The sequence below is a fragment of the Saccostrea echinata genome, unplaced genomic scaffold (genome assembly GCF_033153115.1).
Source record: "Saccostrea echinata isolate AGI-Se365-2 ecotype Australia unplaced genomic scaffold, CSIRO_AGI_Sech_v1 ptg000028l, whole genome shotgun sequence".
NCBI classification, from domain to species: Eukaryota; Metazoa; Mollusca; class Bivalvia; order Ostreida; family Ostreidae; genus Saccostrea; species Saccostrea echinata.
This window is the reverse complement of record NW_026889777.1, coordinates 9,693,042-9,765,130: the sequence shown is the minus strand read 5'-3', so window position 1 is coordinate 9,765,130 and position 72,089 is coordinate 9,693,042. Positions and strand designations below refer to the sequence as shown.

The following is a 72,089-nucleotide window of genomic DNA, read 5'->3' as shown; positions in this document are numbered from 1 at the left end:
AGTACCGTGTCATTTATTGCATATTGCCCGTCCCTGTCCTTAGACCTTGTTACTAGCTTTCTGATAAGCATTCAAGAAAGCTTAATTTCTTTTGGAATATTTCCTTTGTCAACTTCTGAATGAATATTGGCGATATGTATTGAAAATCAGCGTTACATTTCAGCAATATGTTGATAATTAAGTCCATTTCGAAAAAAATTTCAAATTATGACATCGGCGTTTATGGCAAAATTAATCATTGTAAAACCGTGATTCCCTTGACTTTTTTCACATGTAACAAAATGCAGGATTTGATGTTTAAAATGATGTATACTTTATAATAGAAATATGACAGGTAAGAAAAATAATTAGATTTAAAAATGTAACATATATTATGAAACACCCTGTACAAGCGTAGAGTGCCAAATAAAAAATGGAGGAACACTCAACTACAAGACTACCAGTATGGCATGTAAAACTTTGCAATATTTGAGCTTTCCATTTGTATTGTTAAAAGTCTTATTTGTATTGTATATTTTTCTATTTGTATTTTATTTTTTCTATATGTATATTATAAATTTCTATTTGAATTCTATTTTCCATTTATATTGTAAAAAATCATTTAATTGTGTTTTATGTTTTTCATTTGTATTATATAGAAAATATGGAATACAAATAAAAAATTATACAATACAAATGAAAATTTTACTATCTAAATGGAAAATTAAGCATTACAAATGGGGAAAAATAGAATACAAATGGAAAAACAAACTAAAATTTGGGGAGTCCCCAAGTGCATTTTCGGTACATGTGCACTTTTATAGCTAGATTGCGTGTTATATGTTGACATAATTTGTGAGCTGTGGGTATATGAAGTGAAATTAATTAGCCCCCTGGAAACTGTCCCCATGTATATATTTTTATTGACCGCATGTATATGTTTACCCTCTCGGCACATGTTTGGCATTAAAAGAAACTATCCCCTGCCACTTCAGTATATATGGGATCGCGTGAGCGATCGAAAAAATAAAAATCAGAGGTTTTTAGCCTTTTTGACCCCAAAATCGAATTCTACGGTTAAAAGTTTAGTTATTATTCAAGACAAAAAATAATTGTCAACGAAGCGCGTGCGGCGCATGCTTAGTGTCGTTTCTTTCGTACTTAGCCTTTTTTTCATGTAAACAAACCAAAGAGATGTCGTCAAAGCGGAATTAAGATCTTGCAAAAAATACCGATGCAACTGAATTTCTTAATTAGGCCTAATCTAAAAAAAAATAAGACACTAACCCTAATCTCTCGGATGGTATGAGGTCTAACCCAAATCTCCCGGGCGAATGCTAGACTTACCCACGTGCGAGGACTAACCCTAATCTCTAGGATGGATGCGAGACTAACCCTAATCAGTCGAAAACTTGTGCAAGGACTAACCCTAATCTCAGGTGGGTGCAAGACTAACCCTAACCAGTCGAAAAATGTGCAAGACTAACCCTTATCAATTGAGTGACGTAAATCTTACGTCATAGAGCAATGAGCGCGCGGATCTTGCGGATCTGGGGACCGGTAAAGTAAAGTCTACCCAAGAAACCATTAAAAAACCAGAAGAAAAATATGTAAAAATACCTTGAATAAAATGAGAGTTAAAAATGTTATTTTTTTATTGTGTAAAAAACAGTTGGCGAGGCTGTAAATCGATGGGATGACGTCATAATGCCTAGGTAGATAAAATATAAATGGTAAATGTATTTTGGACATCGTATATCTTAAAATAATCATGACCTCATAAACATATAATATGTATGCAAGTCATTGAAGCCCTGCCTCTCCAAATTAAAAGAAAAGGTGAAATTAACTGTTCGCAGTATTTTTGAAAGGTAGGTCAAAGGAAACGTGGACTGTAATGTTGGTATTTTTCATAGTGTCTTATGACAAATAATGCACAATGTCATGCTAAATGACATAAACTTATCTCTCAAATGTCAAAAAAGTCCTGTACATTGGCACTGTAAACTATTTTGAAAGTGGGTCAAAGGTCAAGTTCAAAGGTCACGAGGTCGGAAATCATGATATTTTACAAAGGTCATAGTGCCAAGCAATAGATGTGCAAATTATCAAATCCATACCTCTAACAGTTTTCAACATGTATGGTGTGACAGACGGACGGAGAGACAGACAAACGCCGGGTAAAGTAATCCGTTAGTCTCATTTCGAATTCGTCCTGCAGGCGAAAAAATATGTACACATTCCGGAATAATCATTGTAGGGTGACAATATTCGTTCCTCAAGTGACCTACCGGCTAGCCTTCAGTTTGTACATAATGCTTCTCTGTTAATTTTAGGGTCACGATCAAACAAAACAACGCCAATGAATGAATGAAAAAAATATTTATTGATGAAATTTAGATTATAGAATAATGGCACATAAAAAAGTGCGTAAACTTTTGCACATTATTAACGATTCTATTAAACACTGAACCTATATTAAAAAAAAAGATAAATAATCTACACGCAAAGGGGAAAAACTGCCTTCTGTAATCTTTAAAATTCTTCGGATCTTCTAACCCTTGGACAAGAAATAATGGACCCTCTACTTCAAATATGAAATTTAGGATCTTAGATCCATGATTCAGACCCTTGTTCCTTTATTGGAATTGTGCCTTATTCCGTGTGCACGATAAATGTGTCATACGAGTGTAGGTAAACTCTTTTTCTCGCAACTCTCTATCTTTCGCTCTCATTTAGTGGCTTCCCTTGTATCATCGTGTGTAATACAGTCATCCCAGTCTGGCCAAAATTCTGCCTTCATCCTCTCACAGTAACTACAGAGATTTTCAAACTCTGAAATTAAAGATAAAAAGTTTAATTCTGTAAAATTGTAAAGTGTATAATTTAAAAGCTGAAAATAATTAAGGTAGCCCGATCTTCAGGTTCTGAACATCAGCTTTTTAGTAATTGAAAATGCTCACAAAAATGTCTCTGATTTAACAGAGTAACGTGAATTTACCCATGGTATTTCTACAAATTTCATCATTATACTTAATCATATTATATAAGGAAAATTATCAAATCTCAAATATATTTTCAAGAAATGCAAATTAAACACCAGCTATGCATATTTCTAATTGAAAATTGATCAACAAATATATTTTAAGATTAAAAAATACAGGTATCCAGGCATTTGGAGAATATTGTATCTTTTTATGCTTATACAGTATTTTAGTTCTTCTATTTACTCCAATTTTATATAATATAGTGTAAAAAGCTCGTGCTATTATTGCTAGACATCACATATCACATATAATTTCATATCATGCTAATAAAAATTGGTATCTAATGCTAGATCAAAGGAAATTCGATTTCTCTAGAAATGAATTTATTTTATTCTTTTTTGGGGGAGCAAATGTCATCTTTTTACAAGACCGTTTCTAAGACTGCAATGAACCTTGAATCATATTGAGATGCATAAAATGAAAACTGTTGCACGAAAAGATCTCAATTTCAAGCTTCATTTTGAGACTTTTTAAATAAAATGATAAATTTAAGAGTTATCCTTCCTGGCTGTAAATCGGATATCCTTAAAACAGATTGAAAATACACATGTATATCAAGGTAACCTTAATATTATATAAAATTTTCCTGTCTTACTTTTGAATTCTTGTTCTGTAAATGAACCGAATCCATGCCAGTAGCACTGGGATAGAATTCCAAATACAGCACAGTCCGCCTGACAAGGTTTCTCTCCAAGCAAAAACTTTTTCTTCCCTAAGAACAAAATTAATATACCAAACAAAGAACATTATTCAAGCAAAATTGACTACTATTTTCAAACTATTTATTTACACGTTAATAAAACAGAATAATTTAAGTCACTTACCTAAGAAAGAAGAGAAGTTCTGAAGGCATTCAAAAATAAGTGTCTGTACCTCCTCTTGAGAATGGCGACCTATCCCTTGCGCTTGCGCTTGTTTTATTGCGCCACGTTTCCCAATTTTTCTGAATATCCAAGGAATTTTGATATATTTAAACACTTCTCCTTCTTCATCGTACACCCAGCGTTGTAGAAATAGTGCCCTGGATTAAAAATGAAAACTTAATTAATTGAATAATTTTGATTCTTCCAATGTCTCTAACGTAATAGTGACATTATAGTTTTCCTCTGGAATATAATTATAGTCATTTCATAGTCCAGAACTAAAACAATTAAACACAATTTTCTTCTGTATCAAAAATTCTAAATGTGCTCTATATTTCTTTTTTATATTAAAAGAGAAAAGTCAAGTATCAATCACATTTACTGTACAAAAATAAATACATTATAGTGGTAATAGGAAAAATTATTGCACGTTCTCGAATAACCCAAGTGAATTTTATACATTTCCAAATTTAATATACATATATAAGGGATCATTATTGAAGTTTATTTACACCAGCCCCCCCCCCCCCCTCCCCCGCAAATTCCAAATCCTTGGAAAAATAAAAAGATAAAAACATATTTGTGACAATGCTGAAAACACGTTGCTGAAATCTTAGATTACCACAATAAAAATTTTAAGCAAGGTTAGATCTGAGAGTTAATAAAGATTCTCGTGTTAACTATTACCAGTAAAAATACTCCTCAGCAACTTTTTGAAAAGAGTAAGCAATGGCCTTTTCTTCGTCTGTGAAATCTTTGTCCAAATCTATGTTAAGTGTTTTATTAATGAACTTGATACAAAACTCAGAATCTGCCACCTCTTCGCCATTGTATTCAATCCATGTTAACTTTCCTTTAGAACTTCTGTTGACAACACTGTCGAATTCATTCTGGTTTAAATTCAATATTGAACAATTAATCTAGTAACAAGTACATAAAAATATGCACTAAATGATTCAATTACAATGACAGCAGAATTTATACACGTTGACGTTTTTGTCTCAGATAAACATAATCATATATTATCATTTGTCCTAATCAAGACATTACAAAAACTTCACTTCGTCTTATTTTCATACTCAAATTCAAACCTGATATGGAACTTTTGCCATCCTCAAATAGGTCTCCAGTTTTAAAGCAAACGGAGTAAGACTAGGGGCAAATGGACCTCTTGGTATTGTGTGGTGAATTACTGTGTTTCTTGGATAAGATTTCCTAATAAAAACACACAGGATTGAAGAACATTCATAATTTTATTTTGATATAATAATTAAAACGACCGTTACTCCATTCAAACATACAGACATAATATGCTGTGATAATTGATAAAGCCTTCAAACCATTCAAGTCTTTTCATATGAAAAGGTGAAGATAACGAACAGTGATCGATCTTAAAAAATCTATAAAAATACAAATCTGTGAAGAGGATATAAACCATGGACCCCTAGAAATTCCAGAGGTGGGATCAGATGTCTAGGAGGAGTAAGCATCCCTAGTTGAGCGGTCACACCTGCCGTGAGCCCTATGTATTGATCAGGTGGACGGAACATGACGTAGTCAAATTTAGTATAAAACAAAGGGTACGATCAAATGCTCAAATATACGTTATTCATGTACATATAATGATTTGTGTCCAATGCAAATTTGTAAATCTTATACAAGTGTAGAGTGCCAAATAAAAAAAAGGAGGAATACTCAACTACAAGAATATCAGTATGGCATGTAAAACTTTGCAATATTTGATCTTTCCATTTGTATTGTTAAAAGTCTTATTTGTATTGTATATTTTTCTATTTGTATTTTATATTTTCTATATGTATATTATAAATTTCTATTTGAATTCTATTTTCCATTTGTATTGTAAAAAATCATTTAATTGTGTTTTATATTTTTCATTTGTATTATATAGAAAAAATATGGAATACAAATAAAAAATTATACAATACAAATGAAAATTTTACTATCCAAATGGAAAATTAAGCATTACAAATGGGGAAAAATAGAATACAAATGGAAAATTATAAAATACCAAGGCGAAAATATGGAATAGAGATTAAAAATATATAAAATACAAATAAAAGAAAATACAATTTAAAAAGATAAAATTTTGCAACATTACGTGCTATGCTACCACCTTGAAAGAAATAGTCATATTATCATTAAAATTTTGGTCTATGAAATAAGTTAAGACATAATAATTACCTGTAAAATAGATTAAATTTTCAACTACGACTCAGACACAGAATGCATAATTTACATTGTATTCCAAAAAGAGTAATTTATTTATTAATTTTCTGCCCCCCCCCCCCAGCACTATTGCCTTTGCTCTCTAGTGCTGTCGCCCAAGCAGGTTTGGTCTTTAATTGAATAAGAGGTCCTATCATGCAGTACAACACCACAATGTACATGTATATTAGTATGTACTTATATGTTCACTGATCAACAAATCGCACTGCTTCTTATTGTCATGTTCTAATTTTCGCATTTATTGGATGGGAATATGTATAAAATTTAGAACATTGTATTTACTCACATTCAGTAAATTCAAAATTTAGAACATGTCATTATTTCAACATGTTCAAGTTGCCCATCATCATAATACTAGTAATGCATTTACTTTTCACACCCATTAAGGTTAACTATAGGTTGTAAATTAAATTAAAAATTTAAATTACTCTTTACAAACAAAATTATTTTTTGCATTAAAGAATAACGCAGTTGGAACTTTGACCCCCTTGGCTTTCCATACACAAGTCTATATAAAAAAGTCAAAATATGCAGTTTATATAACCTACTTAATTTTCCTCTTGCACCTCTTATACACAACCATGACAGTAAATCCGATAACAGCAGCCCCACATATCTCTTTAAGATGAGCAACCATGAATGTCTTCACGTCTTCCATTGCACTGCTTATTTTTTATGATAAACCTTTGTTATTCCACCGAAAAAGTTCAAGGTCAGCAAATTAAATCCGGTTCGATGTGCATGGCTTCATCGTTTAGTGACGGCTAGTTAACATAAACGTCTTCGGATGTTTGAATATAAAAAGCTCCATTTTCTAATTATCGTTTTGTTTTATTTCCACACTTTTTTCATTGACACTAGGATTTTTTTTTTTCATTTTTTCCGAATTTTTTTTTTAATTTAAAACACACACACACATATTTATCAACCTACACTAAATATACAAGAAATGAGAAAACTGTCTTTGACTCGGCATATGTCTCTAGATGATGTCTAAATACTTGCCAAATATCTCATTGATATCTCAATTCACAAAAATGTTTTGCCCAAAAATGATGCTAAAAATGTCAGGAGTGCAACACCTTTTTGTGACATTTTGAAAATTCAATAATGTTTGATGATCTTTGATATAAATAAAAATGATTTATGTTGGAAATAAAGACTTTCCTGATAATATTCAAAGTATTTAGCTTTCATTGTAGACTGTAGCAAGTTTTGTTTGACCAATTTGTGGACATGGCTGATGTTGAAAAAAATGTTATACCATGTCAGGGGTGCAACAGGAAAAATGTGGTGTTGCCAAAAAAAAACCAAACAAACAAACAAACAAACAAACAAACAAACAAACAAACAAAAACATCAATTCCAAAAATCTGAAAGACAATTCAGTCAAAAAAGAATTTTCAAAGTTTAAAACAATAACTGCATGATATACAGTTTAAAACTTAAACATGTTATATAAATCACAAGCAGCATTAATGAAAGTCAAGTATCTGTGCATACCCAATAGTGTCAAGAGTGCAACATTTGATGTTTTGCCCCCCAGCATGAAAAAAAACTTTTATCAGTATATGATTCTCTGATTTTTATTTTAGAAAATAAAGACACAAAAAACATTTTTACCAAATAGATTTATCAATAACAGGATCTGTCTGTGTTTCAGATCTATATTTCTATGGTCAGAAGTGCAACACATTTTTTTTTTAAGATTTAAGTTATATGGTGAAAAGACTTCTGTTCATGTTAAGAATATTCTTTAATTAATAATGATCTATTTGAATAATTTAGTACTAACATATTGACAGTTTTATTATTAAAATCCTTCTCTCTTTCAATTTATCAATTCAGATGTGTTTTTTATCCTTTCTTTGATTTTTTACAAATGTAAAAAATGAACACACTGAAAAATTGTTATAAAATTAAAGTAATTTCACCTCAACTTCACTGAAACAACGGAACAGGTTCTGATGTAATTTTCGCTAAACAATTCTACTCTAAAGACTCTCATGTTCTTGGTCAGGAGTGCAACAAATATTTTTGAATTATTGCTGATCAAATATGAATAAAAATAAAGAAAAACAAATGATGAGTAGAATGGTTCTGGTTGACCTCAGTTGATCCCAGAGTTTGTCCTGTGAAGCAAAATATACTATAAAATATATTTTATATTTTAAATACATATTTTAGCTAGTTTTTTGACATAAATAAGGAATGATTCAAGATATAAAGCCAAGTTTAAATACTTCCATGTGTTTTCATTATAAAGTATTGGAATATAAATAATGCACAATTTCGTTACCACTTGATGTTTCCCACACTGTATAAATTTTTGTGTTCTATGGTTTTAATTTTTAATTATACTGCAGTCAGGAGTGCAACAAAACTGTTTAATAATTACCAATGATCATCATCTATCTTAACTAAAAAATAAATTAAAAAAAAAAGTTTGATACTATTTGATGTTCAAAACATTATGTCTATCAACTAATTACAGACATTTTACAGTCAATTCAGAGGAAAGTTTTCATCATTTATCACATATTTTTAAATACAATGAATGTATATTTCTTATTACAGATAATCATCTTCTGAAGTCTTGAAAATATGAAAAACTTGCCGTTAGTGATAAAAAATGTCAAAACGACGAACTGATTACAACTAAGAATGTGTTATGATTTTAAAAACAATGTTAGACAAAATACCTACCAGATGTCAGGAGTGCAACATAATAATGTAAAATAGGGTCATTTCAAAATCTAGTATTTTTTTTTAAAGAAAACTAGTACATCAAAATTCTTTTTTTAAGATTTAAAGAATTGACTTAAGTGGACAAAAAGTGATTTCTAGGGAATTTTATTGTTTCATATTTCTTTCATATTAAAACCTTTCAAACCAGAATTGAAACAATAATGTAAAATGTAACAATCAAAAAGCCATTTTCCCCAAATATGCAAGAGAAGAAACTCAATCACTGTTTAGATCTGATCATTTATATCCCTGGTACCATTTTGAAGCATAAAAACTATAATTTCGTTTGATTATGTATTTTGGAAAGTCTTTCAGGATGCAGTGATAATTTCTTTTCTCGAGTCAAGTTTTACTAATAAAAGTTCTGAATTTTTTTTATTTAATTGTCTATTCTATTGCAACTTCAGAAATTTTAACAGGAAGGCATGTACGATTTGATAATATAGGTGAAAAAAATGTCATAGGTAGTTGACTTTTCAAAAAAAAAAAAATCAAAGTTTTAAACAACTTGTCAGGAATGTAAAAAAAAAAAAAAAAGATTTGTTAGAGACCTAATCAAAATTCTACATATATTCACACATGTTGCACCATGGTCGAGTATTAACTGAAAAAAAATACACATGACGATCTGACAATTAAAACCAAACATAACATTTTTTGTTTGCGTCAAGGGAGTTTTATTTCTATAAAAACCGTTTAAAAGGAGTCATACAACGAAACAGCTTAACTTTTACAGGCTATTACTTTGCATAGTTGGGTGGTATAGGGATACATTAATGATCCCAATCAATGGCGAAATTTATATTTTGTGATTTATTTTTCTGTTTGACATTTTTGTCTTTTTATTATTTTTTCTGAAAATTGAGTATAGGCACGAGCCTAAATTGCCTAATGGCAGCTACATGTACGACCCTGTGTGCGATAGCACAATACAATTTACTTTTGCCCCCCCCCCCCCCCAAAAAAAAAAACATAGTTATTCCTTTAATGAACGATACATATTTTTTTTTACCATAAGAGGTCCACGTTAAGATTTGATAAGTCACTGGCGCCATGCAAATATCAAATTACATGTATTTGAATACATGTAATAATCAATGGTTTTAAAAAAGTGATAGGAGCCGATTTTGTATGTCTGAGATCAATGAATAAATTGCGTTTGATCAAACTTCATCTTTCATGTTGCGATTTTTTTCACAACGTAGAAAGAACAAGATAATTTGGAAATACTTTGTCCAAGGTGATATGGCAAGGCCATGCAGAGTCAAAAAGGTTGTAAAAATACGCCTACTTTTCTAATAATTTGATGTCTGAACCCGACAGTGGACTCAAGTGTCACGACCTTCAAATTTAAAACTGTTTTTGAAGTAAACACAATTGGAGCTCTACTACATATATTATGAGAGCCATTTAGTTTTATTCATTTGAAGTAAGGATTCTAGCAATTTCTAAATGACCTTATCCTCTATTTTTTTTAATTCCTTAATTATCAGAAAGTGGCTCTATATTTCCAAATCTTTGCTTATGACAGCTTAGAGCAAAGGAACTGGGTTTCTGCTACGGAAGTTTATGTATGTCAGAGAAAGACACAACAGATGTCTGTGGGAAATACAGATGGCAGAAAATCCTCTGGGTAATACGACTAAAAACTGTTTTCCTGACACATTTTTAGGAGTTTCGGATCCAACTGTTAGAGTGTTGCAATCATTACATAATTGAATGAGGCGGATTTAGAAGCACCATACATGTATGACAAAACAAGTAAATTAAGATAATTGTTCATTGTTGCATAAATGTCTACATGTATTGTCTAATTACACTGTGAAAGGAGATATATCGTTTATATACACAATAATACAAAATACGTCTATTCATACCATGATTCCATTTCCAAGGGATCAAACCAAGTACAAGATGAGTCATATTTAATTCATAAGAGAAGTCCATCAGAACAATCTGACACTATATAAAATATCCTGTTCAATTACAATGGTACAATATCGTCCGTTTACATACAATATGATTGGCCATCTGTCCCTATAAATCACAAGAATATGGCATATACATCATTAGAATATTGCATAAAAAATACAAGTAATCGAATATATATGATTCACAAGTTTTTGCATACAAATAACAATCTTTTCTAATATTAATTATAATATTTCGAACATAAATCACTTTATTAAATATAATCACAAGTTATTGCATAAAATAAACCGGTTTTAGAATATGGAAAACAAAGAACTATATGCGTTAAAAGCATATTTTTGCCTCAATAAAAGGCAAATTTTGAAAATCTGTAGAAATGTACACAATTTTATATATTGAATAAAATTTTTTAATTGACAAAACTTATTATAGTTTGGAAGTAGATTGTCGTCAAGGCTTGTTTCTGGTACGTCACAAACTATTTGATTTTTCCGTTTTTAGTTTGCTTGTTTTGCATTTTGTTTTTGTTGTTGTTGTTGTTGTTTAACGACCCTCTCGGGATTTTTTTCACTCATATGGAGACGCCACCACTTGCTGGTGGAGAGCTGCAAATTTTGATCAATGTTCGGTACTTAGGGCCATTGAGCAGTGAGAGATCTTTTTCGTGCCAGCACCTACTGCGACACGGGACCTCGGTTTATACTGTCTCCACGTCCCACAGTGGGATTCGAACTCACGACGCAAGGATCAACTCCTTACTCCACGACTCTAGAGCAAACGCTCTAACCACTGCGCCACGCGGGCGACTGAATTTTCCGTTATTTTCAAGATAAAGGACAAAATGAACAAAATTTGTTCAATTCTGAGTATAGAATTTACTGAGCGCAAGATTGCTCAATAACAATATTCACATATTTGATTGATATGATAATTCCACCCATTATATCAAAAGATAGAGCTGGGGCAGACCTGCGCTCAATGACTTTTAATTAAAATATCGATGTAAAATATACTCTTTTCTCTCAAAATCATTGAAAATTTGAATTGATGTCATCTTTTCGACCTCATATCTAACATACGATATAATGGCTAATGAAAATAGGTAGTGCACTCAAGTCTATTCCCCTGGTTTAGAACACAATTATAGATTTCAAAATCAAAGGTTTATTTTGGGGGCAGATATTGGTCACTCCCGAATGCAGTCCTTTTTCAAATATAAATCACATGATTTCGCATAGCAATCACAAAATGATTGCATGTAAATATAACAAAAATCAAAACAAAACTACAAAACAAAAAAAAAAAACAAAACAAAACAAAACAAAAAACAAAATTGTTACAGTCTTTGAATATAAATGTATCAATTTTTCAAATATTAAACATAAAATTTTGCATATATGTACATCACAAGTTTATGTACACAGTTTATATGATTAACAATAATCGAATATGAATCACAAACTACAACAAGCGAATTCAAAGAATTGTGGTCCTTTCTTTCGGTGTCTTATTGGTTGGGATGTAATTATTTCAGGCATTTTATAACCAAGATGTCTATGTGTCATATCTTGTCTTTCTGTCATACAAAAAGATTTATATCTTGAATGAATAAAAGTACGGCCAAGATTAAAGTCTTTGAGAACTGCATCAAACTTCAAGATCAAGGGAGATCAAATATCATAATACATTCCAGAAGATCTTGTCACAAGTAATACACATATGATAAAATATGAAAGCCCTGTGTCTTCTGCTGCAAAAGAAACGACCAAATGTAAAATTATTAATACGTAGGTCAAACGTTTAGGTCAAGGTCATGAAGAAAACAAAGGTCCATTCTAAGAGGTGTAGTCGCAGATAATGTACATGTAAATATGAGAGCCCTATCTTCTCTCATCCAAAGGTTATTATCGACGTAAAAAATTTGGAAAAGTAGGTCAAACTTCAAGGTTACGGGGTCTAAAAATATAAAAGTTTGGTAAAAGTATTTTCACAGGTAATGCACATGTGGAAAAACTAGTATGAGCGCCCTATCTTTTCTCAATCAAAAGTTATGACCAAGGTTAAAGTTTTTGTGGCAGATAGAGAGACAAACAGACAGACGAATGATATTTATTGTTCCCTGCTTTTGCAAAATCGGGGTTGAATAAGTTTCATAGGAATATTAAGCGCTGAGTTATGATATTATATCAAATAAAAATTATTTGGAGAAGTAAATAATAATACAACTATAGACTCTTCAGGTGGTTAATATGGTTTGAAAAAAAAGATATTTTTATGAAGAATATCAAACCGTATTAAGTACCTAAAAAAATCCTTAGTCGTTTTGTTATATAGTCCGTTATTAAATAAATACATGGAACACATTGAAGATTGCGCGACGACAACCTTTTCATCAATTATCTTCTTTTGAAAAAAGATGAAAACATCCATGTTTTCGTAGAATATAATAAGACATTATTTCCCCTCGATATATTAAGATTATAATCTGGCAATAGGTTTGCAATACTTTTTTCCTGCCGAGATACACAGTTGACTCTAACTGCCGTATCCATTGTTTACAACGCCGACTGCGTTGCCGTTTGTGATGTCACAATCACCGTGGCAATGAACCTCCTGTGAATATGGCATCAAATCCGTTGATATATATAAGATAAGATATTATTTATTTCCCCCAAATTAATAGAGAGTTTGTATGATCAAATAATTAACTTATATAACAATAGAATACAAAAGAGAAAACATATTTATATATGTACAATTTTCTAATAGAACATTACAGGTTTCGACAATCTATGGCAAAAAGACTTTTGTTTTTATATACTGTTGAGGCAACGAATATCATAATACGCTTCCATTTTGTAAAAGATATTTTTTTTTTCAAAATTTGTGCCTTGAACACAAAACATTAACGATAAAAACTGTAAATCAGGATCTTGATCTTCAAACAAAACATACTCGTTTACATCAAGTATATCTAAAATGTCCTCAAAAATATTTTCGCTGTCGTCTAATAAGGTAAAACAACTTAAAATCAAGTGCATATTATAGTTACTTGTTAGCTTATTACAAAATTGACAAAATTTACAAACAATTTTCATCGATGAAACCTGAATCAAAAAATTGATTTGATTTGCTTGATCAAATTCACGCAAAAACCATTGTGACGTCACAACCGTAGATATAAAAACGATGTCCTATGAGGTATATATTAAGGAATCACTGTCTAGTTTGTTGGACATGCCAGTGCATCAACGATAGTTGGAAACGTGGGATAATTTGCATAACTGGCGAAGCCATTTTGGACTTCTGGAAATAGAGAGAAGTTGAGATGTTATGGAAGAGGTGGGATCAGGTGCCACGGAGGAGTAAGCATCCCCAGTCGACCAGTCACACCCACCATGTGCTTCTTGTTATGGTCTAGTAATATCCATGACAAAGCCAGTGTGAATAAAGACAAACCAATTTGTATGAAAGATGTCAGTCAGCATTCGACTTAACGACAAATCGTATTTGTGATCAAGTTTCTGAGTAAAACACGTTAATAAAAAATAATAATATTAATGAAAAAGCAATCGACCAAAACAACTCTTATTTGCTTTTTTGTCAAAAAAGTTGGTATCGCATTACGTATGGTAGTCTTCGGTCTGGTAGACATCTTCGTAAAGAGAGCAACGATGAGGTTCCTTATCTTCTTTGACCTTTTCTGCCGCAATCTGAATTTCTTCTGTGACTTCTTCAACTAAATGCTTGCGGAAGTGAAAAAAAAAGTTATAAGTTCTTATGCGTAGGTTTGCTACATATTTGTATATCTACATAATTTTAATAGGTAATTTGATTTCAGTATCGCCTTAATTTACCTTTAATTCCGTTTCGTCTGTCAAGTTTTCCTTTAAAATCCTCTCCTTAAAATTCTCTATAGGGTCCTGTGTTTGTTTCATGTGTTCTATTTCGTCTTTTTTCCTGTAACTTTATGAAATAGAGAGTATGGTAAGTATGAGACATATGATACGATTGAACTTAAACTTTAAAATCTCCAAAAAACATTGAATTATATGATTAATATATGTAATATATCTTGTCGAGACAAAGCTTCATCCTTTAACTTGTCAAAATGCAAAATCTCAGAAACCAAATCATTGAGATACATATTGCACCACTTCTGCTTTCACTATTTATTATTCATACGTGTCATACGTGTTATAAGACATTGTCTAAAAATCCAAATTATTTGTTGTCACATGTAAATCAGATACTACATTAAATTATACTCCTGCAAATTATCACCAATTATTTAATTTAATGCAATTTTAACAAACAATGACGTCAGGGATATAAGATTTTATCAAATTTTATTTATATTTGTTAATTTTTTTTATAAACTTTAAATGTTTGATAAATAAATAATCCAAACAATTTCATCTCTGCTCTATAAAGACTCCTCCAAAATATATTCTGCGCCAAAGGATGTGCTGAAATAAAGCAATCTTACTCAAGCCCTTCATCTTTTGCACTATGTCCATTGTATCTATACGACATTGTCTCCACTAGAATTGGGCCATTTTCTAAAGCGTATCTTTTGGCAAAAACAAAGGCTTCTCGGACAGCTAGAATGTCCATCCCATCAACCTATTATAGGAAAAGAAAAGAAAGAAACTTATATAATCGGATATATACATTTTTATGTATTGTTATTTAAATAAAATAAATGTGTTTTAATACATTATAAAAAATAATCACAAAAGAATTTACCCTCAGTCCGGGGATGTAGTCTCCTCTGGTATAAAATTCAGTGATGGCTGACACCCTCTCTGCTATTGTTGAAATACTGTATACATTATTGTCACAAAGGTAGATGCAAGGAAGGTTCCAAAGTTTTGCCATGTTAAAGGCTTCAAATATCTGGCCTTGATTGGCTGCACCTTCTCCATAGACAGATATAGACACATTGGGCTTCTTTTTATATTTCATTGCAAAGCCTACACCGGTTCCAAGAGGTACCTTTTCGAGAATAAAAAGAGCAAGGTTTACTTAGGGTGTATTTGGCCTTGTGAATTTGAAAAAATAACTGCTTAGTGTAAGTGGATAATGCATTAAATATCAGTTGGACGCTTGGTGTCTGCATATCTATTGAAAATGACATAATTTTCCCCATACCCTGAAAAGTCATTTAGGTTATTTGTCAATATTTCGTATAGAGCACTACCTTTGATCCAAAATATGAAATTACATAATGATAGAATTGTTTCGGAAGATTATAAAAACGTTTTATTTTTTTGCTTTGAGGGGAGTGCTCATATTTTAATTCTTTGCTGCAAAATTCAAGAACATCACAATTTCTCAAACCCTGTATTCCAATATCTGGAGTCTCAAAGAAAACATTATTATAGGAAATGAAAGAACTAAGCATCTACACTATATTGATATTAGAAATGGGACAGAGAGTGATAGTCCATTAATTGGTATAAGGAGAGTGCTATTTCATAAGGTGAACCTAGCTCTTTGCCTTGCATAAAATAAAAGCCTTTTCTCTTTCTTATGTGCTTTCCAGACAATCGTCGCTTGAGTGGAATCTATTATTCAAACGCACCTTTTATAAACAGTTCCTTATAAGATGTAGTCAGATTTGCACTGCATAAAGTGATAAGCAAATGATTTGTAGGCTAAGATGGCAAGACGCAAAAGAGAGTTAAAGTGTTTAATCTGAATGTAGAATAAATTTTAGGAAAGATCACAATGATTTATTTTTTTTAAATCAATTTGCTGAGTGCCTTTTATTGGTCTATCAGTGAATAGGAAGTTGACTTACGCTTACAAGCTTTTTTGTTGATACTGACCACAAGACGAAGAGGACGTTTTGGTAAACAAACATGCAAATTTTTGTTATGATTAGATGAAAATTGTTTTCTTACTAAAAGCATCTATTTACAAAGTCATGCTGATTTATTAAAAGCTGATACTGTAAACAGCATATTTAACTTGATGTGTCGATGTGACAACACAAATACCCCCCGTAACCATTTAAAATTTGCTTATTGAAAAATCCACACTGTGAAAATAACAATGGATTGTAATAAAACAAAAATTTTAAAAAAAAATCTGTATTGAAAACGGATGATCTAAATAGTGAACTAAAGAAATGAATTCTTAGTAATAAAAGAAATATCTACCGTGGCTCCTATTATTCCGTTGCCACCAAGCATGTTCCTCGAGTAAAGGTGCATGGCGCCACCTTTACCCTTACAGCGCCCAGTTGATTTCCCTGTGGAAAAAAAAAAACAATGGATGTGATGTTGATACATTTTCAGTGAAAAACGAGGGAATATCAGAAATTTCAGATATATTTTCAAGGTCAATTCTGATTCAAACATTTCTCAAACATAGGTAATAGACTACTAAGCTCACCTTGACGAATGTTATATGACCTTATCACTTGCATATAGGGTTTATGTTTCTCAGTTGATTCGATACGCAAGATCATGCTCCATGTGCGAACAATTTTCAAAACGAGGCATTTGACCAACAAGTCGATAAAACAAGGATATCAACAATCTCGTTTAAAATCATCATATCCTAAATCCTTTGGTCGATACAATGACCTTGTCAGCAAATACAATCTATCATTAAGTCTAGTTCTGACTGACGTATTTCATACTAATTGTAAGGCCATTATTTACACACTTGTTAAGAGCCATTCTCTGTAAGGACTTGAACTTTTATATAGGAGCTGCGGCACGCATAGTCTCAGAATTTCTCCAAACTCTCTATGATAAAAGTCTTTGATACCGTAAACTCAAATCAGGCAAAAATTGGTTGCTACGTGTCATGGTTACCATAGCAACATGTCCTAACGTTTGAAAAATGGCATTTTTCAACATGTTCAGAGTCCCCCAGTTAACGTTTGCAGCAAAGCAAACAAGTGGCAATGACTGTTTCTGAAAGTTGAAGGCCTGATGTCTTAAATGCATGATAAATGATTGCGCCAATGACAAAAGGGCCTTATGGCAATTTTTACACATTTTAAGTTTTTTCATGGATATTAATAGAGCAAGGTTAGAAGTTGCCAAATCTGAATTTTTATGGCCCTACGTCAACTCTAAGTAGGTTTTTTCTTCATTTATATCAATGATACTTTAACAGGTAAACAATGACGTCATTTTACTTTCGCACCAACGTCAAAAGTTTTCAGAGTGAACATGGCTTTCACTTTGCATTGTAATGTTACTACGGTAATAAATGTATGTTATTGAGCTTTTCCAGAAACATTTTTGAGTCATTGTCTCTTTTAATAATTGTATAATATGATAATAAATAGTTGTATTAACTATTATCCATCATGCAGTGATGTATAGAATTATGAGTGTTTGTTCGTTTGTTTGTTTTATATTTCACTATGCTGGAATGTCAGGAAAACCCAAGAAGCAAGCGGATGTGACCGGTCGGCAGGGGGTGCTCACTCCTCTTGGTTTAAGTAGGACTTACAGTTATTTGGGGTGGACCTGCTCCAAAAACTTTAACCTGGTCACTATTCTGGAAAATGTAGGTCGGATCCAGCATCCAAAGCAAGTCTGGTAGTATTTATCTCTAGATGCATCATCTGTGCAAGTTTAATAATAACAGGCCACATAATAGCCAAGGTTGGTCTAGAAGTGTCCATCTCTATATACATCACCCATGCTAATTTGGTTAAAGTATTGCTAAAATTCACTCATCTGATAGGTTAAATCCAGCATCCGAAGCAAGTTGGGAAGTGTACATCTTTAGATGCATCATATTTGAAAGTTTGGTCCAAGTAGGGCATTTAGTTACTTGGGAATGGACCTGCTCCAAAACCTTTAATCTGGTCACCGATGAGGAAAACGGCGGCAAGATTCGAAGCAAGTCCGGTAGTGTCCATCCCTAGATGCATCATCCATGCAAGTTTGGTCCTGGTAGGGCTTAAAGTTATTTGGGAATGGACTTGCTCCTAACAATTTAACCGTGACGCCGACGTCGGGGGTATAGCATAAGCTCATCTCGACTTCTTCGAGGTGAGCTTAAAATAGAATAATTGTACAATTAGAATTAATTTATCATTTTCCCTCTCACAATATTCATTTTTGTTATGTAACTTCTCACGTCATAACGGCTCTTACGTCTACTGACCACATCAGGTCTGAAAGGCGCTTAATTTATAATAATGTTGAATGGAATGAACATTACAGAAGAGAGAAAATTAGAGAATGTAAATATAATTATTGATTTTTTTTTAAATATCTGTCCGTGCTGACAAATTATCAAATTAACGCTATCGCGCGGTATTCAATTTGTCTGCAAGGCCAGATGCTGTTATACAACCCACGACATCCAAAAATGAATTGAAAAGCAAAAGTTTCTTTAACTATGCTTACCTAAAAATTCTGCCAGAATTTCCTCGACTGGTATCCCTCTAGCATAGGCCCAGCCATGAATACGGTATGTGCCAACTAATATGTCCTCTGATGTTATGGCTGCTTCTACTCCAGCTCGCACAGCTTCCTGTATCAGGGAATAGGATAAAATATACATGTATATAACAGATAGTGTTCTTCTTTTGAGCATATCGCCGGTAGCTAAATCAGTAGAGCGCACGCTCCGTGATCGGAAGGTCGTGTGTTCAAATCACGGCGGCGACTGACTGAAGTCGATAAAAAAATGGGTAGCAACTGTTCCTTTGCCAAGCGTTAGGCACTTTGAAGTAAAAGTTGCAGGGCCCTTCGGATGAGACCTTAAAAACCGAGGTCCCGTGTCACGGTAAGCGTTGGCACAATAAAGATCCCTCACTGCTCAATGGCCCTGAGTGCCGAGTAAAGGTCTAGATTTGAATCCTTTCACCGGTATATGGTGACGTCTCTACATGAGTGAAAAATTCTTGAACGGGACGTAAAACAACAAACAAACAATCAATTTTTTGAGCATATGCATCATGTTGACTAATTTAGGAATAATTAGAGATATTATAACAAGAAACAGATCAAACTTTAAATATAGTCAAATACATGGCATGTACACATAGTTAACATAAACACCACGAGTGGACATGGACAATACAAACGTAAACATACATAATAGGAGTAATTAAAATGTGAAACACACATTTAATTACAATTACTTGTTACAATAGTATCAGACCATTTACTTAAACTATGGTTTAATAAAGGAACATTATGGAAATGTTGAATAAGAAGGAATTTCTTTAAGACAGCTGAAATGTATTCAGGGAATATTTTAAAAGACTTTTGATAATCCATAAACAAAATCGGAATCCAAAATTCTTTTAAGAAGTACATTTAAAATATGTTAACTTAATCATACATATTTTAAGACAAGCAAGAATTATAGTTTTTTTTTTTTTTTTTTTTTTTTTTTTTTTTTTTTTTTCTTTTTTTTTTTTTGGAGATGATGGTGTTCATTTTTGTGTTTTACATTAGGGATACAGGACAATTTTACATTTGACGGAATCTGAATCAATCCCTATGAAGCACAATGACAGGAGAGTCAAGAAACCTGAACAACAGCAATAAAGATGGTATCGGGAAAATAGATGAAAATAAAGGTCATGCCAAAGTGGGACATCCATAGAAGTTTTTTTTTTATGAATGAAAAAGCTAAAACTTTTTGGAATACCTCAGAGGGTATTAAAAGAAAAGGAAGAATTTTTTTTTACCATTCCTGAACACAGATGAAGAAGTCCCCGAATATAGTTTTGATCAAACAATTTCTGTGCTGCATCTCCCGTCTCTCTCATTCCTGTCATCATCTTGAAATAACCGAGGGCATCCTTCCTCGTGAGGGTAAATCTAGTTGAAGGACCAGTGTCTAATCTATGTAATTGATAAGGCTGACCAAGAAAAAAAAATGACGAGGATTACACAATAAAGTTGAACCTCTTTTAGAGGGTCTTAAGGATAAATCAAAATTCAAAACAAAATATACTTAAAGCAAAATATTTACTTAAATATATAATTGATATGATGATAATATTATAGGGATTAATACCTCTATTTCAAAGACAGCTTCTTTGGCAAAACCTCGCCTTGAAAAACCTTGAACAAATATCTGCAAAAAGAAAGTGATAAAGTCATTGCAAAAACAATGATAATTTTAATAAATAAATATTTCAAAAAAAATAATAATAATAAATTTAAAAAAAAAATAACAAAAAAAAGTCATAGTCAAACACATTTTACAAATAAAAAATCTAATCTAGCAAGTATATCTTTGCTTTATTATTTTTACCTTAAAAAGGGTTAAATTGTCAAGAATACTCATCTGTATTTTAGATATTAAGATAAAAGACATACCCTCTGGAATGATTTTGCACATAGATACATGATTTCCACCTCTGCTGATATTTGTTGCTAAGTCATTGGTGTACAGTTCATATAACAGACGAGTGAATATGTAAATTAATGCTTGCATTTAGTGTACAAAACATTAACCCCCGTTTACTGTCAAAAAAGAAATAAAAGAGGAATAATTTAAACACACATTGAAAATAATATGGAGCGCCCTTTATATATTTGTTTGAATACTAGATGGATCATTAAATTCACATAGCTTCAAAAATTAAGGCCCAATCTGCAAAACGTTTCGACGCAAGTGGACAACTCAGAAAGTTCTATTTAAAATCAATCAAAATCTCATATGTTTATAATTTCTATGAAAACAGTACACATGCTACTCCATACTTGCAAAAACTTAATCCCACTCAATTACAATTTAAAAAAAATAGTTAAAAGAAATCAATGAAATATTATTTTTCAAATTCAAATCTGGTGAACACAAGAATTTTATGCTTAACACCATCATAGTGGGTATTTCTTATAACACTACAACATATATTTTAATGTTTTTACAAAAATTGTACCCCACAAATATAAAAAAAATCTTCAAAAGCCAAGGATTTTCGGTCCGCTTCACTCCCCACAAACCCCAAGCAGAATACACCATTAAAACTCTGGCCGACATAAACGGCATCTTCTAATTTGAACTCTGAGTTCCAGCCAATCGGGTAATAGTTTTCATATTATAGTTCGGTATCCATTGTAAATAAAGATGTACACGAAAGCACAAATTGAAAAGCTACAGGAAGTAATTAAAGGTTTATCAGACGAAGATGGATATGAAGGGAGAAGATAATGTATATGTGTATAGAAGAACACGGAGTAACAAAATATTTATAGGTGATTGTTCGTCACTTGTTTTATTACATGACGTAATGCACCATGAAAGCAGGCTTCTCATTGGTTCCGAGGATCTAGCTTGGAAAAAAACAACAACGTATCAGCTAACGTTTTGGTGGTGTATTCTGCCAAGGGTTTGTTGGGAGCGGACTGAAAAACCTTACCATGCGATGATTACATAAAATGAAAACGTATACTTTGATATAATTTATTTCATTCCATTTTCAACAGTGAAATACTAAAATATCCATTAAATAAAATTGATACGATCCTTCGGATGAAACCGTTTAAACCGAGGCCCCGTGACGCAGTAGATACTGGCAAGAAAAAGATTACAATGGAAAGAAACGATTTTTAAAAGTATGAAATTATGATGAATGAAGGAATGATTTCATTATGTTTTCATATACAGAATTGATACATTTAGTTCAGTTGTATTTGTAGCCTGAAATGTAATGTTGATTCATCCGATATATGAGACACCTAATTATGGTCACATTTGTTAGAGCTTATTCTCTCATACAAAACAAAACATTTGTTCTATCTCCTAAATAGCTATGGTTGAACTCCTGTCATGTACGGGGTTGCATGGCGTTAACCCTTATAGAATTATGAAATATGGCCCAAAAGAAATTCTGTTCATTTTAAGTTGGAAAGTACGTTATACTATATGCAAGATCATGTGGAAGGTCAAGATAAACAATAGTAGACATAGTTTAATTGCTCACCAATTTGTTTTAGTGTATTAAGTTTGTATTAAAAAACTTGGTATCAATTGAAAATAAAGGGGAAAAAGCTAAGAAAAAGGGTTAGAAAAGCTCCAATTAAAATAGGATAAGCCAAGATTTAATTTGGAGAAGCCAAGAATAAAATTAACATTACCAACTTAAAGTTGGAATTACCAACTTTAGAGTTGGAAAAGACTTAAAAATTACAACTTAAAAGTTGAAAAAAACCAAGGTTAAAGTTGGCATTACCAACTTTAAAGTTGGAATTTGTTGGAAAAGCCATTGTAAAGTTGGAATTCCTAAATTTTAAAGGTGCATAGACAGAGATTTGAAGTTTATATTTTCTCAAATTTTCTATATAATATCACAACTTATATGTCGCTATAGAATTTCACACGAAAATAAAATTAAAAACTTATTTGATCTGGAAATTATTGAAACTACGAATTTCGGGAGGCGTTTGATTAACACATCCTTGCACTTTCACAATTTTTAACTTTATCCTTAATACTTAAGAAAAGTAGCAATTTTGTTGTGTATTAATGAATAATATTACATCTATAATCCAGAAAATTCAGAGTAAAAATGTGCGAAAGCAAAACCCACTCACTTAAGTTTTGTCAGCCCGTGCTCAGTATTGTGTAGTTGTGTACAGAGTTTAACAAATTGAATACACCCGTGAAACGTAAACTGTTTTTGTAAACAGGGCACGAGCTCTGTTGTTGTTAATGTTTAGGTTTCACCGGGTGTGTTCAATTGTTAAACTCTGCACACACCACTGAGCACGGACTGACAATATACTGGTGATAGGATTTTGCTTTCTACATTTCTACTCTGAAATTTCTGCATTATAGTTTTAATATTTTTCAGTAGTAAACAACAAAATTGCTACTTTTCTAAAGTAACAAGGATAAAGTTAAAATTTGTGAAAGTGCAAGGATGTGTCTATCAAACGCATCCAGAAATTTGAAGTTTCAATAACTTCCAGATAAAATAAGATTTTTATCAAATTTTCGTATGAAATGCTATAGCAACATATAAGACATGAAATTATACAGAAAAATTGAGTAAATATTAACTTCAAATCTGTGTTTAAGCACCTTTAATAATATTACACAGCAGTAATACGCGTCTGAGGATATCAAGTCGATGACAGATACATTTTCTTTCTAAAGGCAGCGAGGAAGAGAACTGTCAGTAAAGTCGTGGTTGAATTATCTGAATTTTATTACAATTCTTTTAATCTTATTTTTTATTTCTTAAAACATGAAAAGAAAAGATTAAAGGTGCATAGACACAGATTTGAAGCTTATATTTTCTCAAATTTTCTGTATAATATCACAACTTATATGTTGCTATAGAATTTCACACGAAAATAAAATTAACAAGAGGCCCATGGGCCACATCGCTCACCTGAGCACATTGGCTAGGCAAAAGCACAAATCACTTCAGTATTGAAAAGATTACCTGGGGTGGGGGAGGGGGGCTTGAATTGTAAACTACCTGATGATGCTTCCATGTCAATATAACAAATGGCTTTATTGTACTTGAGAAGATTTTAAAAAAAATTTCCCATATATTCCTTTGTAAAAATTTGATCCTCCATTGTGGCTCCTCCCTATCCCAGGGGTCATCATTTGAACTTGAATCTACACTACCTGAGGATGCTTCCATATCAATATGACTAAACATAGCTTTCCTGTTCTTGAGAAGAAATATTTTTTCTATATGTTCTTATGTAAAACTTTCGATCCCCCAATGGGCCCCATCCAACCCCTGGGGGTCATCATTGAACAAAATTGAATATACACTACCTGAGGATGCTTCCATATCAAAATGACTAATCATGGTTTGCAGTTCTTCAGAAGGATATTTTCCTATATATTTCTATTTAAGACTTTGATCCTCCATTGTGGCCCCATCCTACCTATGGGGGTCATGATTTGAACAAAATAGAATCTACATTACCTGAGGATGCTTCCACATAAATATGATCAATCAAGGCTTTGCTGTTCCTGAGAAGAAGACTTTTAAAATTTTTCCTATACATTTCTATGTAAAACTTTGATCCTCCATTGTGGCCCCATCCTACCCATGGGGGTCATGATTTGAACAAAATAGAATCTACACTACCTGAGGATGCTTCCACATAAATATGATCAATCAAGGCTTTGCTGTTCCTGAGAAGAAGACTTTTAAAATTTTTCCTATACATTTCTATGTAAAACTTTGATCCTCCATTGTGGCCCCGCCCTACCCCCGGGGGTCATGATTTGAATAAATTTGAATCTACACTACCTGTGGATGTTTCCATATAAATATGAACAATCTGGGCTTTGCTGTTCCTGAGAAGAAGATTTTTCCTATATATTTCTATGTACAACTTTGATAGTCCATTGCGGCCCTGCCCTACCCCCGGTGGTCATGATTTGAACAAACTTGAATCTACACTACCTGAGGATGCTTCCATATAAATATGACTCATCATGGCTTTGCTGTTCTTGAGAAGAAGATTTTTAAAGATTTTTCCTATATATATATTTCTATATAAAACTTTGATACTCCATTGTGGCCACACCCTACCCCCGGGGGTCATGATTTGAACAAACTTGAATCTACACTACCTGAGGATGCTTCCATATAAATATGACTCATCATGACTTTGTTGTTCTTGAGAAGATGATTTTTAAAGATTTTTCCTATATATTTCTATGTAAAACTTTGATCCTCCATTGTGGCCACGCTCTACCCCCGGGGGTCATAGTTTGTACAAACTTGAATCTACACTACCTGAGGATGCTTCCATATAAATATGACTCATCATGGCTTTGCTGTTCTTGAGAAGAAGATTTTTAAAGATTTTTCCAATACATTTCTATGTAAAACTTTGATCCTCCATTGTGGCCACGCCCTACCCCCGGGGGTCATGGTTTCAACAAACTTGAATCTACACTACCTGAGCATGCTTCCATATAAATATGACTCATCATGACTTTGCTGTTCTTGAGAAAAAGATTTTTAAAGATTTTTCCTATATATTTCTATGTAAAACTTTGATCCTCCATTATGGCCATGCCCTACCCCCGGGGGTCATGGTTTCAACAAATTTGAATCTACACTACCTGAGGATGCTTCCATATAAATATGACTCATCATGGCTTTGTTGTTCTTGAGAAGAAGATTTTTAAAGATTTTTCCTATATATTTCTATGTAAAACTTTGATCCTCCATTGTGGCCACGCTCTACCCCCGGGGGTCATAGTTTGTACAAACTTGAATCTACACTACCTGAGGATGCTTCCATATAAATATGACTCATCATGGCTTTGCTGTTCTTGAGAAGAAGATTTTTAAAGATTTTTCCTATATATTTCTATGTAAAACTTTGATCCTCCATTGTGGCCCCGCCCTACCCCCGGGGGTCATGGTTTCAACAAACTTGAATCTACACTACCTGAGGATGCTTCCACATAAATATGATCAATCAAGGCTTTGCTGTTCCTGAGAAGAAGACTTTTAAAATTTTTCCTATACATTTCTATGTAAAACTTTGATCCTCCATTGTGGCCCCGCCCTACCCCCGGGGGTCATGATTTGAATAAATTTGAATCTACACTACCTGTGGATGTTTCCATATAAATATGAACAATCTGGGCTTTGCTGTTCCTGAGAAGAAGATTTTTCCTATATATTTCTATGTACAACTTTGATAGTCCATTGCGGCCCTGCCCTACCCCCGGTGGTCATGATTTGAACAAACTTGAATCTACACTACCTGAGGATGCTTCCATATAAATATGACTCATCATGGCTTTGCTGTTCTTGAGAAGAAGATTTTTAAAGATTTTTCCTATATATATATTTCTATATAAAACTTTGATACTCCATTGTGGCCACACCCTACCCCCGGGGGTCATGATTTGAACAAACTTGAATCTACACTACCTGAGGATGCTTCCATATAAATATGACTCATCATGACTTTGTTGTTCTTGAGAAGATGATTTTTAAAGATTTTTCCTATATATTTCTATGTAAAACTTTGATCCTCCATTGTGGCCACGCTCTACCCCCGGGGGTCATAGTTTGTACAAACTTGAATCTACACTACCTGAGGATGCTTCCATATAAATATGACTCATCATGGCTTTGCTGTTCTTGAGAAGAAGATTTTTAAAGATTTTTCCAATACATTTCTATGTAAAACTTTGATCCTCCATTGTGGCCACGCCCTACCCCCGGGGGTCATGGTTTCAACAAACTTGAATCTACACTACCTGAGGATGCTTCCATATAAATATGACTCATCATGACTTTGCTGTTCTTGAGAAAAAGATTTTTAAAGATTTTTCCTATATATTTCTATGTAAAACTTTGATCCTCCATTATGGCCATGCCCTACCCCCGGGGGTCATGGTTTCAACAAACTTGAATCTACACTACCTGAGGATGCTTCCATATAAATATGACTCATCATGGCTTTGCTGTTCTTGAGAAGAAGATTTTTAAAGATTTTTCCTATATATTTCTATGTAAAACTTTGATCCTCCATTGTGGCCACGCCCTACCCCTGGGGGTCATGGTTTCAACAAACTTGAATCTACACTACCTGAGGATGCTTCCATATAAATATGACTCATCATGGCTTTGCTGTTCTTGAGAAGAAGATTTTTAAAGATTTTTCCTATATATTTCTATGTAAAACTTTGATCCTCCATTGTGGCCCCGCCCTACCCCCGGGGGTCATGGTTTCAACAAACTTGAATCTACACTACCTGAGGATGCTTCCACATAAATATGATCAATCAAGGCTTTGCTGTTCCTGAGAAGAAGACTTTTAAAATTTTTCCTATACATTTCTATGTAAAACTTTGATCCTCCATTGTGGCCCCGCCCTACCCCCGGGGGTCATGATTTGAATAAATTTGAATCTACACTACCTGTGGATGTTTCCATATAAATATGAACAATCTGGGCTTTGCTGTTCCTGAGAAGAAGATTTTTCCTATATATTTCTATGTACAACTTTGATAGTCCATTGCGGCCCTGCCCTACCCCCGGTGGTCATGATTTGAACAAACTTGAATCTACACTACCTGAGGATGCTTCCATATAAATATGACTCATCATGGCTTTGCTGTTCTTGAGAAGAAGATTTTTAAAGATTTTTCCTATATATATATTTCTATATAAAACTTTGATACTCCATTGTGGCCACACCCTACCCCCGGGGGTCATGATTTGAACAAACTTGAATCTACACTACCTGAGGATGCTTCCATATAAATATGACTCATCATGACTTTGTTGTTCTTGAGAAGATGATTTTTAAAGATTTTTCCTATATATTTCTATGTAAAACTTTGATCCTCCATTGTGGCCACGCTCTACCCCCGGGGGTCATAGTTTGTACAAACTTGAATCTACACTACCTGAGGATGCTTCCATATAAATATGACTCATCATGGCTTTGCTGTTCTTGAGAAGAAGATTTTTAAAGATTTTTCCAATACATTTCTATGTAAAACTTTGATCCTCCATTGTGGCCACGCCCTACCCCCGGGGGTCATGGTTTCAACAAACTTGAATCTACACTACCTGAGGATGCTTCCATATAAATATGACTCATCATGACTTTGCTGTTCTTGAGAAAAAGATTTTTAAAGATTTTTCCTATATATTTCTATGTAAAACTTTGATCCTCCATTATGGCCATGCCCTACCCCCGGGGGTCATGGTTTCAACAAACTTGAATCTACACTACCTGAGGATGCTTCCATATAAATATGACTCATCATGGCTTTGCTGTTCTTGAGAAGAAGATTTTTAAAGATTTTTCCTATATATTTCTATGTAAAACTTTGATCCTCCATTGTGGCCACGCCCTACCCCTGGGGGTCATGGTTTCAACAAACTTGAATCTACACTACCTGAGGATGCTTCCATATAAATATGACTCATCATGGCTTTGCTGTTCTTGAGAAGAAGATTTTTAAAGATTTTTCCTATATATTTCTATGTAAAACTTTGATCCTCCATTGTGGCCCCGCCCTACCCCCGGGGGTCATGGTTTCAACAAACTTGAATCTACACTACCTGAGGATGCTTCCACATAAATATGATCAATCAAGGCTTTGCTGTTCCTGAGAAGAAGACTTTTAAAATTTTTCCTATACATTTCTATGTAAAACTTTGATCCTCCATTGTGGCCCCGCCCTACCCCCGGGGGTCATGATTTGAATAAATTTGAATCTACACTACCTGTGGATGTTTCCATATAAATATGAACAATCTGGGCTTTGCTGTTCCTGAGAAGAAGATTTTTCCTATATATTTCTATGTACAACTTTGATAGTCCATTGCGGCCCTGCCCTACCCCCGGTGGTCATGATTTGAACAAACTTGAATCTACACTACCTGAGGATGCTTCCATATAAATATGACTCATCATGGCTTTGCTGTTCTTGAGAAGAAGATTTTTAAAGATTTTTCCTATATATATATTTCTATATAAAACTTTGATACTCCATTGTGGCCACACCCTACCCCCGGGGGTCATGATTTGAACAAACTTGAATCTACACTACCTGAGGATGCTTCCATATAAATATGACTCATCATGACTTTGTTGTTCTTGAGAAGATGATTTTTAAAGATTTTTCCTATATATTTCTATGTAAAACTTTGATCCTCCATTGTGGCCACGCTCTACCCCCGGGGGTCATAGTTTGTACAAACTTGAATCTACACTACCTGAGGATGCTTCCATATAAATATGACTCATCATGGCTTTGCTGTTCTTGAGAAGAAGATTTTTAAAGATTTTTCCAATACATTTCTATGTAAAACTTTGATCCTCCATTGTGGCCACGCCCTACCCCCGGGGGTCATGGTTTCAACAAACTTGAATCTACACTACCTGAGGATGCTTCCATATAAATATGACTCATCATGACTTTGCTGTTCTTGAGAAAAAGATTTTTAAAGATTTTTCCTATATATTTCTATGTAAAACTTTGATCCTCCATTATGGCCATGCCCTACCCCCGGGGGTCATGGTTTCAACAAACTTGAATCTACACTACCTGAGGATGCTTCCATATAAATATGACTCATCATGGCTTTGCTGTTCTTGAGAAGAAGATTTTTAAAGATTTTTCCTATATATTTCTATGTAAAAATTTGATCCTCCATTGTGGCCACGCCCTACCCCTGGGGGTCATGGTTTCAACAAACTTGAATCTACACTACCTGAGGATGCTTCCATATAAATATGACTCATCATGGCTTTGCTGTTCTTGAGAAGAAGATTTTTAAAGATTTTTCCTATATATTTCTATGTAAAACTTTGATCCTCCATTGTGGCCACGCCCTACCCCCGGGGGTCATGGTTTCAACAAACTTGAATCTACACTACCTGAGGATGCTTCCATATAAATATGACTCATCATGGCTTTGCTGTTCTTGAGAAGAAGATTTTTAAAGATTTTTCCTATATATTTCTATGTAAAACTTTGATCCTCCATTGTGGCCCCGCCCTACCCCCGGGGGTCATGGTTTCAACAAACTTGAATCTACACTACCTGAGGATGCTTCCATATAAATATGACTCATCATGGCTTTGCTGTTCTTGAGAAGAAGATTTTTAAAGATTTTTCCTATATATTTCTATGTAAAACTTTGATCCTCCATTGTGGCCATGCCCTACCCCCAGGGGTCATGATTTGAAGAAACTTGAATCTACACTACCTGAGGATGCTTCCACATGAGTTTCATCTTTCCTGGCCCTATGGTTCTGGAGAAGAAGATTTTTAAATGTTGCCATTATTTTTTCACTAATTCCTAATTATCTCCCCTTGATAGAGGGTGTGGCCCTTCATTTGAACAAACTTGAATCTCCTTTACCCAAGGATACTTTGTGGCAAGTTTGGTTGAAATTGGCCCAGTGGTTCTTGAGAAGAAGTCGAAAATGTGAAAAGTTTACAGACAGACAGACAGACAGACGGACAGACAGACAGACGGACAGTCTAACGGACGCCGGACAAAATGTGATCAGAAAAGCTCACTTGAGCTTTCAGCTCAGGTGAGCTAAAAACTTATTCAATCTGGAAATTTTTGAAACTACGAATTTCGGAGGCGTTTGATTAACACATCCTTGCACTTTTACAATTTTTAACTTTATCCTTAATACTTAAGAAAAGTAGCAATTTTGTTGTGTATTAATGAATAATATTACATCTATAATCCAGAAAATTCAGAGTAAAAATGTGCGAAAGCAAAACCCACTCACTAAGTATTGTCAGCCCGTGCTCAGTGTTGTGTAGTGGTGTACAGAGTTTAACAAATTGAATACACCCGTGAAACGTAAACTGTTTTTGTAAACAGGGCACGAGCTCTGTTGTTGTTAACGTTTAGGTTTCACCGGGTGTGTTCAATTGTTAAACTCTGCACACACCACTGAGCACGGACTGACAATATACTGGTGATAGGATTTTGCTCTCTACATTTCTACTCTGAAATTTCTGCATTATAGTTTAATATTTTTCATTAATAAACAACAAAATTGCTACTTTTCTAAAGTAACAAGTAACAAGTTAAAATTTGTGAAAGTGCAAGGATGTGTCTATCAAACGCGTCCAGAAATTCTAAGTTTCAAAATAAGATTTTTATCAAATTTTCGTATGAAATGCTATAGCAACATATAAGTCATTAAATTATACAGAATATTTGAGTAAATATTAACTTCAAATCTGTGTCTAAGCACATTTAAAACACATCTGGATTGATTAAGTTGAAAAAAAGGAACAAATTTCAATAATAAAACATTCATGAATTTAGTTTTAAATTTTTCAGATAGATGCTTATTAATCAAATAATACTTATTAGTATGATTAGAAGCCACTTCATCATTGGATTAGGATCTATTAAAAATGGTTTTGCACTCCTGACTGTGGAAATATGGATCTGAAACACAGACGGATCCTCTAAATAACAGATTTATTTCGTAAAAATATTCCTAGTGTCTTTTTTTCAGAGTAGAAAGCAGACATTTATTTACTTATAAAATTGCCAAAAAAGAAAGCAAGAATTTATAGAGTTATAAAAGTTTTTCCAAGTTGGGGAGCAAAGGTTCAAGTGTTGTACTCCTTACTCAGATACTTGACTTTCATTAATGCTGCTTGTGATTTACATAACATTTTAATCCTTTAAATGGTATATCAGTTATTGTTTTACACTTTGAAAATTCTTTCTTTTTATTTGTCTTATGACGTCAATAAAACATTTGGCAGACATTTAGCCAGTATTAAAAGATCATAGCCAGTATCATAGCCATAGAAATTTATTCAGATAACCTGAATTTTTAATGCAGCTTGATAATTGTGTCCGGTCAGTCATTTTCTTTTTAATTCACCCACATCTTTCTATCTAAATTAGATTTAAGTGATAAACTGCATGGAAAATCGACGTAGGAACAATAAAACTTGCCATAGATTACAAACTTGCACCAAAACGTCAACTTCCTTTTGGTCTACTCAACGATACCATAGACGTTAACATCTTAAATGTAACTATATATCAATGTTTAGGTAAGGATGTATTTTTTTTATTTCATCTCCACTGTTGTTGTGTAAAAGAAAAATCTTCAAAATGGTTTTGATAACCAGAAGATGACTTTAATTAATCCATAGTCACAACTGTAATCATATACCCATATCATCTACATACGGAATTATATTAATAAATATATATATCCTTACTTAAGTAGCAATATACCCTTATCACCTACATATAGGGTTTATGTTTCTCAGTTGATTCGATACGCAAGAGCATGCTCTGCGTACGAATAAATTCTAATACGAGGTAAGCTACTGACAAACAAGTTGATGAAACAAGAATGACAACAGTCTCGTATAAAGTCATCATTTTGCAAGTTCTGTGGTCGATAAAATGACCTTGTCAGCAAATACAATCTATCATTAAGTCAAATATGCAGACTGACGTATTTCATACCAATTGTTAGACCATTCTTTACATACTTAATTGTCTACGGATTTTTCCGTTTTTCTCGATCATGACAAGGAGCACTTTCCGGGTGTGACCGATCAGCAGGGGATGCTCACTCCTCCATGGCACCTGATCCCACCTCTGATGGTTTTAGAGGTCCTGATGTTTGCTCTGCTCCTAATCTGAATTGTCTGAATGGACTTTTAAGCTTGAATACTGTTCGTTATCTTTCATATTTCATTTAGTCGAATGCTGAACCCATCTCTGTTTTCAGAGGTACACAACTGAATTGTTTTAGTCTTATTCCTCCGTGGCACCTGATCCCACCTCTGATGGTTTTAGAGGTCCGGGTTTTTTCTGCTCCCAATTTGTATAACATGTATTTCATTGGACTTTTGAGCTTGATTATTGTTCGTCATCTCCATATTTCATGCTATTTTAAAGTAAATAATGCATTTTTCCAACATGAACTATCCGAGAGGACAGATTTGTTTGTTAAGGATCAAAAAACTTTTCTGTAAACAAATAACGACAACAATAACGGCAAATCTAAAACGAAAGAAAAACAAACTAGAAGTATGTCCATAGGACATGAATGCCCCAGCCCAGTGTTCATAAGTAATGCAAGATGAAAATTTGCATTGATGTCTTGAATAGTCTCTTTAGAACTGAGTTTTAGACTTAGTAAATAGTGATGTCAAAGATCATTGGGAAGGTCAAGGGAAAAAAAGAGAAAAGGACACAGTTGATTTATCATCAAATTATGTATCAGTGCATTGGCTTCAGCATTTAAAATTTGATAAAAAAAAATCTTGAATAGTTTCTTTGAAACTAAGCTAACACCAACTGTGACGGAAGAACGGATATGACAAACACTATATGTCCCGGCCATATTCCTGGCGAGGCATAAGAAGGGAAAGGCGAAAACACGTCATAGAAATTTACTAGTGTGATTGATATTATCATGAGGGAGTATAGGTTCAAATAATACCCCACTACTGTAGTTTCTTTTCTCCAGAACACAGAATCGCAATGTATGTCAATAGCTTGGTCGAATTTATACGACCCTTCAACATATAGAAAAGAAAAAAAAATATACACATAAATAAAATCATTTATTATTTTAGATCGTTTAACAATTAGCATTGGGCTTGTCAGGAATTTAGGGCGCTGTAGATCCGGCTCCCCAGTTCTGAAAAAAGGAAAATTATTTGATAGAAAATTTAAAGCAATATGAGCTGCAACTTTGATGTCGAAAACTTTTGTTGCAATATTTGCAATTAACTTTTTCAACGACAGTAAAAAAGAAACTTTATGAACTTTTATTTTTATATTAGCGATGAAAGAACTAATTTCAAGCTCTGACTGAAGCAAAATTACGCTATTGTTGTCCTGTACAATATTGATTTCTTATGTAATACTATACATTCCATTGTACAGAAATTTTTCTTCTGAAACAATTTAATACTTTATTTTAGTCTAATTGATCATAAAGATTTAAGTTACATACTGATTTATCATAAACCACATTTTAACAGCAAAATAAAATTCTCAAAAATGCAGCTCATATTGCTTTAAGAAAATAATCTATGATTTTCAGCAAATATACGGTAGATTAAGCTGGAAGCAATCTCACAGAGTACACTTCAGGCAGATCGAAGACAATAAAGACTGCGTTCGTTTTTTCCCTTGTATAATTGTATAACAGCTACCCGTTCAAGAATGAGATTTTCCAATTTCAGAGTATATTAATTTAGATATATTTTCATATGTTTACTGTAAAATATTTTCTTCAGGTTTTATGCCAGTTAGTTACATACAGAAAATTAAATCAATTGAAATTTCAAATGTTGACAAAAAAAAAATTGTTTAAAAAAATATTTAGTAGATTCAAAGAAGTTCGGAAGAACTTAATGTATCGTGATTGCTAACCCTGATACTCTCCCTTGCAAAGATGTTTTTAACCCTTACTATTCTAAATCAATCTTTATTTCAACATATTTTCAATGTACTATTTTTTTCAGAGAGACTTTCGGAATAAAACATTACTTGACCAAAAACCTATGCCCACCCTCCACCCCAAAGTTCAATTACTTCTGAAAAAGATCACCCGTAGTTGTATCTGAACTTGAAATTCTATGCAATTTGAAAGCATTTTATTTGGATTTTTTAAGTTTCTCTAAGGACAGGCATACCTAGATTTCCTCACCAATAAGTACATGCACAATGTCATGATAATCAGTAAACAAGGTGCAGTATTTATTCCAAAGTTTGAAAAAAAATCACAAACACATTTTATTTGAAGAATCCCCAATAACTCCTTCAGACTGACCTTTAACCTCATGTATAGATATGTGTTGCCTCTAAACGTAGCATAGAAAAGCTGGACAAACACCATATTAATAAACGTTTTACATTAATTGTTAGTTCTCCTAAAATTCAAACATTTTAAAAAGTGGAATTCGATTCCTTCTCTACATGGAATGATTGACACAAGATGGATAAAAACTGCCACTGATGAGTTTGCAATGTATATCCTTAACTGTATCTTTATTGTCTCATTTTTTAAAATTTAGCTTTTAATTTGAAAAATTAATTTGATTACATTTAAGTATAAGCTTTAGCATGGATGGTCATCGGCTTCCCAATGGTTTGTGTTGATACAATCATAATAAGTAAAAATATTTCTGATAGAAGTTGTTATTCAGGTTTTCATCAATCAAAATATTATTGCATTGAATTATTATGATTTACGGTACCAAGTTAGGGAAAAGTCTTGTTGCCCAAAATGTACTTAAAATCAATGTTTACAATTTTTATCTACAGAGATTTTCAGCGACAAAATGCTTTAGAAAGAAATGTACTGTCGCAATATTTTAGCTTCTTCTACAGAAATTTTTAACTTATTTCCAATATATAAACATTCGCTTAAGACAAATGAAAGTTTATTTATATTTTTGACTTCAGTGAGCGCCAAACTTACTGATGGCGGAGCGCTTTGTGTGGCGGGAAATTTATCAGTGCTTGCAGCTTGTCTCTTTTTACGTGAAGGCTGAAAAATAAACAAGTCCATTAATTTTATTCAGAAATTTATCATTTGAAATATTTTGGTTTTTTAATAGCATAATGACAGTACTAATTCATTTTTTCAACAGTATATAAAATAGTCAAATGCACTGGCTTTTCCTATACATGTATGCCATCATTACTAGATTTTGAAATAAATTATATGTCATATATGTCACATGTTGTGTACATCAATGGCAATGAAAAAATACTCACTAGGACTTTGTCTTTTTTGTATTTGGCATAGAATCGGTCAGTACAGTCCATATCTGTCCTGTCGCCATCTTTATTGGAAAAGTGCACAAACGGGCACTTGTTGTCTAAGCAGTTCCCCCGGTCAACATCCAACTGCTCACGGATATGCATGGCTTTGAGAAATATAGCTCTGAATAAAACAAGAATACTTATGAATATTTATTTAAAGTGTAAAATTCATATGCATAGTAATTTGAGCTCTGCGATTGTGACAAACAAGAGACCACGTTCCAAATTTCCACAGCCATGACTACGATCCATATCGCAAAGACACTAAACAAAATACAAACCCTACTTCTGTGTCAACAAAATAGTCTTTGAATGACGTCCCTTTCTGGAAGTCTTCAAACGTGGACACTGGTACACCTCTTTCCCATTTTTCAGTCTTTAGATTATACATGGCTGGCCTCACTGTAGATTGACGTGGGATACAAACAGCCAAAGATGCATAATTTGAACTATAACAGAACACAAAATCTAAACAATAAGAAAGAAAGGTTGGCACATAATCTGAAGGACTAGTATGTAAGAATCATCCATAGTTTATATGTCCAGTCAAGGAGACGGTTTACATGTAGTCTGCTGACCACAGCTGGATAAACTTAACAAAGCTTACGCACATAGGAAAATGTAGCATTACATTGAAATATGTCAAAAACGGTAATATTAAAGTCAGCTTTTCTTAACAGTTACTGTGCCATGGTATCAATTCACAAAATAATAAACAGCTGTAAGAGAACTGGATATAGTTAAATACAAGATGCATTAAAATTTTAGTGGATGGCAAGAATTATATAGTGTGTATATGTATCTTCGCTCTCGGTGTAACACAATCAAAATTTCATTTTTAAAGACATTTTATTAAACCAATAAATGCAGTCAAAATGCCAAAAGACTTGCTTTAAAATTTTTCTTTTTTAAATACCGTCGTTTCTTTCTATTTTTGGTTTTTGAACGAAAATAAAACAGCGAATTTACACAATTTATTTGTTTTTTAAAAAAATCCTTTTTTGGTGTTTGGGTATTCTCTCCATTTTTTAGAACTGTATGCTCGCTTCTTTTAGTTATAACACACTCATGTCATGATGAAAAATTCATTAAGACATGACTCAGAAATTACAAATTTATAGAAAACATATTTACAAATGTAAATTATACGAGTTTTTCTACCAAATGACTCATCCAGAAAAATCAATACATAAAATCAAGAGAGTGTTTTACTTTTCTATATCTAAGAAACAAGATATATCAATAGAATGCTAAAATATCAAGTGATGGATCAATGGAATTTTCACTTATTAAGTGCGCCCAGATTCCTGCTGAACCCAAATCAAATGCACCCTGGTTCTTTGAAGTACTCATACATGTACTTTCTACAAATGTTCACAGTCAATCAATATAAAAAAACCTATGTCAATAGGTTCTGACACAACGTAAACATTCGGCAGAATTGTATACTTGATTATCATGCATCACACAATCTGATTGACTACGAAATGGAGTATGCAACTCGGAAAACTTGGATTAAGTACATGTAATAAGTAGATCGACAGTAGGATTTTTTTAATGAAGGAGTGAGGCAGGAGTTTGATAAAAGAATAAAAGAATTGAATGTAATTTAATACATTCCAAACGAAATCATTATTTATTACTTGTAGTTTTGTGTAGGGTATTATAGATAGAAATTTTAATGCCAGACCATCAAATGGTTAAAGTTTATTCTTTTTAATTGTAATAATTTACCTTGACAAGCCAAGGAACTCAAATCTCCACCAGCCAGGAGCTTTATTAGCGTTGGAGCGAACAAGATAACTATGAGACCCTCCTAGTATTGTCAGGAATGGAGCATATGACCTTCTGTCTGCCGTCACTGGGTCGTCGGGGTCATCATCTCGCGTGACTGTAATCTCGTCAGTTACTTTTCCTTCAAAATTGGCTCTAACCTGAAATGGGTAGTTTCAAAATACGCTTCGTTTGGATAAAAGTACATTAGAATAATCCCAAAGGGATAAAGGACAACATGAATGAAAGAAAAATAAAAAAGATATACTAATACGCACTTGGCCATATGCATGTGGACAAATAGCCATTTTCCAGCTATCAATTTCCTCACACTGTTCAGTCATGTGGAACGGTAATGGTTTAACTACGAAACTGCCTTTAGTTCCTGTGGTTGACCCATCAACATCCTTAAAGACGGCTATGTCATCTCCGTCTAACGCCGTAAAACCAAGGTCGGTGGAATTCCCGTCAAACACACGATTTCCTTCAGAGGCCTACAAATTAATTCAATGATAATGTCGAACAATCAAACCCTCAAAAAGCTACGTATACATACATGTAAGAGTCGGAGTTATTTTTTAAAATTGATTATGATTAGGAGGAAAACGTCGTTTTTTGAAATATTTTTGATCAGCTGGCTTGCTACCAAGACTCATAAAATAAATTTATTGAAAGGTCTTTCGTAAATTGTGCTTTGTTTTTCTTAGTAGTACATGTAAACATATAAAAAAATATTTACAGAAGGCTTTAGCCTATAACTTCTAACTAAAAGAAAAAATTATCTTCCTTTGTCCTCCTTTAGGGTGTTGTTCTGAATAGTTTTGTCTTGCACATTAATTGTCTTTTTTTTTTTCGATAGATGAAATTAACATCTTCATTTTTTTAAAACTTATTTTGAATTCTATTGAAACATCCAGGTAGTCCTAGGGAAAGACTGAATCATAGAAGCAGTGGGTAGAGGACAAAATACTGCAAAACAAAAATAAAACAAGTCGGCATGAGCTACTGTAAACCAGCTTTTATTGGCGTGCGATAAATATCTCCGAGTTTCGCGACCTTCTTTAATTCGCGAAATATTTATCGCCGCGAACCATTTATTTTGCTGTGTATTTGTAGAGAATTTTCCTAGGTCGCGAAAATTTGTCGTCCTGGATTGATTTAAAACTGCCGAATCGCGAATAAAAGATGACACGAATAATAGTTGGTTTACTATATCTACCTCATGACTACAAATCGTCATTGCATATTTAACCAAACTGTGTGTCTCCGATTAATTTTTAAGCGATTCCTGATATTAAACATGCCGGTGACTTTTATATAGTAAAACATTAATGTAATAAATCTTTTTCCTAATTAGCCAAAGATTTTTTTTAGAACTATGCAGCCATTGTCCCCCAAGATCGTTACGTAACATAAACATATTTTTTCCCCCCAAATACTAGACCACTTTCAATTATTTATTATTTTTTTTATGCTTGTATTGTATTAAAGTATTTAAGTCAAGGATTCTTTCCGACATGCTAGACATAGAAATAGAACAACATCTAAGCCAGAAGCGGAGGTTCTCTGTTTCAAAAGGAACCAGGATGGTGCAGCCAGAAGCTCCAACAACCATCCTAGCAGAATCTGTTCTGCAATATAATGATTATAAAAGACCAGTTTGTCCATGCTTGTATAGAAACAGAGAAAAGGTTAGGACTCACCCTGAAACACTGACGGGTTAAACGGGATGTTAAACAACAATCAATCAATCAATCAATTGACAGGTTATCTATTCCCACTAAATCTTATTAACAGACAATTATTCAATGATAATCCTTAAGACATTCTAATATCCAAATGCCACAGTTGGTTACATTTTCTTCTTACGTCATTAAATCCCCATTGAAGCCCTTTTGTATATGCCCCATGTGCCGACAGATGCATGTTGTTCCTCTGAAAACCGATGGCCCCGGCGTTATAATCAGCTGTACTGGCATAATTACCAAACCAAGAATCTTCCAAACTGACTGCTCTATCATAGAACACGAAGCCTTGTCGGGGCTGGTTTCTGAAAAAAATATCCGGAAATAATTATTTTCATTTAACTACATCAAGAAAAAAATCATCTTATAGAGTGAATGTAGCTTTTGATAACAAGAGGCATTAAAGGACCTTTGACGGTTACTAGAGTGAAGTTTCTCGGTATATGAGAATCTGATTAAAATCAGATCTTTGTTACGCTCCGAAATCTGCGACCATCAGAATTTCAGAGCGTAACAAAGATCTGATTTTAATCAGATTGCGGTATATGAATAACTCACTTCTAACCGAGATTGGCTCGCTCCGTGATCGGAAGGTCGAGTGTTCGAATCACGGCGGCGACTGACCTAAGTCGATAAAAAATAGGTAGTAACTGTTCCTTCGCCAAGCACTCGGCACTTTAAAGTGAAAGTTGCGGGTTTTTTGGATGAAACCTTAAAACCGAGGCCCCGTGTCGCGGTAGGCGTTGGCACGATAAAGAACCCTCACTGCTCAATGGCCCTGAGTGTCGAGTAAATTTGAATCCCTTCATCGGCATATGGTGATGTCTGACGGTCTCTGTACGAGTATAAAAATTCTTGAACGGGACGTAAAAACATACTTGTCAATCAACCAATCAATCAATCTAATTTTACGATTTAGTGTAGAACTCTGTATTGTCATATTGCAGGAAGTTTCCAAGGAGCAAAGATGTCTAAAGATATAATACATTCATGATATATCAAGTTAGCCCTACCCTGAAACCAAAACCTTGGGGACAGCTAAATGTCTATGTATAAAGTTGATTTTCAAAGGAATTACGTATGTACAATATATCATCTAAACCTCGGGCATGAACTTTAAATCTAAATATATCCAGAAGGCTCACTACTCTTTATAATCATGCAAGCAGTTCGCTTCTCTGATGCTCAAAATGAAAAATTCTCAAATCTTTAACTGTAACGAAAAATCATCCGAGTAACCAGGTACTCGATCGGAAAAGTAAGCGAGTAACCGGTTACTAAAAATCGTCCGATTGGACAACATTAACTACGTAAGTAAATAAATGTATTCTTACGCCATTCTTAGTGGTACAGCCCGGGGATATGTCTTCACCATGCCATTTCCTCTGATAACTGACGGTTCTCCAATATTGATGGATTCCCCCATAAACACACTGTTGGTAACCAAGCAATCGGGTCCATTGCCGCTCCTGTATAGGAGGGGAAACACATTGGTATAGTTCAAATGTGTTGATTTTTAGTTGTTAAAAAATCCTGTATTAACAAAATTCATGTATTAAACCGGTCTTTATTAATTAATAGATATTAGCGGCGATTAGGCATCTGAATAAGACGAGCAGATACACTCAGACATGGTATAACGTTGACTTTCATATTCTTTGAAATATGAAGATAACGAACAGTATTCAAGTTCAAAGTCCATTAAAACAATACAATTCGGGAGCAGAGCAAACGCAGACCTCCAAAAACATCAGAGGTGGGATCAGGTGCCGTGGAGGAGTGAGCACCCCCTGCCCACCAGTCACACCCGCCGTATGCTCCAATTAAATTTTCAAGACTACAAGGGGTGATCAGAAAGTTCGTGTTCAATAACTTAAAGAGTTCAAATTGAGGTGTTTATTCTTGTTTAAAGTAGCCACTCCGGCTTTCATACACATATGCCACCATTTTGCTCACCCTCGTATATCAAATTTTGATGTAATTGTTAAAACAACTTAGGTGGACATACCTTCTCACGGCGAGTGACATCAAACTGTCAGAGAACCTGAAAAGTAAATCATGGTAAATATATAATAAATTAAAACCCTGCATATTTAGATGGTACATCAGAAATTGATGACTAAAATGTAGAAATTAATTCATTGTTTGAGTGATGTTAAGACAATAAAAAATCTATTAGAATTCAATCTGTATTCAGTGGTGCAGCAGTCATACGAGCACCATTAATCAGTTCGCTTTACCTTCCATGCGATATTTTTGGGAACCGCTGTTTAATAACATGTTATTCAATTTTGACACAACAATCTGGATATTCACATTCTGGATAGACTAAAGTCAAAGTATCTTAATACTTTTTAACCTTGCAAGTTTGTAAAAATAAAACTGAATACATACAAACACAAGATGAAAATTTTGCTTTATTTTAAAATTTATTTCAAAAGTTATACTAATTTGAAATTTTGAACTACATGTAATTTCAGTTTTCCAGTTTATTGTTTTAAATTTGGGTCATGGTCAAAATTTCTTTAAATAGAAACGTACGCATCGCTGATCTCGAAAATTCCCCCTGCATAGGATAAGCATATAACAGCAAATATATGAATAGCTAAATAATCCAGATAGATCCTGATAGATCTTACTTGTAGTTAATTCTGCTGTAACTCTATTAAACATTATTTGTTAATTAACCCAACTTAAATTTCAACTTCTGTTATTTGACATATAGTTTAGATATACTGAAGTGTCATATTTGATAATGTACATACACTGTACATATACATGACTGTGTCATATCAACATTTCAAAATCAGCTATGGCCTAACAATTAATATGAAAAACGTCAGTCAGCAGCATTCGAGTTAATGATAGATTGTATTTGCTAAGAAGGTCATTGTATCGACCATAGAACTTATGAAATGATGACTTTAAACGAAACTGTTGATATTTTTGTTTGAGCAACTTGTTTGTCAATAGCTTGCCTTGTTTTAGAAATTGTATATGACAAAAACCACATTCACCACAAAAGAGTCCATAATTGTATTTAAAAAAGTTATTGACTTATCTATTATAAATACTCACGAGGACTGTGTCACGTGAATATTTGAAGCGTCAAACCAACCATTAAACATCTCGTTCTTGTAACCTGAAAGATTGAACACCCATAATCTTGAATTGTAATTACCATAAACATGAAGTCATTACTGTTTTACTGGTCTATTCAATAAGATACTAGTACGGAAAAGGCTTTAGATTCTGACATAACTATGGCAGTAATAGCACAAAAATGTCCCTATCTTACTCCACCCTTGAATACGTAATGCACTGTTATTCTTAATCAGAACAGAATTTCTAAAAGTAAAGACCCAAGGACCATACCACTCGCCTGTTTCTCCTAACCAATCTGACAAATATTTTATAAATGAATACACTTTTCATAACAACTTACTGTTTCAATGGTACATAAATTATCGCATTCAAAAGTTAGAGCAATCTTCCTCTTCAACTGATTATCGCAATCACAACTTAGTGCACAAGTCTTAAAAATGACAGGTTTAAATTCCAATCATATATTATCGGAGAGGCAGCATAAAGGTCGCAAAAATATGACTACCGCTAACACGAGTATTATGACTACCGCTTATACGAGTAAGTTTACATTATTTTATTACATTTTCAACAGTGAAATACTGTGATTTATTCATTGAATAAAAGTGATGTTCTCTCACAGTGTGAAAGGATACCAAAAATGATATTCTCTCACAGTGTGAAAGGATATCAAAGTAAGTAAAAGATAATTTCTGGCCTGCCATAAGATAGAGCTAGTAACTAACCATCTTGATAGAGCTAAAACTGCAAATTTCTTCCCAAATATGTTGCTAAAATCCATGCTATGTAATGTTCAATCACACAACTTCTAAGCTATGACGTTTCAACAGCTCAACTATGACGTCAAGCCTATGACACTGTGTTAAGAAAAGACAGAGGCAAAGGGAAAATCAAAGAAAATGTAATTAACAGAAAATTCAATGTTTTGTAGATGAATATGGAATTTATTTCACTCGTGAGACAGGATTTTTTTTTTACATATTCACTCGTGCTTCGCACTCGTGAAAATATCAAAAAATCCTGTCCCACTCGTGAAATAAATTCCATATTCATCTACAAAACATTGAATAATTATCCTCTATAAATTCCACGATTTCAGCTTTTATAAAATAAAGGCTTGTTGAGCACATTTACATATAATTATTTAATTATATTTAAAATTTTTAGATATATATTATTTTTAAGAGTATTTAATCCTATTGTGGATCCAATTTAACCCCATGGACCACGATTTAAGTTTCATTGTCATAAATATCATTGAGATGTCTACATGTAAGATTTATTGTGGCCTTTCTTTTCTTCAGAGTAAGATTAACATTGACCTTTGACCTTTATTGCGGCCTCTCCTACACGTATACAATTAAAACGCTTGACTCTATGGTTCACTACAGGGTAATGTTTGTATATTATTGCCATTCTGTTTTTAAGAAAATAAAAAAAATCTTACCCGTCAATCTGTTAAAGACTGCAGTCTGAGGAGCGGACTTCTCATCCAGTGGGTCACTCAGGGGGGTATATTTTGTCCCCCATCCAAAGGACGTGTTATTATTTAGGCGTCTATCAAAGAACAGTCCAGCCTAGGACGAGAGTATAATCACACAGATTATAGGACATGTCTCTTAATGAAATGCCAAAGGGTGTTCAATTAACAACGAAATTCCCCTGAATAAAAAAATTACTGACAGTTTCATTAACATTCTGGATTAACAGTTATTTGTATTTTCATACTATTCTCTATGAAAAGCCAATAGAGTAAAAAAAAAAAAATATCAGACTATCCTCCGACAGTCCGACAAAGTTGTAGCCTTTTTTGTGTCTTTCACGTAGGTACTAATTATGAATAACATGGATTATTAATCTTTTTCTGCAAGTGCGTCGCTTGGTTTGCTTGATGAAAAATTGCGTCATGAAGTGTAGGTGTTGGGGCTCGTTTTGAAGAAGAAAAAACGGAAATTTCTTCTCATATATACATATACTTACGGTATTCTTTGTGGAAGAATCTACCCAATGATTTCAATTTGTGCCAAAATGATCCTTAAGCAAAAATGCGAATAAAGGAATAAATCTTTTTATAGGTACGATAAGTCTATGTGAGCAAATGGAAATTCTTGTATAAACGCCTATTAGACTTATCACCTCCCTCCAAAAATAGAATTAAAGACATCAAAAAAGATATTTTATGATTGATGCACTCTAATTACCACACGATTGGAGTGGACGACATTATTGGTGAACTCTTTTATAGGTGTTCGTTTGGCCTCGTCTTTCTGCATTGTTTTAACGACCCCGTATGAGACTCCGATGGGTTCATCAGGAAATACGTACCAGATTCCAGCATACTGAAAATAAATACGAATAGAAAATGATCGCAGCAAACACGCCAAGAGTGAAGACTTGATAACCAGAGGGAACAGGCACTCAGAGAGCACAAAACAACGCAGATATATTTTTAGTATAAAAACTACTTTCCTGATTGTGTGTTAAACTATCCATTTAAATTTTACAGAATTAATAAAAATGCATCTGTGGTTTTTAGTCTCCTTAAAATCTAATTGACTCTTCTTTGCCCAGAGTCATTTATTCCAAATTTCATTAGAGACTTAAAATACTTGGTGAAATTTACAGTTGATATGTCTGTAGGGTGATATATCTAAAATTCTTAAGGACTATAAACAAACACTATCTTTTAATTGAGAACGTACGTCACTTCCGCCTGCTACATTATTTGTCAAAGTTGTTTTGGGATTCGTAATCCAGAAGGTTGACGGCATTCTACAAATAAGTTAAAAGTTCATTTTGATAAACATTTTAAATCCTCTGCTATTTTTGTTAAATTTTATAGATGTTTGAAACTTTGGAATTTAAAAAAAAAAGTTTTTTAAACAGCGTGTTGATACTCTCTCTTTCTGTAAATGAGATGGTCTTCAATACTGTACAGCAGGAAATTAACTCGCGGAGATAATATTCGCTATATTCGCGGAAATAAAAATTCCGCGAATTCAACATACAATGAATAATTCTTCAAAAATTGATAAGGATAAATTGAAATATTACCGATATTTGTGATTAGATTTACGATTAGACTCTATTTACGTTTCCTTGTCAACATAAAAAGCAGTAATTAATATAGCAGAGATGTAGACTGTCTTCCTTATTATGAGGGTGTACGGATCAATCACTAACAAGTAGTTGTTGTTTTTTAAAAGCTTAATTGATAAATAAACATCTAAAACTAACATTTAATTCTGCCACCCTGTAGAGGTGCCATGTAATTATCTATAAAACATGTATTGTTAGAATTCACCCATGCATATCACTCAGTCTTATTATCTTTAATCAAGGCACTTACGTAGTAAAGACAACACTGTTACACATTAATTCAATTTTATTAACAGTTCAACATTTTGACTATCGGTACTGACAACTGATTTAGATTCAGAGGGATTAAAAAGACCTGCAGTAAATACTACTCAGTACTCTACTCAAAAGATACCTATTCATGAACAAACACCTGCCAAAGGGCTTCTTTATATATATATATATATATATATATATATATATATATATATATATATATATATATATATATATATATATATATATATATATATATATATATATATATACATGTTTGCCATTGTTTGGGATACGACTGGAAATCACTTAAATAAAACACTCGCGTATAGACTCATATGTATTTCAAAAATATTTAACAAAAAGAAAGAAAGAAAACAAGAGAAAGAAAGAAGAAAATTTATATGAATGCATAACAGTGTAAATCGTACATTTTGTCTTCCAATCGGGATCAGAACGGTGTTTCAATCTATTTAATCGGGTTCAGAATCGACACAATATGCAAGGAAAATACTTGCAGTGCGGAAAAAGTTTTTGTATAATTTTTCATTTCCGCGAATTCAAACGACCGCGATTTGCTGCAAGTTGAACAAATCGCGATCTTTTCCGACCGCGATTTTAACCTGCTGTACAGTACATCGGCGGGGTGTACAGTTCCAATGCTATAGAAGTATGTTCATAATTCACAGAGTTTGCAATACAAATTGTGCTTGGATTTATACATGATAAACACTATTTATCTGATTGTGAAGTTAAGCTTTTATGATCAATTCAAAACGAACAAGGATGTTTTGAAAAAGAAAAACAAAAAGAACAAGTAAACCGAATGCAAGGTTAGGCTCCTACATGTAACTACATCATTGCATGCACTGATGTGTCAAAACTCTACTGGTAGTTAATGAAAATTTGAAAAGATTGAAATAATAGGTTTCTTGTATGAAGCAAACCATATTTAATATATCTGAAATGGACGATGGTGCATCATATCTACTTGTCCCAATAGTACGAAAGAATTACGTACCCGTCTGTTTTGGTGAGTTTATCTGTTCGGGTATTTCCAGCCCCTAGGTTTCCATTTAATACTGTATTGACTTCTCCGCCTTCCTCCAGGAAATAGCCGTGTCCCACAGCATTAAAGCAGACATTGTTATCCACCTTTAAAACAGTGACAATGAAATATTAGCACAGTTCCACTTTATTTTCATTTGTTAACCACTTCACCACTTTACTTTCATTTGTTCACCACTTCACCACTTTACTTTCATTTTCTTCACCACTTTACTTTCATTTCTTCAACATTTTTAATTTTTTCACTTTCATTTCATTTTCCATTACTTTTCCCCTTTACTTTGTTCATTTCTACAACACTTTATCCATGTACTTTCCTTTCCCAACACCCTTTCCCTTTATTTCATTCAACACTTTTCCCCCTTTACTTTCATTTCCTCAACACTTTTCTTCTTTACTTTCATTGTTTTCCAAATGTATTTTGTCTGTAATGTGCTTCATACTATTTAAGCGTTGAAAGTTTAATATTCTCAGACAAATAATCTGTATACTATAAGTAAATTCATCACAGGTGCCTTTTGTGCAAGCGGGCACGAAGAGATCATATGTGAGGTGAAGAAATTCATCATTGATTAATTCATGTATTCTGTAAGCATAAACAGCGAGGGAGAAAAATGCGACGGACCAGACCAAGATTCGAACCCGGGCCCCTTGAAGCAATAGTCAGGTGTTCTACCAACTGAGCTATCTGGCTTCCGGCGATCGAACCCGTCTGTCCGCCATAATTCATTCATCAAATATTCAGCTTCTAAAATTGTAACATAAAGCTGAGAACTTGAGCTTCTGAATTGAAGAATTCTTTCCACACCAAACTTGCTGATTTAAAGGGGGTTCCCTCTATTAACATTTTTCCTAAATAAATAAGCAATAGGTGTTATTACAAAATAATAAAGGATACTGAACCTTATTTCATCAAGATAAATAAACGTAAGGTAAAATACAGACCTATAGGCCATCTTATTTAATTGCTCACAATCCGTAGAGTGTATTTGTTGTATATATAACAATCATGGTTGAATGATTATTCATACAATGAGTTGGACGTCATTAATTATGTTTCATTTGTTATCAAATAATTAAATGATTTGTAATGACGTCCGTCTTTTAACTGTCGGTCACGACTTCAAATGTCCTTAGGTTACGTAAATGACATTATTCAAGGTTTATCAGATATCTAAAGAAAATTATCGACCGTAAAGGACATATAAGTTAAGACTGATTTATGCCTGAATGGACGATACATTTGGATGATTTCAGTTGGGGTCATACTTCTAATCAGACATGTTTTTTCTGCTTACCTATTTATGCTCATTCTAACACATACTGTCCATTCGCCGTTTTTAAAAATTACATTTTATTTAAATCATTCTGTGTTTTATTTTAAATGTATTTCATTGAATTAATCAAAAGGATTGGAAACAAGTTCGTGCAACTTATTGGTTCCTCTTTTAGAATTGAAAAAAATTCATTAAATTGTAAAATTTACAGGTGAAACTCTGTAAGATACCACAGAAATTAACAGGTTTTATTAATGAATTTATGGACAACAGCAAAAATGTATAATTAAACTGAATAGGCAAATTTACATCACCCAGATATAAAAGATTTGTATCAACAGTGACCAATAAATCATCCATAAACAGGCGATTAAAAAAAAAGATGATTTCGAGCATTTAGATAATTTCTACGAGCAAAAAAAAAAAATATAAATAAATAAATAAAAATAAAAGTAGATAAATAAATGGTATACATCTGGTATACACATGAAAAAACAAAAAAGGACTTTGATTGATAATATTGAGTTTGTATAGATCAGCAGTGAAGTCTCAGTCAGTATGGATTATGTTTTGTGTAGCGTATACCAAATAGAAAGATTGTTAGTGGATATCTGACATTTGTTCTTAAATTTTACAGAATGAATTGATAGAGATGGCTTCTCTTACTTCTCCTTTTAGTACGTCCCACTGCTTTACAACATCTGGTACGAAAGTCCTTTCTAATAATTCTAATCGTCATCTTGAAAAATAAACTCTACATGTATTCTTTATTACGGGTATTTTATAATATCACTCAAATATTTATGAACGCCCCCATTGTGAATTTTAAACATGGTAGTAATTTTTTGCGATATAGCGTCTGGATTTTGAACTTTTCCAACAAATTTCAGAGTACAGTGTTTCTGTAGACACAAAAATTGGAAGACCTATGACAATTCTAGAGGCAACTAGCTGCACTTTTTCAAGCTTTTCAGCATCCTGAATAGAGCAGCCATCCCAGATGAAGCGCATTCAAATACGGGTCTAACAGATGTAGTATGCAATTTGGAAAGGTTTTTCGCATTCATTTTAAACTTAAGTTTTTTCTTCAAATGCCCAAGATTTTTATAAGAACTTTTTACAATACCATTAATATATTCAGGCCATCTAAGGTTTTGTGACATTAATAGACCTAAGTGACCATGGACTAGAACACACTCAAGTCTGTAGCCTTTAGAAAAAAATAATTTAGGCATAACAGAAATATTTTACCTTGTAAAAAACACTTTTGTTTTAGATGAGTTGAATTTTCGAAGCCACCTGTTTGACTATAATTCCAAAATGTGTAAATGTTGGTTTAACTTGTATTCAATTTCTAATATATTGTATGAAGATTTTTAAAGCGAAATGTCATCAGCAAACATTTATCTACACCTCGATAATATATTTACAGCAACATAAGAAATAAAAGTAAAATAAAAGAAATAAAAGTGGCCCCAAGACAGAACCCTGGTGTACACATGCAATTATATCTAGTTTAGATTATAGCAAATCCTGCTAATGTATGCGGATTTTTTTTTTATTTAAGAACAAACGATGGTACTATGTTTCTAAAAGATAATATTTTGAAAAACTACCAATTGGTATTAATGTAGGATGTAAGCTAATCGTACACTGTGCATGACCTAACTATTGTCCTCATATTAAATGACATTTTTTTTTTATTATTAATTAGCTTATCACTATTTTTCTGTGCATTTATATTACAATACACTTACCACAGCCCCATTGGTGCCATGAACTGTTACACAACGTGCGTTGGAGTCCCGGATAACACTACCCCGGATGTAAGAGTTTGTGACGTCACCACACATATGCCAATGGAATGGATAATTTCCTGTGTAGGTAGCAAGATAAATGCATACACATATATCTTATAAAGATACAACAGCACATATACATTCGTATATTTGTATTCTTACCATTTCTTACCATTTAACTATGCATACATGTACATAAATGTTCATGTATAGTTGAAAATTGAATTATTAACTGCAAATATGTTCATGCTGTCAACTGCAGAATCTCATGCAGTTTATGTTCATGTTGTTCACTGATAACGAGTGTGTTATTAACTGTTATTGTTGTTGTTAACTATTAAAGTTCAAGTTGTAAACTGTTTATGTTGTTAGTTGTTAATGTTCATCACTGTTCATGTTACTAATTGTTAAAGTTCATATTGTTAACTGTTTATGTTGTTTACTGTCAACTGAATATTCATGTTGTTACCCATAAATGTTCATGATTTTAACTAGACATGTTCTAGCTGTAAACAGGAAGTCTTCACGTCCTTACCTAGACTATCTAACTGCCCCATGTTGACCAGCTCTACATTCTCCACCTGAGCTTCTTTGAAACCCTTCAAGACCTACAAAATCCAGATAGAACTTCTATATTTAGTTGAAATACTGCAAGAAAAGACCTGGTACTATCTATTTATACAAGGTATCCCGTAAGTACGTCATAATTCTAATTCAATGAATGAGACAGCTATTAATGCAATTTAAAGACAGAGCATTCATCAGAATCGCAGATAATTATTCAGTTTCACGTAAATGTAACGTGATTTTTACTGTAGTGAATATAAACTAACAGCGATTAAATGCTTTGTAGGAATTGAATACGAAGTACGTATATTTATAGGGAAAACTTGTTTTGAAAACAATGACTCCAATCTTTAAAAAAAAGAAAGTTTAAGAGGTCATTCAAGAGCAGATCAACCCTGAATATATAAGAAGCATATTTACTTATTAGTCGAAAGATTTTGAAAGGTCTATATATCTGGATATTTTTGAAGAAAAATATTGGCAGCCAAAAAGAATGAAAAATATGGAAAACTTGTTAACATTTCAGTTTTAGTCTGCTCGAAGGGTATCGTACGGAGAAAATCTCCATAACACTGGTTTGCCAGATTTTAAAAGTGTTTTTCTCTTGATTTTTAATAGCTAAAAACATTTTAAAAAATTCTTAATTTTTTTTTAATTGCATGATCCATCCTTCTTAAATGTGTGACTGTGTATGCTAAAAATACAGTAGAATACATAGCTACCCAAAATGTGGGATATCCATATGAAAAATGTTTGTTTACATGCGACATTTTATTATCATTTTTTAAGGTTCATTGACCCTCTGATAAGAGAGATAACTCTAACTGGTATCATGATCAATTACTATTATTCCCTGATAAAACTGTCATTTTGACAGGCCATTTTTGTCATTTTTACCCCAGCAAGATATGTTGAAAATGTTTGTATTTTAATTATAAATTAGATTTCTTTTGCATAATCAGAAACTTTAAGGAAAGATTTTATATGAGTGAGCAGAAGTTTGAGGAACTTTAATATTTTTGTGTATGAAATTAACAGCAAAATTGCTTTGGGGTACTCAATCGGCAATTTAAAATTGCTTATATCTGATATATATATATATATATATATATATATATATATATATATATATATATATATATATATATATATATATATATATATATATATATATATACAAGGTCATTGTTCACACAATTGAGGCCTCAAAGAAAATATGCGTCAGAGATGTTATAAACGATAATATATTAAGCTTTCATTTATTTATGTTTTTAGTGGTCAATTCAATTTAACGTCCCTGTTATCAGTGAAAATTAATTTAAAACCTTATTTTGTAAAAAGAAATTAATGTCTATTTGACTTGTTAAGAGGCCTTTTTGTAACTTTGGAGAATTCAATTTAAAAGCTTCTACAATTTTAAACGTCGTTGTTTATGTATCTGGTGTACATTTCATAAAGTCATAAAGCGTACCCTCCAATGGTAAAGAAAAAAGTCGAATTTATCTTAAAGCGAAACGGAGAAAAAAAATACAGATTGGGACTTTAAAGGTGCTTGGACACAAATTTGAAGTTAATATTTTCTCAAGTTTTCGGTATAATATCATGACTTTTATGTTGCTATAGCATTTCAAACGGAAATAAAATAAAAAACTTATTTTATCTGGAAATTATTGAAACCACAAATTTCGGGACGCGTTTGATTGATACATCCTAGCACTTTCATAAGGCAAACTTTATCCTTAATACTTAAGAAAAGTTAAATTTTTGTTGTGTATTAATGAAATATATTCAAACTATAATCCAGAAAATTCAGAGTAGAAATGTAAGAAAGCAAAACCAACTCACCAGTATTGTCAGTCCGTGCTCAGTGATGTGTGCAGAGTTTAAGAAATTGAACACACCCGATGAAACGTAAACATTAACAATAACAGAGCTCGTGCCCTGTTTACAAAAACCGTTTACGTTTCACGGGTGTGTTCAATTTGTTACACTCTGCACACATCACTGAGCACGGACTGACAATACTGGTGAGTTGGTTTTTGCTTTCTCACATTTCTACTCTTTATTTTCTGGATATAGTTTAATATTTTTCATTAATGCACAACAAAATTTCTACTTTTCTTAAGTATTAAGGATAAAGTTTACTTTGTGAAAGTGCATAGATGTGTCAATCAAACGCGTCCCGAAATTTGTAGTTTCAATAATTTCCAGATAAAATAAGTTTTTTTTAATCTTATTCTCATGTGAAATGCTACAAAAACATATAGTATAAGTCATGATATTATACCGAAAATTTGAGGAAATAATAACTTCAAATCTGTGTCCAAGCACCTTTAACAAGAAACTTAAGAATTAAATGCTTGAATATTTTTTACTCCCTTATGCTCTCTCTCTCTCTCTTGATAAATAATTAAATACCATTATGTACTTGGAAATGGCATTTAATGAGATCTATGATTTTTTTTAAAAAAAAAAAAATTAAGACTGTTCGTTAAAAAAAATACAATAAAGTTAATTCTTTATTGGCTGGAGTGATATAAAAATTAACAAAATATTAATTAAAACAAGAGGCCCATGGGCCACATCGCTCACCTGAGTAACTTTGGCCATGCTGTTCATTACCAGACTTCCCCCCTTGTAATACCTATTGTGGCCCCGCCTTACCCCCGGGGGTCATGATTTGAACAATTTAGAATCTACACTATCCCAGGATGCTTCCACATAAGTTTAAGTTTTTCTGGTCCAGTGGTTCTTGAGAAGAAGATTTTTCCTATATATTTCAATGTAAAACTTGGATTCCCTATTGTGGCCCCGCCCTACCCCGGGGGTCATGATTTTAACAATTTAGAATCTACACTACCCCAGGATGCTTCCACATAAGTTTAAGTTTTTCTGGTCCAGTGGTTCTTGAGAAGATTTTTAAAGATTTTTCCTATATATTTCAATGTTTCCCTATTGTGGCCCCGCCCTACCCCCGGGGGTCATGATTTTAATAATTAAGAATCTACACTATCCCAGGATGCTTCCACATAAGTTTCAGCTTTTCTGGCTCAGTGGTTCTTGAGAAGAAGATTTTTAAAGTTTTTTCCTATATATTTCAATGTAAAACTTGGATTCCCTATTGTGGCCCCGCCCTACCCCCGGGGGTCATGATTTTAACAGTTTAGAATCTACACTATCCCAGGATGCTTCCACATAAGTTTAAGTTTTTCTGGCCAAGTGGTTCTTGAGAAGAAGATTTTTTAATGACCCCACCCTATTTTTGTCTTTTCTTGATTATCTCCCCTTGTAAGGAGACTTGGCCCTTTATTTTAACAATTTAAACTCCCCTTTACCGAAGGGTACATTGTACCAAGTTTGGTTAAAATTGGCCCAGTGGTTCTTGAGAAGAAGTTGAAAATGTGAAAAGTTTACAGACGGACGGACGGACAGACGGACAGACGGACGGACGACGGACAACGGGTGATCAGAAAAGCTCACTTGAGCTTTCAGCTCAGGTGAGCTAAAAAAGTTATCAATTAATAGTGTGGACTTTCAACAGGATTGCATATACCCTGAGCGAAAATTAAAATTAAAACAGAAGAAGGTGAATCTAAAAAAAATACCTTGATATGTCCACCGAGTGTCTTGCTGTTAGCAGCCGGGGCCCCTCGGATTTTTATATTGCGACTGAGTGAAGCAACTTCTCCTCGCATATCGACGCCATTAACCATTTGTCCAAAGTGAGTGAATCTGGGCTCAACTGTAAGCCAAAGTAATACACTTCCATTTTCAATTATTTCCCCTATGATTCTTTACAAATAGGAATTCGATTCATTTTCTCATGTACTCACATGGATGAAAATTAATATCTCCATGACGTCAAAAATATTGTGTATTTGTTTTTCTCAACTTATAGTAGTTAAGATTTCTGTCCAACCAATACTTTTAGTTCTTTCTAAACTTACGATTGATTCTAGCTTCACTCGAACCGCAGTCAGCACACTGTTTAATAGTGGTCACCTCAGCCTGTTTAGGGTCATAATCGGTGGACAGCAAGACCACTTCATCACCTAGAAATAGATTCCAAAAGCTTTACATTACTAAGTCTATAACAGAATCTCCCAGTTTAATGCTTAATTTGTTTTATTCAAATGAACATCTTAATCTCTACAATGAGTAAAGGATAGTTAAGATAAATCTATAAATTCCTACCATCTTTCCAGGAAGTGACGTCACTAGTCAGTGATAATTTCGGATCAGCAATATCAGCTTGGGCGCTCTTTCCTCGGGCGTAGCAGGCACCACGGCGGATGGTGTGAACCCAGCTTCTGACGGTGAACTTAATGTTGTTTTCATAATGATATAGCTCGGCAGCTCTCTCCAGTTCTACTTTATCGTCTTTCAAAAACATCTCTTGGGAGGAACTGGTGTCGCCTAAACCAAACCAACAGGTAAGTTAAATATGAGACAAAATGTACATTTCAAACATACTGAGAGGTAATTCTTTAATTAAAAAATTCCTTGTGGTCTTTGATCCCTGTATACCAGGTACCTATATCACATTAGACGCTGTTTCTATAGGAAATCGATATCTATACCTTTCTTCATGACAAAAGACCAAGCGTCGTGAAGACGTAGATCCCGTAAACCACTGTTGCCCGTCACTTTTCCGAAGGCGAAGTTTTCAAAGATCTCGTAGAACATGGCGTAGTTGACATTACCTCTGTGAAGGAGGTGACGTATTAAAGCCAGTCCCACAATTTTACCGTCGGGGACAGCTAGAAGATAAACAAATCTGTCCTAAATATGTTTACAAAGAACAAAATAAAGTTCCAAAGTCATGATCAATGCATGGTTTTAACCAGAAAATTATGATTGTGTCTATTAAAATTTCAATAAAGCCAGACAATTTGATTTTGCTTTGAAGAGAGAAATATAAAACATATATCAAGACTTGAGATACAATGAAAATTTATTATAACAAAATCGTATGAGACTGTCTGATACTTTAATACAATGTGTTGGCATTTTATATGTAAATTACAAAATAAGTGACTTATGGATCCGTTATTTTTTTAAATATGAATGATGCTTTAAAATATTCAAAATACCTTTAAGCGTTTGTTCGAACTGTTTGGCGTCTTCGTCAGCTTCGCACTGGTTTCCGGCTTTTGTGATCGTATACCGACCCGCGGCATAGACACCCTTCGCTTCCTCCAGCTGACCGGAAGTGGCGTTCCAGACGTACATTACAATCCCTTGGTAGTGGGCTTTTTTCACACCATCGTCATTCTTGAAATACAAGAGTGCAAAAAATTTAATAACTAAAAAACTGATATATTTTACATGTATACAAGTATGGATCTTGATAAACTTACATATAAATCGGAGATTTCTCCGTCCTTAGCTTTCCTGACGGTCTGGGTCAGTTTGGTCCAAGGTAGTTTGTCACTTCCGTGAAGATGGAGAACTCCGCCACTCTCTACACCGATAAATTTCTCCCCAAAACCAGGAATGGAAACATCACCTTTGTCACCTATACAAGTAGATGATAAATAAAAATTTCCTTTCATACTATAAAAATCATCATCCAGGATTTGTAGACGTGGGTTACGCTTTTTTTTCGACAGGTAATATTTTTCTTCAAGTGCTTATCCTACGCTAACACCATGAATACCGCGGTGCAACCAACCAGCGCTTTTACTATTGAACCACACCATACAATTTTTTGCCAAAATATTTTCAAACTCGTCAATCATATTTCTAAACTTTTTCTAAAATATTTTTAAAATTACTATTTGCCGTAACTTTCACACTTACCGTAAAGAGTAATCTCAACGTTGCTCTTCAGTTCACACGTTTCCGAGCCGATATAAAGCGCACCTCGGACCAGGATGTAGCGAGTCATGACGGTGAGGTCGGCATCCTTAAACACAAGGGTAGCGTCCTTACCAACAGTGATGCTTCTAACGTTGACTGACGTATCAAGGAGGTAGATCCCGTCATCTAACGTTACATCATCTGTAGCAACTGGTACTTTCTATTAAAACAAACAAGGAAAAATTCGTTAGTATGTGTTCAATTCATTAAATAATTATAAGTTCGACCCTAAATTAGTTTTCATCTTCGGAACAAAATGTTTTATTCAAACTATGTATGTCATTCTGGAAGATACATACATTGTATACATACAATACAGTGTGTGTGTGGGGGGGGGGGGGATCTTGCACCCTCTCCCGCTAGAATTAATAGAATCATGATAAATTTTGCTATTTAACTCATATTTATTTATTACATGTATCATAAGTTTCTTCTGCAATTTAACTGATTTTGAAAAAAGTTTGAACCCCTTCCTCAAACTGAAAATCGAGGATCGGCATCTGCTAATTATACTTTACTTGGACAGGAGAGAATTGGTAGGTGTGTCCTCTACCAAATTTAGAATTCGTACATTTTAAATGTATATGTCATAAATATATAGAAGATTGTTGGTTCGATTCCCTATCTATACACTGAAAGGTCAAAAGAAATAGTCCAAAAGGGGGAAAACTTTTGCTGTTTTAAAATAAATTCACGAGCTCTGTTGTGCTGAATATATGGTTGAAAGAATTGAATCTGGCGAGAATGATTTAAAAATTTAATGTCTAAAATTGTTTTTAATTTATAATTACTTCCACATATCGTTAGAGGTCATCGTCTTTGAAATGATCTTTAATAAAATTATCAGTAAAAAGACCTCGATGTTGAAATTAAATCCATGTTTATACCTTGTTTAGGCAATACAATCTATTAACTTACAATTACAGCTGTTTATATACACCCGATATTTAATATAATATAGACTGTTTGAATCCTTGTGGGCGGATGTACGATTAAAAGGTTGTGGTCCTTAATTTTATTTTCAATGGAATGGTTATAAAAATAATTTCCTTAAAAGATTCCATTTATAGCTGGACAAGATAACATACATTACGCATTTAATGGGTAATCAAAGATTTCTTGAAATAAATTTTTTCCTATACAAATAAAACTACATTTCCCAACTGACCAAAAAATAAATAAGACTAGCGATATTGTTAAACGGCCAGGGTGAATTAAATGTCACTAAAATCTAGTTTTTATATTTTTGAATTTCAAAATTCACTTGAACTTTAGCCATTGAGATGAAAAAAAAATGTTTGATAGCCAGGTGTTTTCTTTATTAATCAAAAATGTAAGTGAGGTGTACAAAGAATTCTTTGTGGTTAGATTCCATCAAATAAGGTTTCATTTATCAGATTGAACAGCAGGAAAAAAAAAATTATAACGTGAAATTTTAATCGGAGAGGAATCGTTGCTTATACTTACACAAATGTAATTAAAAGTATTTTAACTTATAAAATACGCTTCAGTACTTCGGAATATTGATGTATCCCCCCAATGTTTTTCCTCCTGACAAAATGTTCATTATTTATATAACAATACATTTCCATTTTTTTGTAGTCTTAACATTTATATGAAAAAAAAATTATCTGAATTTAAATCGTTCTGTTCATTGTTTATATCTTTTCCATAACCTTCACGTAAAAATGCGTAATGGTCAAAACTAGAGATGTTGAACTCCCTGCGCTGAGCAACAGGGGAGGTTATCAAAGCTTGTTAGAAAAGATCGAGAAAGGAAGTTGTATTTTATCAGTTCTTAAAATTTCAAAGCTTTGTCTTTATTCTAAATTTATAGATCCTCAAATATGCGACAGGCATAGTTTCATGAAAGTTGTTTTCCAGATTTCCATACCCTTCAAACTTTGGCCGGTATAGGTTCCGCTTAATAGGCAGATACACAATCTAGGCGTCATAAGAAAACTCAATAGAGTCAATAGAATCAATCGTAAAAGCAAAAATAAGATCTTTCGCGCATACTTCTAGATTGGGTTACCCCTGTGCCTTGACCTATAGAATCGATACCGATAGTCATTCTTAAATAAACATAACGTTTTTGATGCAGAGTATATACTGATACAATGATTAACATTTTCTTATAATTTTTTTTCGGATCACCCCTGCAAATTTATCTAGAATGTAAAGTTGAATTCCTTTAATCAGCTTTTAAAAGAAATGCAATACATCAACATTCGTGTCTACATTTCTTTATACATTGATTAATTGATTGTATGTTGTTTTAAGACCCGTTCGAGAATTTTTCACTCATATAGAGACATCGCCATGTACCGGTGAAGAACTTCAAATTTTGACCTTTACTCGGCACCCACGGTCATTGAGCAGTGAGGGTTCTTTATCGTGCCAACGCCTACCGTGACACGGGGCCTCGGTTTTTAAGGTCTCATCCGAAGGACCCGCAACTTTCACTCCATAGTGCCGAGCGCTTGGTGAAGGAACAGTTACTACCTATTTTTTATCGTCTTAGGTCAGTTGCGGCCGTACATGGCCTTCCGATTACGGATCGAGCGCTCTACCGACTGAGCTTCCGTGACGGCATATTCATTTATACAGTGTTACTTTGTCTGAGCTCGTTTCGCCCTCTTGTTGGAAGAGCATAGGCGTGGCATTTGAGTTCTTTCGAAATCTAAGGGTCCTTTATACAACACACACTAAAGATGTTTAACTCCGTAGTATTTTTATGCAATTGGAGTGATACCCCTTTTGATATAAAATGGAATAAATTAAAATTACTGCTTAGTATTCAATTTGTAATCAATTCAATCATTTTTAATATCTTATTAGACCAAGATTAATTAATTTAACATTTTATTGCCATTTGTCTCCAAAATGTAAGTCAGAAAGAGTTTAATACTTTGTTGCCTAAGAAGATTTTTGCGCAGAAAGGGGTGAGGTTGGGGGGGGGGGGGGTTAATGGCAGGTGGCCTTCGTTGAAAACTAAACAGATAAACTTAATATTTACTCCTTTATACAATGTTATTTTCTCAGCGTCAAGAACAAAATCATTATTGAAAGAAATCAATCTGTTAATATTCTGATATTCATGAAATCATTTCCAAACCAATATATTCCTGTAATGCATAATGATAAACAATGATGAATGAAATTCTTTTGATTTACTTATACGTTTAATATAACAAAAATTTATGCATAACACATTATCAGCTAATTTGAAAAATTATACTCACCCCTGTTGACCAGCTACTCGCGGAAGACCAAGCCTTGTACGCAACATCAGGTTGCTCGTGCGGACAAAAGTTTGGACTAATCTGCGCTGCAGCAATTCCGCAGAACCCAAGTAGAAACAAACACAATTCGCTGACCGCCATGACTAGCTGGCAATGACTTCTTTCATAAGCTTTTTTCCCTGTAAGATGTCCTCTGCGCCTTAGACCCGTAGCTTTATTTCACTAGCAAAAGTTCGTTTCGTTTGAAAGTGAATTCTCGCTTTCACGGAACTTTATACTTTTACGTGTGCTTGTTGACCCGTGAATGGGCGCCGTGAACGAAGGGGTATCGAATCGACACCTTGTCACGCAAGTAACGAAACAGACCTACCCTATAGCATTGTTTTAATAAAGTTGTGACGATAGAAAGTTCATGCAAGGTCCAGATATCAAACACGGAATTCTTACATGAAACACAACTATTTTATTTTTTTAGTAAACATTTTCAACCTTTGTCGTCACCATTTTGTTGTTGTTGTTGTTTAACCATGCAGGTGTTTATAAAATTCTCTGATTTCACTTGTACGTGTTGGAAATAGATGAAAAAAAAGTAATTTCGAAATTTTCTCTTATTTTTGCCAACAAGAGATTTTTTTTCTAATTACATGTTTATGTCAGAAGACAAATTTCGAGATATTAATTATTACAAATGCACAGGAAAACATATTACAGGAATTTTTCTTATCCCTGAAATGAACAATTTGAAATTATAATTTAACTCTCTCTCTCTCTCTCTCTCTCTCTCTCTCTCTCTCTCTCTCAGTTTTTTTAATCTTACAGACAATGATAATTGAAAATTCTATTTCAACCGTTAACTCTTATTTAATCAAACTTATTTCAATAGATCTTTGCCTCCGGCACCTTGCTGTCTCTGACTTGAGATGTTTAGATTTGTTTTTCCGCTTATCAGATTTTGTCAAACTTCCTACACAACATCATACTCTCAAGAATAAAATCTTACATAAGGCGTGTCTAATAGAAGTAGTGTTGAAAAAACACCACCCTGTAAAAAGCTATTTTTAAATTCTGAGATGTTTGAAAATTGCCTAGTAAAGGAATTTGAAAGAAACAGTTTCTGCGTTGTCAATCCTGAAAAACAATCATGTGTTTAATTAAACCCTTTGAATAAATGTAGGAGGTGAATAATGGCACTTTTATCCACGTCTCGTGGCAGATTTAAGGTTCATAAACCCTCTGCTCACTCTTTAACTCATGATTTTCCAAAAGAAATGTATTTGTTAAGTAAAATACAAACAATTGTAGCATAGCTTGCGGGGCAAAATTGGACTAAAAAGACACTTCAATTTGAAAAATTTATAAAGGAATAATAGACATCTACGTCATTAAGAGTTACCTCTCTCACAACAGTACCAGTGAACCTTAACACTTAAAATTTTTAATAAACATTTTACAATATTCCAACATTTTAAACCCATTCTGTTACAACACATGAAAATTTGAGAAATAGCATTAGCGAGTCTGTTATCGGCATTGAGGATATATTATTGGGAGGACACAAAGTTCAGGTAGTGATCAATATGCCCAGTCATATTCATTTAAAACCATGCACCTCCCCCTAAAAAATATCCGCTTCATAAAAAATTGTCCAAATTTGAAAACAGATTTCTGGACGGGGTGTCTCTTTTCTTTATCTGACTCTCCTTACCATTTAAATTAAGGGTTCCCATTGGTCCGTGTTTTGTAGGAGGGGGTTAGGCCATTTTCGGTTACTTTACTATATAAAGGAGATGGGCGAACAAGACCAGGCCCAGAATCATGAAACAGACTTAGACTTAAGTCAAATTTTCAATCGGCTGCAAAATGTTTATTAATTATTGAATTAACCTCTAAATTTGCAGATAACAACACTTTTGTGAGGCAATATTGAGAAATATTTTAAATTTTGCTCTGCTTGACTTTTACATAATTTTAATACAACATAAAAATTTTGACTTAAGCTTAAGATGTTTCATGATCCTGGGGCCTGCAGAATGCCTATAGCTTCAGATATATCAAAATTACATTCAATTTGTGAATTAAGTATTTTGAGTAAAGTTCTCATTATTGAAATCTATGAAATTATGATAAACAAAACTTTTCTGAGGAAAATTTTCCCGGAAAAAATTATTCTTTTATAAAAAAAATAATATGGTATTCGTGAGTTTCGAACCTTGGCAATTTTTTTAGCCTAATACGTTAACAATTAGGTTGCACAACTCTTAATGAATAGTGGAATTTAAATCATGTTTGTGATATGACCTTTGAATAAACGGAAAGATGCAAATATGGTGTCATAAAAGTGTATTCATAAGTATAGTGGGTCTTTGCTCCATTTCTTGTTCACTAAAACTGTATATTTTTACGCAAATTTTGAGAATACACTTTCACGAAAATGAAGCGAAGACTCACTCATATCGAAAAATTGTTAGAATATGAGAAAATGATCCTTTTTACCCTCTTTAGTGTGTGTATGCTATTTCATAGGCAAATAATTTCCATCTTTGTGAGATTTTTGCAAATTGTGGAGATTTAACATAACTTCCACAAGGTATACTTTAATGTTAGATGAAATATAAAAAAAATGGTTATAATTGAGATTTAATTTTTCACCTTCATGTTTGTCGCCCTATAAGCATTTCGCTCCCCTTCTTCACACATCTTCTTTAATAACTCTGAAAATCCCCCAAGTGGTCCGAACCTACTAGACCCATGCATGAAAACACAGGCGCCGTAGCAACGGTTTCAAAAGCGGGGGTGGGGGTGGGGGCTACCAAAAAAAAAAGAAAGAAAAAACACCTTATTTACTGTCCAAATCCTGGAATTTACCAGTGTTCGACCTTACTATACTCAGAAAAAGAGGACCCCCCCCCCCCTGTTCTACTGGTCTGAAACAATTATAGAGGTATTACATGTAGCCTTGTTAGTAACATGGGTATATTATTTACTTTAATATTGAATAATAGGTTATCAAAATTGTTAAAATGTAATGGTGTTATTATGGATGCTCCTACGGATAATCCTATAATTGCGATATACCTGTTATGGCGTTTCCGCACTTTGTTCTTTGATTACAGATATTTTATGCGAAAGTAAAAGACTACATTGTGTATTTTTATTTTGATTCAACTGACGGATATAGACTTTTGTTAAAGTTACATAAAGTAGGCAGGTAACCTGTTCAAGGTAAATTTCTAAATATATATATAAAGTCTCTGTATCCTGATGTGCAATCATGCATTGTTGTTAATAGAGTTAAATGAGTAAGTGATAGGTAATAAATAAGGGATTTCTTTTGTAACTATATGTCTTCCTTATAGAAAGAGAAGTATCATTCACCTTTTTTAAAATCTCTATGTCAATGACTTTGAAATGCCTGTATGTTTTTTTTAATCTGTCTGTATATTATTTCATATTATCTAATGTCAGTACATTTGGTTTTGTTAATGTTTGGGATGATCTGGTCCTTTTTCTATAACAGTTGAAGGTCTACAAATACTGTGTTATATGACAAGGCCTGGCATTCATGTATAAATTTGGGTAAATCCACATGTAAGTTTTAGAATGAAGATCAGTACCAAAATCAAGGGAAAATGGTTCCTTGGGAATGACGTGTCCTTATTATTTTTTAATTATAATAATGCATTAGCAAAAGCTGAAAACAATTGCATGTGCCTGTTTCGATTTGGAGATGATTTGTTATTCTAATATGTTGTTGAACTGTCCCATTTTTTCCCCAAACATAACCTTTAACTGTTGAAAATGTTTACTGAAAGGCGGCCCCCCTTTTCTTGCAGTAAAGTTAAATCGTCCTATGGGAATTTAAATCGTCATATTGGAATGTATTAATAAAATTTGTTTGTGGAGAAAAAATTTGGAATCTTATCCTCCCTCAAAACTTAACAATTAATGTTTGGGGTTTTATTTTATTTTTAAACATATTTTTGAGCACATAATTTTACAAAACTTCATGGTGTTTGGCTTATAATAATATTTTTGGTTCGGAAATATTTCAAAGCATTACATTCTAAGATATAATAATATTCATCTCCTGTCTGTTTTCAATCACATATATTATAAAGTCATTCATTTCTGTGTGTACAATTCCCTCTTCCTATTTCGATTGGCAGATGGGGACTTGTTGTTTTAAATACAAGAGTTTTCCCTAGCTAATGATCATAATAACAGCGACAAATCACATTCACATTCTATTATTCTATAATTTCTCTCACTTAGATTTTTTTGGTAAGAGCGTCTGATCTAAAGTAAGGAATTAATCCTTACGTCGCGGGTTCGAATCCCACTGTGGAACGTGGAGACCGGTCCATCGGATGAGACCGTATAAAACGATGTCCCGTGTCGCAGTAGGTCCTGGCATGAAAATGACCCCTCACTGCTCAATGGCCCTAAGTGCCGAGTATAGGTAAAAATTTGCAGCTCTCCACCGGCGAGTGGTGGCGTCTCCATATGAGTGAAAAATTCTCGAGAGAGACGTTAAACAACACACAAAGAAAGAAAGAAAAACTTTTGAAGATTCATGAACTTCACTATTCCACTTTTGAATATATTTTAACTTTTTTTTTACTTTTGCAGTTATCAATTTTACATTATATAAAGCTTGCTCATACCATACATTTGATAAAACACGGTTGTCCAAAATATTTTGTACAAACGAAATGCAAAAGTTTGCGACTTCACCTTTATCATATATTGTTTACGTAGATATAAACATACAATTCTAGACAACTTATTTACTTTTCTAAACAAGTTTTGCTCAGTAATTTAATACTCTAGAATATATATTATTATGATAAGGGAACCTCCCGGTTTCATCATAAACTTGGGGTACTGCCTTTTAAATTCAAGATATGTTTAAGAAGGCATAATTGTACTCCTTCAGTAATATCAAAATTTTCGAAACCCCATGTATCACAACCATATAACAATACAGGTAAAACAATTCCAGTTACACATTCCAAGGGTAGATTAAATTGTGTAATCCCACGGATCACACCATATATTGCTTGTTGTGCTTGTTCAAGTAAATGTTTTCTTGCTTTACATAGTGAGTCTAAACTTGAAAATACAATCCCCAAATAATTAAATTCCCTGACGATTCTAACCATACCAATATACGCAAATTTTAAGTATTTTGGCGGCCCCCTTTGAAATATATAACTTTTGTCTTTTTTAACTACACATAATTTTCAATATTTCACAATGCTTGTAAAATTTATTTAATGCTTTTTGGAGATCATTGCAGTTTATGCAAGAATTACGTACAGTATCATCAGCGTAAAATAAAATGAACAAATCAAGTACAAAAGCAAAAAAGAGCCTAGGTTACTGTTACTTTTTTGTGCCCGTTAATCGAAAAAAAATCACACAAACACATTTTAAAATTTCTGATAATATATGATAATATGTATTTTCAGATCATAACTGACATGGTATTTTCCCAAGAATGCCAAACCGTGAATTCAAGCAATTCCAGTAAATAAATGAAAAAGTACGTAAATAAATACGCAAATGAATAATTATATAAACCGGACCACATTCCATTAGCCTAAAATAATGAATGCTTCAATTAGCTTTATCAAACTGTACTCCAGGGTTGATATTAAAAAGATGCTTGAGTTTCTCATTGACAATGTCTACATAATGTTAGTTTTCAAAAACCAGACTCTAAGACTATAAACTGTGAACAGATCTTATTCAAAATTTCAAATTGATAAGAACTTTTGATTCGATTCTTCATAATGAAACACAATTTTCATTATATGTTTGAATTTGAATATTCTACAAAACTGCAAATTTTTAAGCACATACGAGTATGTTTAATAAGACTCAAGGTATTTAAAATCAGAATTTTTACTTAAGGGGCCTGAACACAGATTTGAACTTGATATTTTCCTCAAATTTTCTGTATAACATCATGACTTACATGTTGCTATAGCATTTCACACGGAAAAATAATAAAAGCGTGCGCAGAAACTTCATTTATCTGGAAATTATTGAAACTACGAATCTCGGGACCCGTTTCATTGACACATCCTTGCACTTTAATACTTTAATACTTAAGAAAAGTAGAAGTTTTGTTGTATATTAATGAAAAATATTAAAACTATAATCCAGAAAATACAGAGTAGATATGTGTAAAAGCAAAACCAACTCACCAGTATTGTCAGTCCGTGCTCAATGATGTGTGCAGAGTTTAACAAATTGTACACAACCGGTGAGACGTAAACATTAACAATAACAGAGCTCGTGCCCTGTTTACAAAAACAACTGTTTGACGTGATGTAAAGAAGAATGTTTTTGTCATTGAATTCTGAGAATACTCATGTAAGTTCAATTCATTTAACTGGTTTTATTTTTTGAATAAGCATAGAAATTTAATACGTAAGCAAAGCAACCGTATCCATGTCCCTTGAAAAGTATGTCATTCTCCTAACCCACTCATTCACTTCGGCACAATACCTATTCATATTTTATAATATTAAAGCTTTGTTTGAATTAATTTTCTGATGTTTTGCATTGAAAACAATACAAAAATTTATTATGTTTTGTGTTGTTACATTTTTATTTATTACATTTTGGGTTGCCTTCAACGCAGAAATTAGATTACGCAAAATGTAATAATCAAAAAGTACATTACTACATTCTGCGTTAAACTCGACGCAAAATGTAATATTCCCAAAAAGGTTCTGTTACTACGTTTTGTGTTATTACATTTTGCGTTGATTTCGACGCAAAATGTAATAGCGAAAATGTAATAATCCCAGTTTGGCATTGTAACACCGGATCCAGTCACTACCTTTTCGGCTTAGGTTTGACACTGCGCGGCGAACGAGAATCGAACCCTGGCCTCCCAAGCAAAAAGTGAAAGTCCTACCACTAGACTACCATGACCAGTTACAAAAAAGTCAATGACACAAGGATATCAACCATCTAGATAAAGACATCATTTTGCTAATTGTATTGTCAATGCAATGACCTCGTTTACAAATACATTTTAAGTCGAATGTTTACTGACGTCTTTCATACAAATTGTTAGGCCACCATTTTCACACTGAATTGTCTACGGATTTTTCCATTTGCTTGATCATGACACGGAGTACACGGCGGATGTGACTGGTGGACAGTGGATGCTCTCTGTCCTCCATGGCACCTGATCCGACAATCTGTTTTCAGAGGTACACAATCTGAATTGTTTAAATGGACTTTTCATCATGCGTATGAGCATGATCACTGATGGTTAACTTCACATTTCATTGTAGTAAAAAAAATGTGTAAATTCAAATCTTTATGTTTTTCTTTAATGTTCATGATTTAGTGAAACTTTGCATGTTCATTAGACATCGAAAAGATATACTAGATTTTACAAAACAAAACAAAAAACAAAACAAAAAACCCCGAATATGCATAAAAACGTACAAAAAATATTCAGATCGTATGAAAAATATGTTTTTCACTCTGTGAAATCAGGAAATTAAAACTAGCCTTAATGATATGTTTACAAAATAAATTAAAAAAAAAAACACTTGACATGTGCAGTCATTAGATGTTAGAAATTTGTATTTTAGAAAAAATGTGTCCTTTTTGTATCTCAGACTGCAAATGACTTATCCATTTATAAATATGACTGATATTCACCCGGATAAAAACAAGGAGATCATATTGAAATTAGTGTTAATGATATGTTTACAAGATAAATAAAGAGAATGTTTATATAAATGTATGTATATTAATGATGCGAATAAAAGGATATATATAATTATATATATATATATATATATATATATATATATATATATATATATATATATATATATATATATATATATATATATATATATATATATATATATATATACTATTTCTTCATGAGATTGAGATTGGTAACACGTTATATATTACACATATTATACATCACTGGAAACAAAACTTTTTCTTTATTGTTTATGCAATTCTCTTATAAATAACTTTTTGACTCTATCCCGAATTTCCTTATTTACAGAAATGTAAATCATTGGATTTGTTGAATGACCAATAAAGAAAAAGTAGCGTATAACCAGTATATCAGATGTATAAAAAATGTCAAATAGGAATGGAATCCAACAAATCAGATAGACAGATGTACATATAAAGAACATTTTCCACGTGCTTGCGTGTCTTTCTAATACAGATGTTCTATTTGGATAATAACGTCTCATTTCTATTTCATGACGATATGTAAATACGAAGATTTTCACATATATGGCAATCAACACAATAAGTTCCAAAAGAATCATAGCAGCAATAAAGATTCTATATATATGGCTCATTTGTTCACCCAAAATATCTGTGGTATATTTACAGTATTGCTGAGTTATATCGGTGCCGTTGCTTTCTGTGTATGTGTTGTTATTGACAGAAATGTTATGGCTGGCGTCTGAAACTTGATATATCGCACTAGCAGGAAGCCCAAAGAAAATGGAATAAGTCAAAGACACCGCAATGGCAATAATTTTGTTCCTTTTAGTCAGAATTGTTTTGCTGGAATGTTTGCACACTTTCAGAAAGCGCTCTGTAGCAATGAGAATCAAAACGAGGTTAGAGAACCCGATGACAGCGTGTCGGATGACCTCCATTCCATGGCAGATGACGTCACTGGTAACGAGGCGTAGCTCAATAAATGCCGTATATGGTGCTATCACCAAATTTACTAAAAGGTCTACTATGGCAAGAACGACGACGTAGAGTTTCTTATGGAAATGTATCCTATTCCGAAAATAACCGACCAGAATGATAGAATTTCCTATTATGCCAACAATAGAAAGCACCGATATGAAGACAAGAAATCTATACTACTATATTAAAATAATAGACTCGAATTTTTGGCCTTTAATACCGATAAATCGGAAGAGTACTGTCTTTTGTTTTATATATTTTAAACATAATTGGTACTTGAAGATTACCAATTTGTTTTTATTTTGCCTCAATTAGCCTTCGCTAATTAATAATCAACGAAAATTCCACAAAAAATTCCGGAAATCATCTGGATTTTTTGGATTTTACAATCTTGCGCGCGCGCATTACATTCACGCTAAATCACGGTGTTCAAATCAGAGAAGACAAAAGTACTAAGTAGATATATATTTGTTATTTTATAATTTCTCTAATAAAAAATCGTAAATATATATGATCAGAATATATAGCAAATTTCCAATGAAAATTTACACGTATTTGTATTATCTTTCTGAGTTTATCCATACAAATGTGATATTGTGGCCAAGTGGGTAATCATTCGCCATCTCAGAGACACATTTATTATATGTTATTTATGTCTCTGGCCATCTCAACGGGGGCAAAAAGCTCATGATCGTAGGAGCAATATTAATGTAACTACCCGATTTTATTTTATCCTTCCTTTCTTTTATGCTTTTTTGAGGGGAAAGGGGGGGGGGTTACCAGTCTAGACGAACTCCAAAAACAGCGTGAACTCCGAAAATGAAGTCTTTGGCTCCATCATGCATTGCGGCAAAATGGCGTCCGATGTAAACAAACAATGGATTGTCGCTCGCTTTCTCCAAATAAACGGCTGCATAATGGCTGTATTTAGTGCATTATTACTTCGTTTTATTTTTTGTTGAATGGATAATTGCATTTATTGAATTATTTTGTGGATATTGACTTATTTATCGCTTCAAACTCTTGCATAATAGTGAATTGGATATACGACATCGAATTCAATTCTGCCGGTAAGAAATATTTTCTTATTTTATTTATTGTCTCCTTGATTTAAATTTTATGTCGTTCCTAAAATAAAGGTGCTTTAAATTTTTTATTGAAGACACCCAACTTGTATTTATTTTAATCAGAAAATGCGCATTTTTCACCACGGAGCAGAGATATTAACATGTTCATTTTTAGAAGACATGTTGTGTCCTTAATATCTAGAAGAGTGGTTTTTAAAGTTATTATATTGATAGATAATAGTTTTAAAAATGTTTTCATAATAATATCTGTTCGTATGTGATAAAAAATCGGTAAATAACTATGGTAAAAACTTACGCGTTCAATTCAGATGTCGTACACAAATTAAAAAACCGTAATGCTAATTTATGTGTAAAATTCAGTCAAGTTTTTAACAGTTACAATACATATTGTCCCATTTTGCATATATATCCCTTTTATTATGCATATTTACTTCTCAAAACGTATCATTTTCTCTGTAATTGATCTGACCTGAAACGTTAACTTTGAAAGTAAATATCTCCTTTTTTGCAAATAAAATCAAAAATCTAACAAATACGATCTCTTCCAACGTCTTTTGTTTAGCATTTCTGAGTACTGGCATAATTGCCATACTTTCCAAAACTTTGCACGGACAGTTTTTGTAGACCCATCATTTTTGCTCAAAAATCGCCATTTTTTGTGTGTGTGCGCATGCGCAGACTCTATTTTCGGAGTCTTTTTCAGTCTCAATTTCTTACTTCCGGAAACGCTGTTTTTGGAGTTCGTCTAGACTGGTTACAACTCCAGCTAGAATCACATCTTAGTGAAGTAGGCATTCTTTTTCCACCAAAAATTACATGACATTATTTTCATTTCTTAACTTTGAAATAAATCAAAGTAATTAAATAACGTCAATATAACCGATATTTTTCAATTTGAAATGTGTCTAAATGATTGCAACTTGAATTTGTTCGCCATGTTTACTATTATCTTCACTGCTGAAATTTATAACGCGATAAATATGAAACATAAACTAAGGGCAAAGAATATTTGATTCCATGCAAAAAATTCACATTATATTTCTTAGAAGTGTAGTGAAATCAATAGCATTATTGTAGGTTTATAGCTTTGTTATGTAAATACATGTAATGACCTCTGACCCTGGTCTGTCAACAATACGGTGAACACCCCCTGCAATGCTTGCGCCGTGCATTTCCCACGTGAACCATCAAAGAAAGCATTTTATTGTTTATATTTAAATTCACCTCTAAAAATTTCTTTAACTTTCAAAAAAGTGGGTGAAATATGTAAATTAATGTAATTGATCTAATAATAGAAGGGACAGCCTGTTCTTCTAAATATGTAAAGGTTGTCATGGTAACTACGCTTGATAGGTAGTCTGAAGTCAACCCTTGCGGTCCGTACAGTCTTTATTCTTCATTTTATCAATGAAGCTATTCTTATCGATCGTTTGTAAAATATAATCCAGGCATAGTAAATCTCAAAACTATGAGGCGGGACAAAATTAAGATCGTAAAAAATATTTATTCATTGATGAAATGAATTTTATTTAATCGTTGCAAACATACTAACGCTTTATTAAATCGCCACAAAAAAATACACCAGCGTAAAAACAAGTTGTCTTCTTCAACAGCCATGACAGTTCTCAAGTGATGTAATGACTTTTGATTGAAAACGTTTAACACTGCAGTAGATTACCTTTTGTTATCACTAAACAGATATATAAATGTTTATGAGGTATGTATTTTATTTTTGCTGAATTATTTACGTATGAAGTAAGAAAAATTCCCATATTCAGTTCAAGATCCCGCTCCCAAATTCTCATTGGTTGTCCCAAAATAAAATCGGTCAAGGTCAGTAAACTCAGACTTTACTAAATATTTTGGAAAAAAATTATGCTCTGAATAATTACATCAGAAACATTTATTTTAAAATGTTTCTGATTACATTGTATGATTTCATTTAAAAAATGGAAATGATATTGTATGATCCAAAAAGAGTTGTAACCCCCCCCCCCCCCCCCCCCCCGGGAAAAGGCTTCATTATTGCAGCAAGAAGTACTTTCAAGTTCCTACTTTCCTACTAAGCTTGGTTTATCTAAGAATAATGATAATTCATGTTTCCCATATATTTTATACTGTACTAATTCAAGGATATCACATTAATTTTTATCAAAACAGAAAATCATGAGAGCATTTTCTTATATCATATATAAAGTACATTTGATATTCTTAATTTTTATTATGATCTCTTGAACAACCAGTATATATTTTTTTTGGGGGGGGGGGAGGGGGGGGGGTATTTGCTAGATAATCTGTTCTGCTACACAACTGCTAAATTGTGTAAAAATACCAGTGTAGCACATTTGTCCATTTTCATTTCTGCTTTAACAGATTATATACATGTCAATTACCTGTGTATATATAAAGTATATGTA

At 33.1% G+C, this 72,089-nt stretch overlaps 3 protein-coding genes across 5 annotated transcripts in view; all 3 read right to left on the bottom strand.

Annotated features, from left to right (window-relative positions):
• LOC133193726 (failed axon connections homolog) overlaps positions 1 to 6,798 on the bottom strand; it is a 10,330-nt gene extending 3,532 nt beyond the window's left edge. The window contains exons 1-6 of one of the 3 annotated variants that reach the window (XR_009721987.1): positions 6,685 to 6,798; positions 4,981 to 5,104; positions 4,577 to 4,779; positions 3,851 to 4,047; positions 3,622 to 3,738; positions 2,539 to 2,814 (exon numbers count right to left, since the gene is read on the bottom strand). Coding sequence is in view for 2 of the 3 variants with exons in the window: in XM_061329670.1 (XP_061185654.1) it covers positions 2,711 to 2,814; positions 3,622 to 3,738; positions 3,851 to 4,047; positions 4,577 to 4,779; positions 4,981 to 5,104; positions 6,685 to 6,794 (855 nt within the window). In the remaining variant the exon portion in view is untranslated. Of the gene's footprint in view, positions 1 to 2,428; positions 2,815 to 3,621; positions 3,739 to 3,850; positions 4,048 to 4,576; positions 4,780 to 4,980; positions 5,105 to 6,684 lie in introns of those variants that run through there. The other 2 variants (XM_061329670.1, XM_061329671.1) reach the window with 2 other exon arrangements.
• A 7,641-nt stretch (positions 6,799 to 14,439) lies between these two features.
• Positions 14,440 to 21,165, bottom strand: LOC133193993 (pyruvate dehydrogenase E1 component subunit alpha, somatic form, mitochondrial-like). The gene is made up of 9 exons (XM_061329904.1): positions 21,136 to 21,165; positions 20,831 to 20,890; positions 20,499 to 20,672; positions 19,204 to 19,330; positions 16,984 to 17,075; positions 15,566 to 15,814; positions 15,306 to 15,442; positions 14,674 to 14,782; positions 14,440 to 14,562 (listed from the first exon to the last, which is right to left on the bottom strand). Exons 1-9 carry the CDS (start codon positions 21,163 to 21,165, stop codon positions 14,440 to 14,442), a joined length of 1,101 nt encoding a protein of 366 aa, XP_061185888.1.
• Positions 21,166 to 33,846: 12,681 nt separating this feature from the next.
• On the bottom strand, positions 33,847 to 60,067 carry LOC133194111 (inactive cell surface hyaluronidase CEMIP2-like). Its single transcript, XM_061330084.1, has 24 exons — positions 59,876 to 60,067; positions 56,571 to 56,790; positions 56,129 to 56,286; positions 55,862 to 56,042; positions 55,349 to 55,528; positions 54,963 to 55,184; positions 54,716 to 54,820; positions 54,374 to 54,510; positions 50,737 to 50,809; positions 50,160 to 50,278; positions 47,079 to 47,212; positions 45,406 to 45,475; positions 44,905 to 45,042; positions 44,151 to 44,280; positions 42,677 to 42,740; positions 41,607 to 41,642; positions 40,933 to 41,067; positions 39,723 to 39,903; positions 38,132 to 38,347; positions 37,815 to 38,014; positions 36,362 to 36,529; positions 36,033 to 36,201; positions 35,734 to 35,802; positions 33,847 to 33,942 (listed from the first exon to the last, which is right to left on the bottom strand). The coding sequence occupies exons 1-24, from the start codon at positions 60,014 to 60,016 to the stop codon at positions 33,913 to 33,915; spliced, it is 3,276 nt and encodes a 1,091-aa protein (XP_061186068.1). The 5' UTR covers positions 60,017 to 60,067; the 3' UTR covers positions 33,847 to 33,912.
• Positions 60,068 to 72,089: the final 12,022 nt, after the last annotated feature.

Coding starts and splice junctions, on each gene's coding strand:
- LOC133193993 (XM_061329904.1), bottom strand. CDS start 21,165: ATGTATCTATGTGCAAAATCATTCCAGAGG. Junction 20,891..21,135: donor GTGCAAAATCATTCCAGAGG/GTATGTCTTTTA, acceptor TTCTTTTTGCAG/ATATTTGTTCAAGGTTTTTC. Junction 20,673..20,830: donor AAGCTGTCTTTGAAATAGAG/GTATTAATCCCT, acceptor TTTCTTGGTCAG/CCTTATCAATTACATAGATT.
- LOC133194111 (XM_061330084.1), bottom strand. CDS start 60,016: ATGGCGGTCAGCGAATTGTGTTTGTTTCTACTTGGGTTCTGCGGAATT. Junction 45,043..45,405: donor ATGTAGCAGGCGGAAGTGAC/GTACGTTCTCAA, acceptor ATTTATTTTCAG/TATGCTGGAATCTGGTACGT. Junction 44,281..44,904: donor TCGTCCACTCCAATCGTGTG/GTAATTAGAGTG, acceptor CTCTCGTCCTAG/GCTGGACTGTTCTTTGATAG.